Source organism: Lolium perenne, chromosome 2 (assembly GCF_019359855.2).
Source record: "Lolium perenne isolate Kyuss_39 chromosome 2, Kyuss_2.0, whole genome shotgun sequence".
Lineage (NCBI taxonomy): Eukaryota > Viridiplantae > Streptophyta > Magnoliopsida > Poales > Poaceae > Lolium > Lolium perenne.
In genome coordinates, this window is record NC_067245.2 from 256,192,688 (window position 1) to 256,264,322 (window position 71,635).

General features: G+C 45.1%; 3 protein-coding genes across 4 annotated transcripts; 1 reads left to right on the forward strand and 2 right to left on the reverse strand.

Annotated features, from left to right (window-relative positions):
* The first annotated feature begins 21,887 nt into the window (after positions 1–21,887).
* LOC127335694 (purple acid phosphatase 2) lies at positions 21,888–25,846 on the forward strand. Its single transcript, XM_051362413.2, has 5 exons — positions 21,888–22,172; positions 22,276–22,476; positions 22,562–22,673; positions 24,573–25,278; positions 25,352–25,846. Exons 1-5 carry the CDS (start codon positions 22,008–22,010, stop codon positions 25,539–25,541), a joined length of 1,374 nt encoding a protein of 457 aa, XP_051218373.1. The 5' UTR covers positions 21,888–22,007; the 3' UTR covers positions 25,542–25,846.
* A 4,831-nt stretch (positions 25,847–30,677) lies between these two features.
* LOC127335695 (probable polyol transporter 4) lies at positions 30,678–35,046 on the reverse strand. 2 transcript variants are annotated; one of them, XM_051362414.1, is made up of 2 exons: positions 34,627–35,046; positions 30,678–32,373 (listed from the first exon to the last, which is right to left on the reverse strand). In XM_051362414.1, exons 1-2 carry the CDS (start codon positions 34,835–34,837, stop codon positions 30,971–30,973), a joined length of 1,614 nt encoding a protein of 537 aa, XP_051218374.1. In that variant the 5' UTR covers positions 34,838–35,046; the 3' UTR covers positions 30,678–30,970. The 2 variants fall into 2 exon arrangements, with proteins under 2 accessions (XP_051218374.1, XP_051218375.1); XM_051362415.2 differs by lacking the exon at positions 34,627–35,046 and adding an exon at positions 32,745–33,153.
* Positions 35,047–35,271: 225 nt separating this feature from the next.
* LOC127335696 (uncharacterized) lies at positions 35,272–39,932 on the reverse strand. The gene is made up of 5 exons (XM_051362416.2): positions 39,496–39,932; positions 37,396–37,583; positions 36,709–36,759; positions 36,077–36,128; positions 35,272–35,723 (listed from the first exon to the last, which is right to left on the reverse strand). Exons 2-5 carry the CDS (start codon positions 37,522–37,524, stop codon positions 35,521–35,523), a joined length of 435 nt encoding a protein of 144 aa, XP_051218376.1. The 5' UTR covers positions 37,525–37,583; positions 39,496–39,932; the 3' UTR covers positions 35,272–35,520.
* Between the last annotated feature and the right edge of the window lie 31,703 nt (positions 39,933–71,635).

Genomic DNA, 71,635 nt, shown 5'->3' on the forward strand with positions numbered 1-71,635 from the left:
AGTGGCGGAGCTCGAGGTGGCCTGGATCGATGGCGATTTCACCAGGGCTTCCGCGGCTCCGATCGTCTGATTGGGCTTGCTCCGGCGGTGATTGAGTGAGTGGAGTGGTGGTTGAGAAGCAGGGATGGGAGGAGAGGATGATGGTGTGCCTGGATTGCTCAGGGGAGCTCGTTATTTATAGAGGAGCTTGGGTGCGACGGGGCAGGGTTGAAGTCGACAAGCGCGCGGCGATTCCGGCGAGCGTTGGGGCTAGGCGATGGCGCGGCAGTGCTCTACGTGTCCAGGCAAAGCTAATGGCGGCGACAGCGCGGTCGGGCGGCGGCTAGATAGCTCGCATTTCTTCCGTGTCGGCGGCGGCGTCTACGGGATCTTGCTCACCATCTCCGGCGGCGGCGGTCCAGGGTCTGGTCGTGAGTGTGACTGGCGGGTCTGAGGTGGCGCTGCGGTGCTCAACGCGCTGCTGGAAGGGCCAGAGCGATGGCGTGCTGGTGGGACGACGCGCGGCCAGTGACGTCCACGGCATGCACACGCGCGACGCGAGCGGCATCCTGGCGATTCTGGGTGCGCGTTCTCCGGCGATGGTCGTCGTCGAGCTTGACAGCGGCGTTGCTAGGGAGAGGTAGGGAGGCGTGGTGGCGAGTTTGGGTGCCAGGGCCCGGTCAGGGGAGGAAGGGGAGAGGAGATGGCACGACATGGTGGCGACATGGCCGGCATGGCCATGTCTTGGTCTCCCTAGGTTTCCTCCTAGGTGCACTATGCATGCATTAGTGAGAGAGAGTGCCAGGGAACCAAGTAGGGTAGTTTGGGGCAGGATAGTGTGGAGTAGATCACTATTTGAAATAGTGTGGCATTGTTCCATATTTGGAATTTGCCAAATTTGCCCAAATTTGAATGAGTTCAAATGGTTGCAAGATTTGGAAGTGGTGTGTTTGATTGACTTGTAAATGACCAGAGTCAAAGATGGGTGGTGGTGGAATTTTCAAAATCAAAGAAATGCCAAATTGCAAAGTTGGAGATTGTTCCATATAATAAAAAGTCCCAACTTTGCTTGAGCATAGCATTAGATCCAAAGTGAATTTGGCATGGTGGTCTTTACCAAAGTTGCTCACCTTGATGTGCTCTTTGATGCGGTGCAAAGAATTGAGCAAGTTTGGTTTGGAAAATTTGAATTGCAAGGGCTCAAAGTAGGGATCAGACTAAAAATGGCAGAGTTGACCATTATCATATGTGATCCCATTTTGAGTTTGAATTTCATTTGATTTGTGTTTCTTTGATTCCAAAAGTTGTAATAAGTGTTTAGTAACATTATTCAACTAATGGTGAAGACCAAAATGGTCTAGGGTAAAAATTTATAAAAATGGCATAAACCATATGTTAGGGTTTTAGGGTTTTTATTCTTATTTGATTTCTTTCTCTTTTTGATTTATTTGGTTTGGGATCTTCACTTGATCACATTAGGGTTTTAGGGTTGATCACATAAACATAGTAACAATCATCATGGCATAACACTCAAATGCACAAGTCCTATGCAGGGTACTATATTCAAATAAAAGTTTTTGTTGGTTTGAAAATTTTGCTCTCTGGAATTCTTCTAACTTTCTTTTTATTGAAATTTGGGATGTTACAAACCCTTCCCCCTTAAAAAAGATCTCGTCCCGAGATCTAAAAGAAAGTTAGGTACTAAAGAGATCTGGGTATTCCTTCTTCATGAAGTCTTCGCGTTCCCAAGTGGCTTCATCTTCGGTATGGTTCTCCACTGAATCTTCAGGAACTTGATGCTTCGGGTGCGGGTGGTTCTGTAGGCTTCCTCCAAGATGCGAATCGGTACTTCGCGGTACGCCGGGTCCTTGTTGATATCCACCGATCGGTGATCGATGTTCTTGAACACTTCGGTCTTCTCAGGGACTTCAAGGCACTTCCGGAAGAGTGAGATGTGAAACACGTCGTGCACAGCCGACATTTCTTCAGGGAGCTCCAGTTGGTAAGATACTTCACCTCGGCGACTCAGAACTTTGAAGGGTCCGACATATCGGGGTGCGAGCTTTCCTTTCAGCTGAAATCTCTGCATTCCTTTCAAGGGGGATACTTTGAGATAGACGAAGTCTCCGATCTCGAAGGTCATCTCCCAGCGTCTCTTGTCGGCGTAGCTCTTCTGTCTTGATTGCGCCGTCTTGAGGTACTCGCGGATCTTGTGTACATTCTCTTCGGCTTCACGAAGAACATCTGGGCCAAAGACTTGGCTTTCTCCAACTTCCGACCAATTGAGAGGGGTACGGCATTTCCTTCCGTACAAGGCTTCAAAGGGGGCCATCTGCAGGCTGGCTTGATAGTTGTTGTTGTAAGAGAACTCTGCGTAAGGTAGGCAGTCTTCCCACTTAGATCCATACTCCAGTACACATGCTCTCAGCATGTCTTCCAGTATCTGGTTGACTATTTCAGTCTGTCCGTCGGTCTGAGGGTGATATGCGGTGCTGAAATTCAGACGGGTTCCTAGTCCTTCGTGCACTTTCTGCCAGAATCTTAAGGTGAATTGTGATCCTCTATCTGACACTATCGACTTCGGGGTTCCGTGCAGGGCGACTATTCTGGAGATGTACAGTTCAGCTAGCTTTGGGCCTTGGTATGTGGTCTTGACGGCGATGAAATGGGCTACCTTGGTCAGTCTATCGACAACTACCCATATTGAATCATTGCCTTTGCTGGATTTGGGCAAACCGGTGATAAAGTCCATTCCTACGGAGTCCCATTTCCATTCTGGAATCTGTAGGGGTTGCAACAGTCCTGCGGGTCGTTGATGTTCCGCCTTGACTCTCTGACAGATATCGCACTTGGCGATGTAGCTTCCGATTTCTCTCTTCATTCCATGCCACCAAAATTGTTCCTTCAGATCTTGGTACATCTTGGTACCTCCGGGGTGGATTGAGTAAACAGTGTCATGGGCTTCCTTCAGGATGACTTGCTTCAAGTCTGAGTCCGATGGTACACAAAGGCGTCCTTTGTACCAAAGAACTCCGGCTTCATCTACGGTGAATCCTGGGGCTTTTCGTGCAGCTATCTGTTTCTTGATTCCGTCAATGCTAGCGTTTTCTTCCTGGGCTTCCTTGATTTGGCTAACCAAGGTGGGTTGAAGCTCTATGCTGGCTAGGAATCCTTCACTAACAAGTTCAAGTCGAAACTGTTCAAACTCCTGATACAGGCTGGGCTGCTCGATTGAGATCATGGAGTTCAACTGACACGGCAGTCTACTCAAAGCATCCGCTACCACATTGGCCTTGCCGGGGTGGTAGTGAATCTCCATGTCGTAATCCTTGATCAATTCAATCCATCGGCGTTGTCTCATGTTTAGCTCCTTCTGGGTGAAGATATATTTCAGGCTCTTGTGGTCGGAGTAGATCTCGCATCGATTACCCATGAGGTAATGACGCCAAACTTTCAAGGCTAGGACAACGGCTGCAAGCTCTAAGTCGTGGGTTGGATAGTTCTGCTCATGTTGCTTCAGCTGTCTTGAAAGGTAAGATATAACTTTGCCTTCTTGCATAAGTACACATCCAAGACCAATCTTGGAGGCGTCGCAATATACGTCAAAGGGCTTGGTGATGTCTGGCATTATCAGGATTGGGGCTGAGGTGAGTCTACTCTTGAGTTGTTGGAAACTCTCTTCACATTTGTCAGTCCATTCGAACTTCTTGTCCTTCTTCAACAATTGGGTCATTGGTCGAGCGATGCTCGAAAAGCCTTCTACAAATCTTCGGTAATATCCGGCTAATCCAAGAAAAGCGCGGACCTCGGTTTGGGTGGTTGGGGCTTGCCATTCCATAACAGTTTTGATCTTGGCGGGATCTACGACAATTCCTCCTGCAGACAAGATATGTCCCAGGAATCCTACTTCTTCCAACCAAAACTCACACTTGTTGAACTTGGCATACAACTGATGGTGCCTAAGGGTTTCTAGGACAGTCTCCAAGTGTTGTTCATGTTCCTCCTCATACTTGGAGTAGATAAGAATGTCGTCGATGAAGACAACAACAAACTTGTCCAAAAAGTTCATGAAGATCTTATTCATGAGATTCATGAAATAAGCGGGGGCATTGGTTAATCCAAACGACATGACGTTGTACTCATACAACCCATATCTGGTGGTAAAGGCAGTTTTTGGGATGTCGGTCGCTCGGATCTTCAGCTGATGATAACCAGTTCTAAGATCTATCTTGGAGAGAACTTTGGCTCCGGTTAGCTGATCAAACAAGTCTTCGATCTTGGGTAGGGGGTATTTGTTTTTGATGGTGACATCGTTAAACTTACGATAGTCCGTACATAAACGAGTGGCACCATCCTTCTTGTCCACAAACAAAACCGGTGATCTCCAGGGGGATGCACTAGGTTTAATCAAACCTTTGGCTAACATATCATCGATCTGCTTCTTCAGCTCCACAAGCTCTGTGGGGTTCATGCTATAGGCTCTCTGGGCTATAGGTCCAGTTCCGGGGATTAACTCGATGATGAACTCGATATCCCGATCCGGGGGCATACCGGGTAGATCATCCGGAAACACATCAGGGTATCGACAAACGACCCTGATTTGATCCAGAGTTGGCTTGGCTACACTTTGGTTGCAGGTGAATTTTCTGGGTAGTCTTTCAGACACATGTTCTACTAGGATATCGGTGCTGCTAGTCATGGTGATAGCTTTCTTGGCACAGTCAATCAATCCATGGTGTTTTGACATCCAGTCCATTCCTAGTACGACTTCCAAACCTTTGGTTCCCAGAATTATCAGATTGGCATAGAAATCTACTTCATGGATCATGATAGGTACATTTTTGCAAAATTTTCTGGCTTTGGTGGTTGATCCGGGGATTTGTACTATCATGACATGTTTCAAACTGATAGGTTGAATTTTACTTGTGGATGCAAAGTCTTCGGTGACAAAAGAATGAGATGCTCCGGAATCAAACAATACTCTGGCAGGGATGTGGTTGACAGAAAACATACCCAGTACAACATCTGGTGCTTCCTGGGCTTCTTCGGCGTTCATGTGGAAGAGACGGCCGTTGCGGTTGTTGGGGTTGTTGGGGACGAACTTCTTGCCGGTGGAGACATGGCGTTGTTGCTGAGCAGGTGCAGCGGTGTTACCTGCAAGCTTGGCGAGTCTCTTGGGGCACTCGTTGGAGTAGTGTCCCACTACACCACACTCATAACAAGTGATGGTGGCCTTGTCCTTGGTCGCAACGGGGATGGCGTTGCTTCCGGTTCTGGGGGCGGTGTTGGTGTTGGTGTTGTTGTTGTTGGGGGCTCTGGGAGGAGCGCGGTTGAAGTTGCTATTGTTGTTGTTGTAGTTGTTGTTGTTGTTGTGGCCTCCTGGCCTGGAGTTTCCTCCACTCCGGTTCTGATAACTGGGGCGCGAGTTCTGCATCGGGGGCTTGTTGTTGTTTCTCGGAGTGAAACCTCCGCTTGAGCTGGGGCGATACTTCGGGGCATTGCTAGGCCCACTCTGGTGCATCATGCGGCGCTTGCGGTTCTCATTGGCTTGGTTCAACTTGCCTTCCATCTGGATGGCGGAGTCTACAAGGGCTTCAAGGTCGGCGAAGGGGATGTTGACGAGGACAGTCTGCATCTAGTCATGCAGTCCGTTCAGGAATCTCTCCTGCCTCTTCTCAATGGTGTCGGTCTCGTCGGGGGCGTACCTTGACAGTGTAAGGAACCTGTCGCGGTATTCTACCACCGTCATGCGACCCTGCTTCAGTTCGCGGAACTCATCCCTCATCTTCTTGATAAGACCCGGGGGCACATGGTACTTGCTGAACTTGAGCTTGAATTCTGCCCAAGTCATGAATTGGCCTCCGTTCATGGCACGGGTGCTTGTCCACCATGCTCGGGCTGATCCAGCGAGATAGTGGGTTGCGAACAAGACCATCTTGTTGGCTTCCACTCCAGCTACTTCCAAGTTGTTCTCCATAGTCTGGAGCCAGTCGTCGGCGTCTAGTGGTTCTTCAGTCTTGCTAAACACCGGAGGGTTGGTGTTCTGGAAGTTCTTGAGCTTGGATCCGGGGTGGTCATGATTTCCATGGCCTTGGTTGGCAAGGTTCTGCAGTGCTGCAAGGTTGGCTTGGCGCTCCGCTCTTTCTGCCTCCCTGTCTGCCATCAGGGTTTGCAGCATTTGCATCATGGCATCGTTGTTGCGATTGGGAGGGGCCATCTGAACATAGAGAAGATCATGAGATAAGAGGGAAATTTCTATGGTTTATTTTGAGTAAGTTCATAAAATTTTAAAACTTGAAGTCTTTTTATGACAAACACAACATTCATTCATTCATTCAACACACATTACAAACTAACACTTAACACTTCCAATGGGTTTAAGACCCATTCTCTCATGCTACGATACAACGGGCGTGGATACAACTCACACCTACATAAGTGATCAAGTGCAACTACTCCTCATCCTCGACATCGACCGGGACGAAGTCGTCGGGTCCTGCCTCCAGGAACTCGTAGTCCTCCTCCTCGGTGAACTCGTCCTCCTCAAAGTCGTCGTCAGCGCTCAGGAAGGCTCCTCCTCCCTAAAGGTCGATACCTCCGTCGTCCTCCTCCATCTCTCTAAGCTGATCCTCCTGGGCCTTGACAGTGGCCTCAAGTGATGCTATCTTGGCGCGAAGGCGCACAATCGTAGCGTCCTTCTTGGCACGTAGCTGGCGAAGGGCCTTGCGGTCGTTGTTGAGGAGCTTGATCGCCTCACCCTACTCGATGATGTGAGCATGGGTCTGGTTCGCGTAAGCGCGAGTGGCGTCGAGGTCCTTCTGAGTCTGGTAGAGCATGAAGTCGAGGTGCTCAGCATGGTGCCTCAACTGCGGGTGCGGCTGCAGCTCCATGGGCACTCCCATGGCATCACGCCTCACGATATGCACGAAGCGAGAAGCGAGGAGGCGCACCACGTTCTGTCCACAGAGACGCGCAAGTGCCTCCTGAAGGCCACGTGCGAGTCCGTCGAGCCAGTTTCTCTCGCGGAAGGAGAAGAGGATCCTCTCCGAAGTGGGAGGCTCCATCTTGCCCCTCAAGTCGGCAGTGATGATCCACTGCAACTCTCCTCCAGGCGTCTCGTCCACCTGAATTCCGTGGAACTCAGGGTGTGGGCGCTCAAGGAAGTCCGAGACGGCGTTGAGGTCGTGCTCGAAGATCAAGCTTCCCCCATTCCCAAGCTGGTAGAACTTGGTGTTGATGGGTTCATTCGGCTCCATCTGCAAGCGAAATGGATGAGTAAGTTAGAGAGTGAACAAGTGTGGCAAAATTTTAAGTAGATTCAAATAAGAAAGAGCATGATTCATCAAATTTTGAAAAAGTCTCAAAGACAAGAGTGTAAGTAAATTTTCACAAATATCCTCTTCGTTTGTTTTCAAAGTTAAGTTTTTCTAAACGTCCATTCTAACTAGGGTCTTCTAAGGTCAAACAATGGCTCTGATACCAACTTGTCAACACCCGGATTTTTAAGTCCGGATGCCTATTATGTCATTCATCGCAATCCCAGGAATATTGTTGTTGCGAGGCATAATAGTTAAGTATCACAGTCATCATTCAATTACAAACCATAATGTCTTACAATTTGGAATCACATGATCCATATTACACGAATAGATGATCTAATGATCATCGAACAAACATAAGTTCATAGCGGAAGCGTAAAGATAAATGGACTCTCTAGTCCACAGGCCAACGCTTGACGTTGGAAGACTCCTAGTTGTCGTAGGCGTCCTGCTGGTCATCTCCTTGTTCATCTTCATACTCTGGCCATTTGAATAGCCAGGGACAAAGCCGTGAGTACGTTGAGTACTCGCAAACCAATACTAATGTAAGTGCTAACAATTCTAGTAAGGGATGCTAAGCTCTAGTTTATTTGCATAAAGCCAAATTTTTTTTCACAAGTATTTGAGAAAAGATTTATTCATGTACTAACTAACTCAAGTGGGAACATTAGTGTCATTCCCACCATTCAAGTGGTGATTTCAATTCAATTCACCACTTCCTTTCATCAACATTTTCAAGAATCTGACATCGGAAACTGTATGGCCTTTCCAACCGTCCGTAACCATGGACGCGGCTATTCAAATAGATTGACACTCTGCAGAGGTTGCACACTTGTGCCACAACATTTGATTTCATCCGTCGGGATTACCCCGAATCATCGTAACACAGTACGCGGATCATCAACCATAACCTTTCACTTACAAATCCTAGTTTGAGCACCTCTCCCCATGAGCTTGGCCTCCCAGTGAAGACCAACTGTCAACCTGGGAACTGCACAGGGCTTGGTCGTACAATTCACCTCAATTCACATCAGTTCTCAACAACGGAGGCAGCCTCGGCATAACCCCTATGATGTGTGTTCAGAGGGAACTCATACTAAGATGCATAAATTTCCAGTTAAGCCCTACCCATAATCAGGTATTGTGGGGGTACTCAAAATTGGAAAGGTATCGCATTCAAACCAATATCAGTTTTATCAAAAATCACCATCTTCTCTTGGTCATATTCACCTTCAAAAATTCATTCAATGGAATGACTTCATCATTCCAAGGTTTCAAAATTCATTTCAAGTCACATGTTCCCATCTAGAGTAGTCAAATTTTAGTATTTAGCACTAGCACTAATCATGAGGGGTGCTAATCTTGCTTGGCTAGCTTGAGACTAGCTTTGCTACTCTAGTAACCTTCTTTACTTTAGACCAAAGTTAACTATAAAAGTGACTCTTTGAAAGAAACAAGTAAAAACTTGCAAGGTAGAAACTTGGGATAGGCTTATGGTAAGAAAGGTAAGACTATGGTGCCTTGCCCCAAAGGGGCTTTGCACTTTGCAAGAATATTAGCTTGCCTTGGTAGTTCTAAAAAATTCTCCTCCTCCTCCTCTTGGTAGCAACCTTCTTCCTCCGGGTATTCTCCGGTGCTGGCGTCTAAATTTGAATACGAGTATAATCACTCAACTAATTCAATGGCTATTCCAAACATCACATATATTCACACAACTATTCTAAGCACACAATTAATATAATTAGGGTGCATGGGTTGTGTTGCTTGAGAAAATTTGATTCCCTCTTATTACATATGTAAATGATAGTTTCCATAGGGTTCTTGAGAAATAATTTCCTCTCATTGAAATCTTCTTAAGATTTAATTCCTCAAACAATCATACATGAATTTATGTTGACCTAAGTCAACCATTCATCATCATCATTTGAGAAAATGATTTAAATGAGGTAAACCACCTCATACTATTAATAATGCCTATTATGATTTAATATCTCCAAGCATTTCATATGAGATTATTTGACCAGGGGTCCAACTTCATATGAATGCATTTGGGACAAGATTTAAATGAAGTATAACACTTCATATAATTTGCATAATAGTTTTGGACAATATCACTTAAGTAAACTAGCCATATTGCCCATTATTTAAACTAGGGCATGATCATACAAAGTGACCACACCATTTTATTGCAGAAACAATTAGTGTAAGTTAAATGTGAGCTATAGGAGTTGGAATTAACTAAATATCACTTTTGGTTATTTTTAATATTTATTTGAATGTGAAAAAGTCCCTGCCTTCTTCTTTTTATCACTTTAATTCTACAACAGAGCTCAAGGTGAGACCAGTGGCATGTTGTAGAACTTTTCCTTAGCTTTCCAACAATATAAAATTTGTCAAATTTGGCCAAGCCAAACAGATTCTATTAATTTTCAAAGTTGGAACCAGTATTGATTGGATTTGAAATTGTTTAAACTAGTTTTGAATTAAACGGGCTGGTGGGAACTAGTTTGGGCCGAACCAGTTTGAAATACAGCAAACCGGCCCAGTAACGCATCCAGTGCGCGTGGGCTTGCTGACAGTGTGGGTCCCGCATGTCAGCGGCTGTTAAACCCGAATCGGTACGCATCAACCAGAGGCGTTGGATTAAAACAAGATCGGACGGTGCCAGTGCATCGTCTTCTCCGGCGAGAGGGAGCTACGAGCGCGGCGAGCCTAGGGGGTCGGAGGGCTAACCGTGGGTCCGGCGAGCGGTTGCGGTGGTCGAGGCGAGGTTGTCGATGAAGAGGAAGCAGCCTGTAGCAGTGGCGAAGCTCGAGGTGGCCTGGATCGATGGCGATTTCACCAGGGCTTCCGCGGCTCCGATCGTCCGATTGGGCTTGCTCCGGCGGCGATTGAGTGAGTGGAGTGGTGGTTGAGAAGCAGGGATGGGAGGAGAGGATGATGGTGTGCCTGGATTGCTCAGGGGAGCTCGTTATTTATAGAGGAGCTTGGGTGCGACAGGGCAGGGTTGAAGTCGACAAGCGCGCGGCGATTCCGGCGAGCGTTGGGGCTAGGCGATGGGGCGGCAGTGCTCTACGTGTCCAGGCGAAGCTAATGGCGGCGACTGATACGTCTCCGACGTATCGATAATTTCTTATGTTCCATGCCACATTATTGATGATATCTACATGTTTTATGCACACTTTATGTCATATTCGTGCATTTTCTGGAACTAACCTATTAACGAGATGCCGAAGTGCGAGTTCCTGTTTTCTGCTGTTTTTGGTTTCAGAAATCCTAGTAAGGAAATATTCTCGGAATCGGACGAAATCAACGCCGAAGATCTTAGAATCCCCGGAAGCATCCAGAACACACGAGAGAGGCCAGAGGGGGGCCACAGGCCCACCAGAGCATAGGCTGGCGCGGCCTAGGGGTGGCCCGCGCCCCCCTATGGTGTCGTCGCCTCGTTGACCTTCTGACGCCGCCTCTTCGTCTATAAGAAGCCCCTCAACCTAAAACCTCGGGACGAAAAAAGCCACGGTACGAGAAACCTTCCAGAGCCGCCGCCATCGCGAAGCCAAGATCTGGGGGACAGGAGTCTCTGTTCCGGCACGCCGCCGGGACGGGGAAGTGCCCCCGGAAGGCTCCTCCATCGACACCACCGCCATCTCCATCAACGCTGCTGTCTCCCATGAGGAGGGAGTAGTTCTCCATCGAGGTTCGGGGCTGTACCGGTAGCTATGTGGTTCATCTCTCTCCTATGTACTTCAATACAATAATCTCATGAGCTGCTTTACATGATTGAGATTCATATGATGATGCTTGTAATCTAGATGTCGTTATGCTAGTCAAGTGAATTTTACTTATGTGATCTCCGGAGACTCCTTGTCCCACGTGTGTAAAGGTGACAGTGTGTGCACCGTGTGGGTCTCTTAGGCTATATTTCACAGAATACTTATTCACTGTTATGAATGGCATAGTGAAGTGCTTATTTATATCTCTTTATGATTGCAATGTGTTTTGTATCACAATTCAACTATGTGCTACTCTAGTGATGTTATTAAAGTAGTTTTATTCCTCCTGCACGGTGTAATGGTGACAGTGTGTGCATCGTGTAGTACTTGGCGTAGGCTATGATTGTGATCTCTTGTAGATTATGAAGTTAACTATTGCTATGATGGTATTGATGTGATCTATGCCTCCTTTCGTAGCGTGAAGGTGACAGTGTGCATGCTACGTTAGTACTTGGTTTAGTTGTGTTGATCTTTCATGCACTCTAAGGTTATTTAAATATGAACATTGAATTGTGGAGCTTGTTAACTCCGGCATTGAGGGTTCGTGTAATCCTACGCAATGGTGTTCATCATCCAACAAAAGAGTGTAGAGTATGCATTTATCTATTCTGTTATGTGATCAATGTTGAGAGTGTCCACTAGTGAAAGTATGATCCCTAGGCCTTGTTCCTAAATACTGCTATCGCTGCTTGTTTACTGTTTTACTGCGTTACTACTGCTGCGTTACTACTGCTTGTTTACTGTCCTGGGCAAAGCACTTTTCTGGTGCCGTTGCTACTACTTATTTATACCACCTGTATTTCACTATCTCTTCGCCGAACTAGTGCACCTATTAGGTGTGTTGGGGACACAAGAGACTTCTTGCTTTGTGGTTGCAGGGTTGCATGAGAGGGATATCTTTGACCTCTTCCTCCCTGAGTTCGATAAACCTTGGGTGATCCACTTAAGGGAAACTTGCTGCTGTTCTACAAACCTCTGCTCTTGGAGGCCCAACACTGTCTACAGGAAAAGGAGGGGGCGTAGACATCAAGCACTTTTCTGGCGCCGTTGCCGGGGAGGAAAGGTAAAAGGCACTCATACTCCGGTCCCAGGTAAAGTACTTTTCTGGCGCCATTGTGTTTGTGCTCGAAGCTATTTCCTTTAGATCCTGCAATTGCATCTTTTTGTTTCTTGTTTACACTAGTTAGGCATAATGGAAAACAACAAAAATATGAGAGATCTTTATGAACTTTATCTTGAATTAGGACATGATGTGTTTGAAGAGAGAGTTAAAAAACCCATGGAACTTTATATGCATGCTAATGGGAATGTTATTAATATGAATGCTTTGAACACCATTGTTGCTAATGCTATGGAAAATTCTAAGCTTGGGGAAGCTGGTTTTGATGAGCATGATCTTTTTAGTCCCCCAAGCATTGAGGAAGAAATTTACTTTGATGATACTTTGCCTCCTATTTATGATGATTATAATGATAGTAGCCTTTTGGTACCACCTACTATGGAGGATAAATTTGATTATGATTACAATACACCTCCTATATTTGATGATGAGAATAATAATGATAGCTACTTTGTTGAATTTGCCCCCACTATTACTAATAAAATTGATTATGCTTATGTGGAGAGTAATAATTTTATGCATGAGACTCATGATAAGAATGCTTTATGTGATAGTTACATTGTTGAGTTTGCTCATGATGCTACTGAAAGTTATTATGAGAGAGGAAAATATGGTTGTAGAAATTTTCATGTTGCTAAAATACCTCTCTATGTGCTGAAATTTTTGAAGCTACACTTGTTTTATCTTCCTATGCTTGTTACTTTGCTCTTCATGAACTTATTTATTTACAAGATTCCTTTTCATAGGAAGCATGTTAGACTTAAATGTGTTTTGAATTTGCTTCTTGGTGCTCTCTTTTGCTTCAAATACTATTTCTTGCGAGTGCATCATTAAAACTGCTGAGCCCATCTTAATGGCTATAAAGAAAGAACTTCTTGGGAGATAACCCATGTGTTTATTTTGCTACAGTACTTTGTTTTATATTTGTGTCTTGGAAGTTGTTTACTACTGTAGCAACCTCTCCTTATCTTAGTTTTGTGTTTTGTTGTGCCAAGTAAAGTCTTTGATAGTAAGGTTCATACTAGATTTGGATTACTGCGCAGAAACAGATTTCTTTGCTATCACGAATCTGGGCAAAATTCTCTGTAGGTAACTCAGAAAATTATGCCAATTTACGTGAGTGATCCTCAGATATGTACGCAACTTTCATTCAATTTGAGCATTTTCATTTGAGCAAGTCTGGTGCCTCAATAAAATTCGTCTTTACGAACTGTTCTGTTTTGACAGATTCTGCCTTTTATTTCACATTGCTTCTTTTGCTATGTGGGATGGATTTATTTGTTCCATTGACTTCCAGTAGCTTTGAGCAATGTCCAGAAGTGTTAAGAATGATTGTGTCACCTCTGAACATGTGAATTTTTGATTATGCACTAACCCTCTAATGAGTTTGTTTCGAGTTTGGTGTGGAGGAAGTTTTCAAGGATCAAGAGAGGGAGATGATACAACATGATCAAGGAGAGTGAAAGCTCTAAGCTTGGGGATGCCCCGGTGGTTCACCCCTGCATATATCAAGAAGACTCAAGCGTCTAAGCTTGGGGATGCCCAAGGCATCCCCTTCTTCATCGACAACATTATCAGGTTCCTTCCCTGAAACTATATTTTTATTCCATCACATCTTATGTACTTTGCTTGGAGCGTCTGTGTGCTTTTGTTTTTCTTTTTGTTTGAATAAAATGGATCCTAGCATTCTTTGTGTGGGAGAGAGACACGCTCTGCTGTAGCATATGGACAAGTATGTCCTTAGGCTCTACTCATAATATTCATGGCGAAGTTTCTTCTTCGTTAAATTGTTATATGGTTGGAATTGGAAAATGATACATGTAGTAATTTGCTATAATGTCTTGGATAATGTGATACTTGGCAATTGTTGTGCTCATGTTTAAGCTCTTGCATCATATACTTTGCACCTATTAATGAAGAAATACATAGAGCATGCTAAAATTTGGTTTGCATATTTGGTCTCTCTAAGGTCTAGATAATTTCTAGTATTGAGTTTGAACAACAAGGAAGACGGTGTAGAGTCTTATAATGTTTACAATATGTCTTTTATGTGAGTTTTGCTGCACCGCTTCATCCTTGTGTTTGTTTCAAATAGCCTTGCTAGCCTAAACCTTGTATCGAGAGGGAATACTTCTCATGCATCCAAAATCCTTGAGCCAACCACTATGCCATTTGTGTCCACCATACCTACCTACTACATGGTATTTCTCCGCCATTCCAAAGTAAATTGCTTGAGTGCTACCTTTAAACAATTCAAAATTTATCACCTCTGATTTGTGTCAATATTTTATAGCTCATGAGGAAGTATGTGGTGTTTATCTTTCAATCTTGTTGGGCAACTTTCACCAATGGACTAGTGGCTTCATCCGCTTATCCAATAATTTTGCAAAAAAGAGCTGGCAATGGGATTCCCAGTCCCAAATTAATTAACAAAAATAGACACTCCTCCATGGTATGTGATTGTTGGACGGCACCCGAAGGATTCGGTTAGCCATGGCTTGTGTAAGCAAAGGTTGGGAGGAGTGTCATCATAATAAAACTAAAATAAAAAGGTACTCCTTCATGGTATGAGATTGTTGGCAGGCACCCGAGGATTCGGTTAGCCATGGTTTGTGAAAGAAAGGTTGGAAGGAGTGCCACACAAAAATAAAATAAAATGGGATCCGCTCTTTGAAGGTTTGTCTGGCAAGGGGGTTAGAGTGCCCACTACCATTCGTTGACAACAACAAACACCTCTCAAAATTTTACTTTTATGCTCTCTTTATGTTTTCAAAATCAAAGCTCTAGCACAAATATAGCAATCGATGCTTTCCTCTTCGAAGGACCATTCTTTTACTTTCATGTTGAGTCAGTTCACCTATTTCTCTCCATCTCAAGAAGCAAACACTTGTGTGAACTGTGCATTGATTCCTACATACTTGCATATTGCACTTATTATATTACTCTATGTTGACAATATCCATGAGATATACATGTTACAAGTTGAAAGCAACCGCTGAAACTTAATCTTCCTTTGTGTTGCTTCAATGCCTTTACTATGAATTTATTGCTTTATGAGTTAACTTTTATGCAAGACTTATTGATGCTTGTCTTGAAGTACTATTCATGAAAAGTCTTTGCTATATGATTCATTTGTTTACTCATGTCAACACTGTTTTGATCGCTGCATTCATTACATATGCTTACAATAGTATGATCAAGGTTATGATGGCATGTCACTCCAGAAATTATCTTTGTTATCGTTTACCTGCTCGGGACGAGCAGAAACTAAGCTTGGGGATGCTGATACGTCTCCGACGTATCGATAATTTCTTATGTTCCATGCCACATTATTGATGATATCTACATATTTTATGCACACTTTATGTCATATTCGTGCATTTTCTGGAACTAACCTATTAACGAGATGCCGAAGTGCCAGTTCCTGTTTTCTGCTGTTTTTAGTTTCAGAAATCCTAGTAAGGAAATATTCTCGGAATCGGACGAAATCAACGCCGAAGATCTTAGAATCCCCAGAAGCATCCAGAACACACGAGAGAGGCCAGAGGGGGGCCACAGGCCCACCAGAGCATAGGCTGGCGCGGCCTAGGGGTGGCCCGCGCCCCCCTATGGTGTCGTCGCCTCGTTGACCTTCTGACGCCGCCTCTTCGTCTATAAGAAGCCCCTCGACCTAAAACCTCGGGACGAAAAAAGCCACGGTACGAGAAACCTTCCAGAGCCGCCGCCATCACGAAGCCAAGATCTGGGGGACAGGAGTCTCTGTTCCGGCACGCCGCCGGGACGGGGAAGTGCCCCCGGAAGGCTCCTCCATCGACACCACCGCCATCTCCATCAACTCTGCTGTCTCCCATGAGGAGGGAGTAGTTCTGCATCGAGGTTCGGGGCTGTACCGGTAGCTATGTGGTTCATCTCTCTCCTATGTACTTCAATACAATAATCTCATGAGCTGCTTTACATGATTGAGATTCATATGATGATGCTTGTAATCTAGATGTCGTTATGCTAGTCAAGTGAATTTTACTTATGTGATCTCCGGAGACTCCTTGTCCCACGTGTGTAAAGGTGACAGTGTGTGCACCGTGTGGGTCTCTTAGGCTATATTTCACAGAGTACTTATTCACTGTTATGAATGGCATAGTGAAGTGCTTATTTATATCTCTTTATGATTGCAATGTGTTTTGTATCACAATTCAACTATGTGCTACTCTAGTGATATTATTAAAGTAGTTTTATTCCTCCTGCACGGTGTAATGGTGACAGTGTGTGCATCGTATAGTACTTGGCGTAGGCTATGATTGTGATCTCTTGTAGATTATGAAGTTAACTATTGCTATGATGGTATTGATGTGATCTATGCCTCCTTTCGTAGCGTGAAGGTGACAGTGTGCATGCTACGTTAGTACTGTGTTTAGTTGTGTTGATCTTTCATGCACTCTAAGGTTATTTAAATATGAACATTGAATTGTGGAGCTTGTTAACTCCGGCATTGAGGGTTCGTGTAATCCTACGCAATGGTGTTCATCATCCAACAAAAGAGTGTAGAGTATGCATTTATCTATTCTGTTATGTGATCAATGTTGAGAGTGTCCACTAGTGAAAGTATGATCCCTAGGCCTTGTTCCTAAATACTGCTATCGCTGCTTGTTTACTGTTTTACTGCGTTACTACTGCTGCGTTACTACTGCTTGTTTACTGTCCTGGGCAAAGCACTTTTCTGGTGCCGTTGCTACTACTTATTTATACCACCTGTATTTCACTATCTCTTCGCCGAACTAGTGCACCTATTAGGTGTGTTGGGGACACAAGAGACTTCTTGCTTTGTGGTTGCAGGGTTGCATGAGAGGGATATCTTTGACCTCTTCCTCCCTGAGTTCGATAAACCTTGGGTGATCCACTTAAGGGAAACTTGCTGCTGTTCTACAAACCTCTGCTCTTGGAGGCCCAACACTGTCTACAGGAAAAGGAGGGGGCGTAGACATCAGCGACAGCGCGGTCGGGCGGCGGCTAGATAGCTCGCATTTCTTCCGTGTCGGTGGCGGCGTCTACGGGATCTTGCTCACCATATCCGGCGGCGGCGGTCCAGGGTCTAGTCGTGAGCATGTCTGGCGGGTCTGAGGTGGCGCTGCGGTGCTCAACGCGTTGCTGGAAGGGCCAGAGCGATGGCGTGCTGGTGGGACGGCGCGTGGCCAGTGACGTCCACGGCATGCACACGCGCGACGCGAGCGACATCCTGGCGATTCTGGGCGCGCGTTCTCCGGCGATGGTCATCGTCGAGCTTGATAGCGGCGTTGCTAGGGAGAGGTAGGGAGGCGTGGTGGCGAGTTTGGGTGCCAGGGCCAGGTCAGGGGAGGAAGGGGAGAGGAGATGGCACGGCATGGTGGCGACATGGCCGGCATGGCCATGTCTTGGTCTCCCTAGGGTTCCTCCTAGGTGCACTATGCATTCATTAGTGAGAGAGAGTGCCAGGGAACCAAGTAGGGTAGTTTGGGGCAGGATAGTGTGGAGTAGATCACTATTTGAAATAGTGTGGCATTGTTCCATATTTGGAATTTGCCAAATTTGCCCAAATTTGAATGAGTTCAAATGGTTGCAAGATTTGGAAGTGGTGTGTTTGATTGAGTTGTAAATGACCAGAGTCAAAGATGGGTGGTGGTGGAATTTTCAAAATCAAAGAAATGCCAAATTGCAAAGTTGGAGATTGTTCCATATAATAAAAAGTCCCAACTTTGCTTGAGCATAGTATTAGATCCAAAGTGAATTTGGCATGGTGGTCTTTACCAAAGTTGCTCACCTTGATGTGCTCTTTGATGAGGTGCAAAGAATTGAGCAAGTTTGGTTTGAAAAATTTGAATTGCAAGGGCTCAAAGTAGGGATCAGACTAAAAATGGCAGAGTTGACCATTATCATATGTGATCCCATTTTGAGTTTGAATTTCATTTGATTTGTGTTTCTTTGATTCCAAAAATTGTAATAAGTGTTTAGTAACATTATTCAACTAATGGTGAAGACCAAAATGGTCTAGGGTAAAAATTTATAAAAATGGCATAAACCATATGTTAGGGTTTTAGGGTTTTTATTCTTATTTGATTTCTTTCTCTTTTTGATTTATTTGGTTTGTGATCTTCACTTGATCACATTAGGGTTTTAGGGTTGATCACATAAACATAGTAACAATCATCATGGCATAACACTCAAATGCACAAGTCCTATGCAGGGTACTATATGCAAATAAAAGTTTTTGTTGGTTTGAAAATTTTGCTCTCTGGAATTCTTCTAACATTCTTTTTATTGAAATTTAGGATGTTACACTATCGTATGGGGATCTCCTTACTCTTATCAACTCAGTTCTTACTAGTCTACCTATGTTTATTCTATCTTTTTTGGAGATTCCGATAGGAGCAAGAAAGATACTTGATTTTTATCGATCTCGCTTCTTTTGGCAATCCGATGAACATGAGAAGAAATATAGATTGACTCGTTGGAATATAATATGTAGACCGAAGGATCAAGGGGGTTTAGGTATTGAAGTTCTTGAATTGAAAAATAAATGTTTGCTAAGCAAATGGCTTTTCAAATTATTAACTGAGGAGGGAATGTGGCAACAGTTGTTACATAATAAATATCTCAAACATAGGACTTTAGCCCAGGTTGAGGAGAAACCCACTGATTCTCCATTTTGGAAGGGTTTAATGCGGGTTAAATCTGATTTCTTCAAGCGGGGACAATTCAAGATAGGGGATGGGTCGAGGATTAGGTTCTAGGAAGATGTTTGGTTGGGCGAGGTTCCGTTAGCGCAGCAATATTCGTCCTTGTACAATATTGTCCAACGGAAAAATGTTTTGGTATCTGCGATTTTGGGTCAAGTGCCTATTAACATTGGTTTTAGGAGATCTCTAAATGAACATAAGTGAACTTTGTGGCTGCATATATGTGAGCATTTAATGTCGATGCATCTAACTAATGAAACTGATAAGTTTATCTGGAAGTTAACATAGTCGGGTTTATTTTCAGTTAAATCTATGTACTTGGATCTTATGATCTTATGAACGATCATACTAGATTTTTGCGTAAGTATTTTTGGATGATCAAAATACCGCTTAAGATAAAAAAAATATGTGGTTCCTTAGTAATAAGGTATTGTTCACTAAGGATAATTTGACAAAGAGAAAGTGGACAGGTTGTCAAAAATGTTGTTTCTGTGATGAGAATGAGACTATTGACCACTTGTTTATTTCATGTATGTTTGCAAAACTAATTTGGAGGATGGTTTTCTTTTCCTATAACATTCCTCCTCCATCCAATATTACTAATATGTTTGGTAATTGGTTGAATGGAGTGAATAAGAAGAATAAAGAACATATCCGTATTGGTGTTTCTGCAATTTGTTGGTCGATATGGACTAGTAGAAATGATATTGTGTTTAATAAACAGAAGGGAAACAATTTTTGCGGGTTATTCTTCGTGCGGTGCATTGGATATAACTATGGGCATATCTTCTTCCGGATGAGCAGCGGGATATTATGGTTACTAGATGCAACCATCTATTGATGGTCACACACGTGATTGTTATTTCCAGGCTACTGGATGGCGTATATTAGAAGAATTGAAGATGGATAGTCTTTGTATACTTTCCATCTTTGTTTGGTTTGTCCTTGTCGAGAACTTAGATACTGCATGATTGTAATAAGTATACATTTTGAACATCTTTTTTAATAAAGGACATGGTTGTGTGCATCTATTGATGCAGAGGCCGGGGCTATGCTCCCATATCGAAAAAACGGTGCAACAACGCTATCATCACCCGATCATAGATTTTAGGTTTTCACTTACAAAGCAATGTCTTCAACAAGAACATTGCCAGGCATAACCAATTAAGGCCAGACCTTGAATTTTCACCCTGAAAGGTAAGACTTTGAACTTCTCATGTGCAGTCGCCCCCACTCGCATGCCGCTGTTCCAAAGACACCGACCATGAAGCCAATTCCTCCTCGCCACCCAGACTCGAGTCACCATTGCAATACCATAGATCTCTGCTTCCATGTCATTCTCCGTTAGCACCACAGAACGAAAATGTGCTCCATGATAATAACCGCCAGCAGAGCTTCGAAGCGCTCCCTATGTAACCAAATGGCCAAAGAAAAAACATGGGTGCGCTCGACCGAATTCCACCCGATCTGACAACATCCAAGCTTGATTCGCCCAATTGAGCGCCGGCGGAGCCTTTCGGAACACGACACATCCGCCAGATCGATGAGGACAGGCACTGGCAGATCTTGGCGCGAGAAGAAATCTAAGGACCGCCGCCATTATTCGCAAGACTAGCAGGTCCCCACACCGTTGGTTGTCTCCAAAGCTGAGAAGGCAGAAGAGGAACAAGAGGATCCAGTGCAGGCCACCGTCCTAACCCCACGATTACCAGACCGAGCCGCAGCCACCACCGGATCTCACAGGTCAGGGCACCTCCATGGGCGCCACCCCCTCCTCCACAACGCCTCCCGCCGGAGAACCTCAGGCGCCGTCTAGGAAGAGCCACATCGCCCTGCGCCCCGGGGTCGACCTCCCACCTCCTCCGTAAGGAGCCGCCGGGATATGCATCCCCTGCCCACCATCAGTCGAGGGGATGGGCGCCGCCACCGCCGCCGGGGAGGGCTGCGGCTGCGGCCAGGATGGCGACGGATGGCGGCGGGCGGCGGCGGACTAGGGTTTCCCCGGAGCCGCTCGGGAGAGGAGCGACTCGGGAGGGGTCGGCCTAGACCCCTTAGAGCATCTCTACTCAGAAAAGTGAGTATTGGGTGATAAAAGATGAATAGTAGCCTAGTCAACCACTAAAATGAGCGCTACAAAATCCTAACTTTATGGTACTCGTGATTGCGAAAGAAACAGCAGGCTAGATAGAATCTTGAAAGCCAAAGCTACTGGCCATTCATGGTCTCAAATCATTTGCGGCCAACTAGCCAGTAGATAAAGAAGGCGGGCAGGGAAAAAGATGAGAAAGCCAACTCCTTTGCCAATTGCCACAGCTTGTGAATCTCATATCCTTTTGGTCATGGCCACTGGATTGCACATTTACACTGTTCGCCAACAGTATGAAGTTATTATAGATTTTATAGGAGCATGCCGCATAGAAAAAAAAAAAACTTACACTGACTGAAGTGAATCGAAGATGGAGCTGTATGTGCCCACCTAAAGCTTTGCTAAAGTTAAAACACCGGTACTCCTATCTTTTTTGTATTGTTTCGGCAGTGTTTCGTTGTCGTGATCGCCGGTTCATCCAATTGCTGCCAACATTGCTTGGCCGGTCAAACTATCCCGTATTTCGCTCAACAAAGACGGTCGACGGCGATGCTCTCCGATTTGTCATGGCCTGATGAGGACATACCACGAGACGCAATATTCCTCTTCCCAATGAGCAAATCAAAACAAAACAAAAAAAACAGCTTCAGAGTCAACTTATGTGCCCCTATTAAATGGATTCAAAGTTTCAAACTCGATTGGAGCGCTACCCGTGATCCGCCTGCGCAAAATGTAAATTAGTTTCGTTCGCCGGATCTCAGTCAAAGCGAGCACAATCCGTGGATATTCGCCATAGATCATGCAACGCTAGGCTTATAAAAGCTAAAAATCTGTAAATTTTCGGAGCAGATAGGAGTCTGATGGGAGAAAAGATTCCTGCTGTCCTTATATAACCCATCACTGATTGTTTGATTCTTCCTCACACTAGCTAAAGGAGGCGCTTCCATTCCACACTCTGTTACTTCGTCCTCTCGGCTTCTCGACCTGTGCTGGGGAGGGTGACAGTGCTGTCAGTGCGGCAGCATGGGTGCCCTGTGCCTGCTCGCGCTCGCCGTGATGCTCGCCACGGCGGCGGAAACCGAAGCCGGGGTGACGAGCTGGTACCGGCGGAAGCTGGTAGCCACCGCCGACATGCCGCTCGACGCCGACGTCTTCCGCATGCCGCCCGGCTACAATGCTCCACAACAGGTGCGTGGGTCACCGACTCACCGGCATAAGCTATTACCATCTTCGGTATTTGAATTCCTCATCCCTTCTTCTTCTTGTTCCTCTTCTTTGGTAAACCAACCAGGTGCACATCACGCTGGGTGACCAGACGGGCACCGCCATGACGGTATCATGGGTGACGGCGAACGAGCTGGGCAACGGCACCGTGAAGTACGGCCGCTCGCCGGAGAAGATGGAGATGTCGGCGGAGGGCACGCACACGCGCTACGACTACTTCAACTACACCTCCGGGTTCATCCACCACTGCACCCTCAAGAACCTCAAGGTACTGAACCAACAGCAGTATTCAGGACAAGTTCAGATCGAGAGCACCGCCGCTATTGATTGGCTGATCGCTTCTGGTTTTGCAGCATGGTGTCAAGTACTACTACGCGATGGGGTTCGGGCACACGGTGAGGACCTTCTGGTTCACCACACCTCCCAAGCCAGGCCCTGATGTGCCCTTCAAGTTTGGACTCATCGGTACGTTTCTAATTTTCTCGCTCCATCGTTGTTATCAGCAAGTAGATTAGTTATCTTTTTCTTGTCAGACTGATAAACAAGACAAGTAAGCACTAGCTATAGACAAACGGCTCGGTCGGATCTAGACAAGATGAGATGAAGGCCAGCATTTCTGTTAATTGTGTGTCAGTACCATCCAAAGCCATGTGCTGTGACAATTGTAGCTCCAGAGTTCGGCCGGCATCCCATGAGCTGCTCACACGTCAACTTCTTTGGGGTCTGAATTTCTTGGCGAGCATCTGTGTGAAGACAAGATTGTCATGTTTGAATAGAGAACACTACCAGAGTAGGAAGCAATGTGCACACCCAGCACTGCCACTCAACTGATCAACCAGCGTTAACGGTGTCTGGAATAAAAAGGGGAAGTTGGAAGAACAATTTGAGAGCTAATGCTGAAACATAACAGCACTAAAATATATGCCTGCTGAAAATTACTGATTTTCGACAGGTGAGGGATCTGCTAGCTAGTAGAATATAATTAAGGTTGAACACACCCATGTGACATACCAGTTAATTGATATCTTTGCGATATTAATATATTCTTTTTATTAAAAAACGGAATTGCTGGAAATCAGGCGCCTGAGATTTAATAAGTCTCAGTCACCTAATTAAGTGCATCAAAATTCGTGCAAACTTGCTTCTTCGCTGTTGGGCATCATTTTTGTACACGGACGCTGTACATTGAGTTTTCGACCGCATGCCCCTAGCTATTGCTTTGTTGTGGGCTGTTGGGCTTTCATGGGATGCTTTGTTTTGCTTCGTTTCCAAGCCCTTGTAGCATCTAGCGTTCAGCTTTTCTTTTTGTATGTCCCATTTTTTCGTGCTTCGCTGTTGTTCTTTGCCAGAAAGAAAGTAGTGAGTTGCAGCTGAGAAAAATGCTCCGGGTTATTGGAATACGTCATGATTCATGCTAGTTTAGAAAGTTATAAATTGGTTGCAACCAAGATTTTTCCCAGTTGCATGTGAGTCGCAATTGAGATTTTGTCAGTTACATGTGGGCCGCAACCGAGATTGCATATATGTTGCAACTGAGATTTTTTCAGTTGCATGTTGGTCGCAACTGAGTTTTTTTTTCAGTTGCACGTGGGTCGCAACTGAGATTTATCAGATTCATGTAGATTACAATTTAGACTTTTCTTGTTGTGGGTTGCAACTGAGATTTTTTCAGTTGCATCTAGGTCGCAACTAAGATGATCTCACTTGTATGTGAGCCACAACTAAGATTTTTTAGGTTGCATGTAGGTTGCAATTGCGACTTTTGTTGTTACATGTGCGTCGCAACTGAGATTTTCCAAATTGCATGTGGGTCGCAAATAAAAAAATTAGTTGGATGTAGATTGCAATTGAAAATTATCTTATCGCATGTGGGCTGCAACTACAAACTTTTTAGTTATATTTGAGTTGTAACTGATATTTTCTTATTACACAAGGGTGTAACGGATATTTTTGAGACACTCCAAACGCTCCCTTGTTCATCGGCTGTGAAGGCACGTCCGGGTATGAAAAAAAATTCCTGTATCTCTTACGAGTAACCAACACGGTAGATGGGAAGAAAAGAAAAGCGCTAGAATGGAGTGGCCTAGCAGAACGTTAGGTTAAGCTGATCTGTTTTAGTACTAAAGCTAATCCTGAGTAACAAACGCTCAGAATCAACACACTGACGTCAGGTGACTGAGACTTAATAAGTCTCAGTCGCCTGATTACTAGCTGCGCCCTAAAAAAAATGTGACAAAACCTGAACTCTCGGTAGTGACCAGCAAGGGTGCCCACTGTAACCCTTCTGCTAGGTCATTACAAAGCTCTCATTTTGAAAATTAATGAAGCTCTGATTTTTGTTGATTTGTATGTGAAAATCAACAGGTGACTTGGGTCAGACGTTCGACTCGAATAGCACGTTGTCACACTACGAGGCCAACGGTGGCGACGCCGTGCTCTTCGTCGGTGACCTCTCCTACGCCGACACCTACCCGCTCCACGACAACAACCGCTGGGACACCTGGGCTCGCTTCGTCGAGCGCAGCGTCGCCTACCAGCCATGGCTCTGGACTACCGGCAACCATGAGCTGGACTACGCACCGGAGATCGGCGAGACGACCCCCTTCAAGCCCTTCACCCACCGCTACCCAACGCCATTCCTGGCCGCCGGCAGCACGGAGCCCTTCTGGTACTCCGTCAAGATCGCCTCGGCGCATGTCATCGTGCTCTCCTCCTACTCCGCCTACGGCAAGTACACGCCGCAATGGAAATGGCTCGAAGACGAACTGGGTCGCGTCGACAGGAAGACGACCCCGTGGCTCATCGTGCTCATGCACTCGCCATGGTACAACAGCAACAACTACCACTACATGGAGGGGGAGACGATGCGGGTGCAGTTCGAGCAATGGCTCGTCGACGCCAAGGTCGACCTCGTGCTCGCCGGACATGTCCACTCCTACGAACGCAGCCGGCGGTTCTCGAACATCCAGTATGACATCATCAATAACAAGGCTACGCCGGTGCACAACCTGGACGCGCCGGTTTACGTGAACATCGGCGACGGAGGCAATATCGAAGGCATCGCTGACAAGTAAGTTGTAGCTGACAAAATGCAGTTGAAATCTGTTTCCAATTTACTGACAAAGATAAATGAATGAATGTAGCTTCACGAAGCCTCAGCCGGGGTACTCGGCGTTCAGAGAGGCGAGCTTTGGGCACGGGACGCTGGCGATCAAGAACCGCACGCACGCCTACTACGAGTGGCACCGTAACCATGATGGCGCCAAGGCCGTGGCCGACTCCTTGTGGCTCACCAACAGATTTTGGATGCCCACCCACGACGACTCAAACTGATCCATCATCTCACATGGATGAATTGTTTTCAATGGATATCGCTTTTTGGACAAAAGAAAATATCCAGCTGCAACAAATGCCAAATGGCATAGATCCAGAAGTTCTTCCAGCAAACTGTTATAGTTACCGTGAATCTTTCTTGACACATAGCAAACCAGTCATGTTGTGCGGGGTCACTGAAGCTTTTTTCTTTCCAAAAAAGAGTTGTAGCCCTCACCTGTTCTGTATCTCGATGCAAAAGCAGAGCACCTGTATTTTAGTTCAAAATAATAAACAAGCTTGAGAGGCTCAAGCCATAGATTGCACATTAGCGTTTCGTCCTGCTGCTCCCGCGAGCGCAGGGCGAAACCCTCGCCTCCCCCAACCTCCAGCCCCTCCTCCCCCCGTTCCTCCCTCGCCGCCGCCAGAGGGCGCCGCCGGGCAAAGCCCCGGGGCGGCGGCGGCGGGGCTTCTCTCTCCCCCGCGTGGCTGTGGTGGCGCGGGCTGGCGCGGTCGCCGGGGGCGCCGTGCTCGACATCTGGCGCAGCGGCGCGGTGGCCCGACCACGGCGTGGTGACGACGCATCTCCGGCGGGGTGGCGGCGCGGCTTCTGGCTGGCTGGCGCGGCCCTGCGTCGGCGTGCCCGTGGCCATGGGTGGCGGCGGCGGGCCCAGATCTGGGCCATCGGGCCTAGGTCTGGGCCTCATCTGGGCTACCTCAGGTGCGCGGCCCCGATGCGTCTGGTCGACGAGCGGCGAGGGCGCTGGCTTCGTCTCCCCCGATGTCCTGCGGCGGGCATCGTGGTGGGTGCCTCGGTCCGGCGTCCTCGTCTCCTCGGGATGTGTGGCGGCGGCGGGCGGCGTCTGCGGCGTGGATCTACGGTTCACGTCGGTTCTGAGGTAGTAGCTGTTGGCCTTGGCTCCTGCTCACCTTTTCTCCACCTCCCGGACGAAAGTCCAAAATCTCTGATTGGGCGGTGGCGACGCGCTGCTGCGCCGTGACCTTCTTGGAGGCGCCGCCTGGGGAGGTTTGGGTAGGGTGGCGGAGCTGAAGGTTGCAGCTTTGGGCGATGTCGGTCCTTGAGCAGCTGCGGTGATCTCTAGCCCGTATGCGTGTGTCGACGGCAGTCTGCCCCGTCCTATGCAGGTGCTCCCGGCGGATTTCTCGTCACTGGTGGATGTCCAAGTGCTCAGCTGTGTGGCCGGTATGGTGTGATCTTCGTCAAGGTAGTCTTCTCCAGCGTGGCGTCAGGTCCGGAGCCCAACACCTCTGCAGCTCTCGGGTGAGCTTTTCTCGTGTTCGATGGTTCGACGCCTTCGAGCCAGGCGAGAGGGCAGGGACCTCTTCGGCATGAGAACAGGTTGGTGCTTCTGGTGCTCGGAGTCCTGGCCGTTCTCCTCGGATTCAAGACTACAATTCTGCTTTGGGCAGTGCCTCGCCGTGCCTCCAGCGGGTGTCCTTGGTGTCGAACAACGGCGGTCTGCACTTCTGCTAGCTTGCTCTTAGTGCAGTGTTGTAATTCGTTCTGTGTGTACCCTTGTATCTTTCTTGCCGTGGTGTGCGTGGTGTGGTGTCCTGTTGTAACTCCTAGCCGGTTGATGGCTTTGTTAATTCAAAGCTGGGCTTTCGAGCCTTCTGTTAAAAAAAAAAAAAACCATAGATTGCAAGATAAAGAAAGTGCAGGTAATTCCTACTCACTCATGGAAAATTATATCTAGTATCAGCTACGGTAACTATTTGTTCTTGAGCCTTCATGGCGAACAATCTATTCTCTTGCTGCAAGTTTCCAGATAATTCTAGACGCTTCTTGATTTCTCATGAGGTGTTGATTTCTCCAATGTATTCATGGAAAATATCCATGCATTAGTGAGAGGTCATGATTTAAATATTCCTAACGTGATCAGAATTAATAAAAAAATACTCCTAGTGCAAAAAGATGTATAAGAAATACTTCCATTGTCCCGATGATTTAAAAGTTTAGAGAATACACGAAGCGGATTTATGAGGGTTTTTTTCGGTCCATCAAATCAAGTAAAGTTGTGGAACCAAAGTGGGCTAGATGGCAGATTTTTTTTTTCAAGCGGATCTGAGACTACTCATAGTATGGAGTAACATAAGGTAGTGTCATGCATATAACACTACTCTATGTTACCATCTCCATAGTGCATAGTATCTTGGCGGTAGTAACTTGGAATGCATCATTAATTCATTTGTAGACTCACTTATTCTTGGAAAGTGTGATGTTATGGTAACATAGCTAGTTATCACAAGCATCTCTCTCCTTATTTAATAGCATGCTATGTCATCAAAATGTAGAATTGGCATTGCATGTGGGTGCATGTTACAGGGCCCACGCGTATCCCAAAATTCTCAAATTGACCAATATAATATTAGTTTTACACTACAAAAATTATATCACTAGAAAGTATAACATCTGAACTTTCTAATGATATATATTTTGTAATATAAATATTATGTTAAATTGGTTAAATTAGCAACCTAGGGATACGCGCAAGACATATAAACCGGGATGGAGGTAGTACCTACTTACTTCCACTATGAGGGCTCCTTTGATTCAAAAGATTTGCATAGGAATTGTGTAGGATTTGGTTCCTATGGAAAAATTTCCTATACATGTTGTTTGATTTATAGGAACATAGCCTATAGGAAAAATTCCTATAGGAATCTTGTAGTGTAATTCCTATAGGAAAAAAGCATTAGCTCATACCTCATGGAAAAATTCCTTTGCTACAATCAAACAAACTTCATCTTCCTATAGGATTCAAGTAGACATGCCATTCCAATCCTATACCTTTCCTATTCCTATGTTTTTCCTATCCTTCAAATCAAAGGAGCCCTGAGTAGTTTGACTAGATAAGGCTGGTGCCAACGCAGGCTGTAAGGCGGGCGGTATCGCCCGCGACGGGGCGATAGCGGGGCGAGAGGGCGGCGAGACGGCAGCGCGGGGCGACGGATCCACCGCCCGGCGGTAGCGCCCGCTACCGCCCGGCTGCCGCCCGCGCTGGCGCGGAGAGGGAGGCGAGAGCGGGGCAAGAAGGGGGCGAGAGCGGGAGCGGCGCGCTGGCGGGTGTGGGCGAGAGCGGGGGCGAGAGGGTGGGGTAACGGCTAGCTGACGTGGCGCGATCTGATTCGTCCACGTCAGCTAGCCATTGGGGTAGCCGTTGCTGGCTCAAAAAATTCGGAAAAAAAAAGCCAAAAACCCCAAAATTTCATCCCCACCCCCTATAAATACCCCCATATGGTTTCACTCATTCCACACCTCACTTCATCTCCTCCACTCTCCATTTTCACTCCTCTCAACGCCATGTCTTCGTCCAGTAGCAGTTCGAGCGACGGAATGGAGGCTGATATGATCGGTGCATTCCACGCGGAGTATGAGGAGGCGATGCTCAACCTCGAGGCGGAGCCAAGATGGCCGCGACGGCATCGAGAGTTCATCAGGCATGATCGTCTGGGTGCCCACGATCGGCTCTACGACGACTACTTCGCCGACAACTGTGCTTATCCTCTGAGCTTCTTTCGGCGAAGGTATCGGATGAGGCGATCCCTTTTTCTACGCATTGTGGATAGATTGGGTGAATACTCTCCGTATTTCACCCAAAGAGTTGATGCTCTTAACCGTGCTGGTTTTTCTCCCCTACAAAAGTGTACTGCGGCTTTGCGTTTATTAGCTTATGGAGCCGCTGCAGATACGATAGATGAGTGGCTTAAGTTAGCTAGACAAACTTCATCAGATTGTCTAGATAGATTCTGTGAAGGCATCAATCACTTTTACGGGGAAGAGTTTTGCCGTCGACCAACTGTCGTGGATACTCAGCGTCTGTTAGCGAAAGCCGAGGAGCGTGGCTTTCCGGGCATGTTAGGGAGCATCGATTGCATGCATTGGCAGTGGAGGAACTGCCTAGTGGCGCATGCCGGTCAATTCACAAGGGGAGACATCAAACACCCTACCATAATCTTAGAAGTCGTTGCGTCGTATGATCGTTGGATCTGGCATGCCTTTTTTGGAGTGGCCGGGTCCAACAACGACATCAACGTACTCAATCAGTCGCCGTTGTTCACTGATGTGCTTAGGGGAGAAGCACCCATAGTGAACTTCACGGTGAATGGATACGAGTACAACTGGGGTTACTACCTTGCCGATGGCATCTACCCCTCCTGGTCGGTGTTCATGAAAGGTGTTACTCTTCCACAAAGTGAAAAGCATCGACTGTTCACTGCTGCTCAATCAGCTTGGCGCAAAGATGTCGAGTGTGCCTTTGGAGTGCTGAAGGCTAGGTTCAACATTCTAGCAGTTCCGGGACGCTCCTACTCGAGGCGTACTCTTGGGTTGATCATGCGTGCATGTGTCATTCTGCACAACATGATCATCGACGATTAGCGTGATACAAATTTGGAAGACATCTGTGAGACAGTTGATTCCAATGTCGGCCCTGCGATACACAACAATGCACCACCAAGCCTAGCAGCCAAGATTCAGATGGACAACGAAATGAGGGACTCACCGATGTATACACAGCTCCAGCATGATTTGATTGAGCATGTGTGGGCTAATGCCTAGATTATGTAATTTTTTCAAATTTTTATGTAATTTTTTTTATAATGTAATCGGTAACAATTTTAGTTGAATAAAATAATTTTCTTGCATTATTTTGAATGTTTTAATCTGAAAAAGAAATGCTGATGTCGAGGAGAGAGAAAAGCTGATGTGGAGGAGAGAGAAGTGAGAGCTGGCACTATAGCCCGTGCACTGGCACCGTGAGGTGAGAGTGGGGTGAGAGTGGGGGTAAAAGCTGACGTGGCGAGGCTATGACCTGTGATGCATTGGCACCAGCCTAAGGGGTTAGGCCGGTGTAAAGTGGAGCTACATTCTGAATTTCCGATATGGATGGTGTTATTTGAAAAAGATTGTTTCTGGCTTGGTATTTTGCATCTATGCTAACCAAGGTGGTGTAATGTGGACTTTGGTCATAATAGTAACACCATAACATGTTTTCTCAATTATCGTTGTTAAGTACCTAGACATCTCACCAAAAAAGTTTTATAAAAATACTTTTCTGAAACTGCAGACATGCAGAGTATCTATACTTGGTGATTGAGATTTTTTAATGCAAAGATGAACACTTGTTTCTTAAGTGAAAATAAAATTGTAGAAGTTGAGTTTTTCGATTATATTGTAGGTGGAAGATACCACCATATACAACATCACTTGTATCCTTCTCCCAGGTAATATTTGGGATATTGTATATGAACAACTTTACACTACAAAAAAAACATCTATGTTACAACCTATGTCCTGTTGAGCTCTCAAAATTAGCAGTAGTTAAAATGGCAGCTTGACCGTTTCTTAATCTGATGTCCGAAGCAGGATGTGGCTGTTTCAGCATTTGAAACATGGAATGTCATGAAGTTTCCTGCTACTGATTATATCAACCTAGAGAGGCAGACTTCTTGTCGCCCTGTATTAAGTGTTGTGTATCTTCAAGCTCGACCTCTCCTCCTTTCCATCCTTTCCCACCTTCAAACATTATTTCAATCTGCTCCAGAGTTTTCCCTTTAGTTTCTGGCACACAGAAGTACACAAAAGCAACCGAGACAGTCGAGATTGCTCCAAAGACAAAGAACATTCCCCCCACGGATATAGCACGGGCCATGGAGAGGAATGACATGGAAACCAGACCACTGCCCACTCTACCACCTACTTGACCAAGTGCTGATGCCTGAGCTCGTAATCTTACAGGAAATATCTCTGACGACAAGACCCAACAAATCGGTCCCATCCCAATTGAAAAGAATGCCACATTCCCACAAACTGCAAAGATTGCCAGATCAATCCCAATACTTGGAGAAATAAGCCCCATGGCATGCTTTTGCAATGTAAGTGCAATCCCCAAGACAAATAAGCAGACCGTCATACCAATGGTGCTGACATAAAGAAGCGGCTTGCGTCCAACTTTATCAATGAGGAAAATTGCAACCAATATGAAAATCGTCTTAGTAAACCCAACAGCAACTGTCGCTGCAAGAAGCTCCTGGTCAGACTTGATTCCAGCATCCCTGAAAATTGTTGGGCTGTAATAGACGGTAGCATCGATTCCAGTGATCTGCTGGAACAACTGAATACCACATCCAGCATATAGCATCCGACGGACAGCAGGAGAAGGGCTCAGTAATTCCCTCCACACCGCCTTGTCCTCAGACTTCACCGACTTCATAATATTTGCAGCTTCCTCAATCTCAGCCAGCCTTTCATCAACCTCAGCTTCTGACTCACTAATCTGCAACAACACTGCCCTCGCTTCTGGAACCCTTTTCTCCATCATCAGCCACCTAGGGGACTCCGGGATCACAAAAAGCGCGACACCGATGAAGACAGACGGAAGGATACCGACACCAAGCATGACCCTCCAACTAATGTGCTCGGAGAGGCCTGAAAATGCATAGTTGGAAACGTAGCCCAGGAGGATCCCTAAGTTTATGCAGATCTCGGGGAGGGATGTGAGAGTCCCACGGGCAGACGCGGGCGAGATCTCAGCAATGTAGACAGCAGATATCATGGCGCCGAAGCCGATACCCACCCCAGCGAGAAGCCTCCCTATCATGAGCACAGTGAATGAAGGAGCAAATGTCATGATGACCGCACCGGTCTGAAAGATAACTGCACCAAGGCCCATTGTCCATTTTCTGCCGATTGCATCAGACGTTCTTCCTCCTGACAGACTTCCCAAGAGTGAGATCACACTTAGGCAGCCCACTAGGATTTCTTCCTGGAACTCGGTAATGTGGAGATCTTTCTGGATGTAGATGATTGCGCCACTCATGACACCAACATCTGAAGATAGCAGAATGAGTCTCGTGTTATAAAAAGTGTTAGGACAGCAATTGAAGCTTAATCTCTAAGAACGGCAACCATAGAAACCATCTATGCAAGTGTTCGTATGCTGATTTCCACGTTCGGGGCAAGCAGGGATCGAAGTCCCCACTTGTAAACCATATATGCAACTGCAGGCTACAATATGAACTTCAGGTGGCAGTTATCAGCGAAATTCTCACTTCCCTGTGTTGTTTAGCGTTGAGAATAAAATCGGGATCGCCTCGTTTAGCATGAAAATCGTACCATCGCCACTAGCAGTTGCAATTTCTATCGCTATCAAAAGGATATCACGATTCCAATTCCCACCCGTAGGCACAGCGAGAACTCACCGTAGCCGAGGAGGACGGCGTTAAGCGAGGCGAAGATGGCGCAGGCGTACACGAACCGCAACCGCACCTTGATCCTCCTCTCGGACGCCGAGGGCCTCCTCTGCCGGCGCGGCCCCGGCCCCGCCGTGTCCACCTCCGGCCCGTCGGTGGGATCGAGAACCGCGTACTTGTTCCCCCTGCCACTGGCGGCCGCCATCGCCTCGCTCCGCGCTGCTGGCGACGCGGTGACGACGGTGCCCTCGCCGCGGACTGGCGCCGGATTTGGAGGTCATGAACGGCGAACGAGGGGCGCGAGGAAGGTGGGGGATGTCGACGTGTTTCCTATACTGGTCCGGAGAATTCCCAAAAATATTTCCAAAACGATCCTTCCGTGTGAGTTGCTCTAGGGACTAGGCCAGATGTACATTTGGATAAATGTTTCGATTCAATTGCACATTTTTTGTCTATTTTGTTTGAGGTCATGTACCGAAAAATGTAAATGGAGGCCGAGTTATACGTAGCTTTTTATTTTTTAAAAAAATCGGAAATAATAAGTTTAAATTTAAAAAAAATATGAAAAAATATTTTGGATGTGGACAATGATAAAATCTACAAACGTGCAAAATCTCACTGTAAAATTCTTTGTATTCTAAACTACATAAAAATAAAATAAAAATCTAACAGATTTTATAGTTTTGACATGTGCACTATTCACTATTCTCATATCCACACATTTATCATTTTTGTGTAGCATAAACTACTAAGAATTTTGCATTGAGATTTTACATGTTTGTAGATACCATCATTGGCTACATCCAATATTTTTTCGGATATTTTTAAACTTAAAACTATGATTTCCGAATTTTTCAAGATAAATGGCTACATGTAGCTCGGCCTTCATTTGTCCACTCTCGTCATGTACTCGGTTTTGTCATGGAAAATTATAGGAGGTGGCCTGACTTGTCCTCGCTGGCAAAGACTATGACCATTGCATGAGAGTGTTGTTCTCGTGTTCACGAAGTAAAACCTTACCTGTGTGTTTTCGATTTTGATCGTCAAAAAAACTACTTTATGCTCCGGTCGACCAAACATTTGAATAAATGGTTGCAATTTGGCTAGACATCGAGGGTCTTGTTCGTTCACCAGCAACCATTCGTGCTGACGGGGTCTTTTTCGTTGATTGGTGGGAGTTTCCCCAAAGGCAGAGGCCAAATCGTGTAGTGTGTCGCATCGTACTTGGATGTGGGTTTTGTAGGCTTGTATAAAATTCTCACTATCAATGCGCCGAGACACAAGCTTTTGCGTTTTCTCAAAAAAAAATGCCCAGACAGCGGCCTGAATTTGCCGGGTTGCAAGGTCAGAGTCAGACAGAGCTCTAATGAAGTTACTCCTAAACTACTAATACAATGCAGATGTCCCTTTTCTACAAGTTTAAGCAAAGGCAAGGTGGTTTGGACAAATCAATCATTCAATCATCGAGTACTAATCGTCGAGAAAAAGAAGTACTCTATGAACCGACAATCGACCCCGGAAAGTTCCCCGTTCCTACGTGACAACAGTAGCTGTCCCCCTCGCTCCCGTCGTCAGAGTCTTCCACCAACCTGAATCTGCCAAACACGGCGTTCCGCACTTGACTATTGGAAACTTCTTCGATGGATCATGACCAGTTCTTGCTAGCTACAGAAATGCACACACGGCAGCGACTCAACAACCGGCATGTCCGAGAGTGGGCCCGCACAGGCGCTCGCACAAGCTTGGCGTGAGCTCAGCCACCGCCGCCCAATTAATATCGCGCGATCGCCGGCCAGTTTCCGTCGGGTTCAACGATGTTTCAACGATCATTCCATGGAGAAGATGATCCCCGATCGAGCAGAAACGAAGCTTGGTGGAAGAAGGAACTGACCGTAGCCGAGGAGAATGGCGTTGAGCGAGGCGAAGAGCGCGCAGGTGAAGACGTATCTCTCCGCCCTCCTGCGCCCGCGGCTGCGCGCCTCGGTCCGGCGGCCCCACTCCACCTCGTCCAGCTCCTCCTCCAGCTCCGGCTCGACCCGCCGGTACTGGCCGATGTTCTTCTCCGCCACCGTCGCTGGCCTCGTCTTCACCGACTCCGTCATCCTTATGTTCCCCGGTGCCACGGTTAAGAACTAGCTGTACTACTGCTAGTCTACTACTGATAATTGTGAAACGAGAATGGGGAACTGTGTGTTTCCTTCTCTTCAGATCCAGCGCAGGAGCTCAAAGGAACGAGCTCCTGGCTTTTGGGTTGGCTTGGGTGTACCTTCTGTTATAAACGACCTTGGCGATTAGTTTTTAGTCTCCTCCACTTTCACGGCAGGGTCTGGTGTTTTATATGTTGCAAGTGGCAAAAGGTGGTGGTACAGCTCCTACTAGGGAATCACTATCAAGATACCAGTCTCGTGTTTAAAATGGTTTAAGAAGCTCAGATCTGTTCGGTTGCGCGTGAGGATGGTCAAGGTCTACTGGTCCAAAGATACTGACGGCAATGACCATTTCTAATTAACCTACTAGATCTAGATGGCTCCTCGGGTAAAATTAGAAGCAAGCAACAGCTTCAGAAATATTTGACAGTGTTGCATTAGTTTACAGACAGCCAAGAATTCCGTTATCCAGATTTTAAGACAATTGAAAATTCAAAAAAAAAAGAGAATAAAAATCACCAGAATCACATACTGAAAGTTAATTGTGACAAGAGAAACATTGTGTATTAAGGGTCAACAGATTACTTGATGTACACTGCTGGCAGCAAAGAAAGGTTAAGCAACTAGATATATTTGTTTCAGAACTCCCTGCCCTCATGCTGATATGTTCTGTGCTCCTGGTGATTCTCACCGACTGACCGGAATCTGAGGATCTTTTGAACGCTTGCGAGTTGTTTCACCTCCTTGGATGGTGCTGGTGCTTCCTTACTATTGCTGGCTTGCTTGTCCTTCTTTTCTTTGAGAGGAGCCGTCCCATCACGAACAGGTTTTGGTGGAGCATCTGACAGGGAAAGCAAGACATTAAAAAGCATATGAGTGCACTGCAAAAATCACATTAGGTTGGCTGTGCAAGGAGTAACAGGGTTCGAAATCAAAAGGCCCTGCCTTTCTGACAAGTTTGATAAGTACATATTTCTAGTTCAAACATATCCTCAATAAAGGGATTCAGAGCATGAGAAGTTACATGCAAACAAGGCTATCTTGTATGAAACAAACATGAAAATCTTCAGGAGACATCATCACCATATTCATAAGGTATCCGATCAATTTACTACACTACGCCATTCATTTAACACGGAAAAAGTTGGCTGCAAAGAAAAAGGATCAGAGCGACATTATTAATGCAAAATTTACCTCTTTCTGAAAATAAATAACATGTGCCAACAGTTTCTTCGTATTCTCCAACCTGTCAATAAAAAGGCATCAGCTACAAGCCATTCAGTAAATAGTTCTATAATTGGAAGCCTAGAGTACATATTGCAATATTAAAGCATCAGATAGTTATTAGAATTGAGAAAGGGGAGGAAAACCAATGAAGCTTTAGTTGTACAGGTAACATCAGCAAACACCGTGGTTGCTAGTACTAAAGCTGTTGCAGATTATTGAATTCAAATGCACCCTCGTTCAATCTAGTACACTACAACTTTAACAGGCACAAAGTACAGCTAAGAAACATTGCTCGATAAATACTCCAGAGTCTCCTATAATGAAAAATGTTGTGAAGGGTGTATCCAGATATCAATTTAACATAATAACTACCAGTTAAATTCAAACAGTGATACATTAGTTAGCTGTGTACTATTATGCTTACAAAGGATATACATCGCTACCAGTAAACTGACACTCCACAATAAAATAAATTGCAACAATATATAACATCACTGCCAAAAGTTCAGAAATATAAACTTCAAACAACCATAGAACAGTGCCCCTGAAGCTGGCAAGTAAGTGTCTTCAAAAGCGGACATAACATTAATAATACTCACCATTTTCAAGCCATCGCCTACAATCAAGGTAGGAGTTAATGTGTCCAAACCCTGGAATACATGATTACAAAGAAATTAATGAAGTAAAGATACAGAGAGATAGAGTATATGAGCTAATAACCAATCAGTGAATATCTGAAAAAAGTAAAACCGACTTCTCATACACAGACAGTGAGAAAATACAAAGCATGGCATCAAACAGCTAATAAGTAGGAGACGCGCTAAAAATTAAAATGTACTAACATGATAAAAGACAGATTTTTCTCCGTGAATCTAATATAGAGGTCTAGACACATACTGACAGGATTTTGTATCAGTTGACCGTAGCAACCAAAAAAGAAATATGAAGGAAAAGTTGGTCAAAATACCAGAAATGTACATATTTTCTTGTCCTTTCATGTAATATACCAGTTGGCAGTAGCACATACTAATTGCAAGACAATTCTTAGACAATCAGCGCCATGTTAAACAAGAAAAGATATGATCTGGGACTTCAATGGCCATTTGACATTTCTGGGATATTCAAATCACAAGTGAGCCATTTCAATAATAAAGATCTAGAAGTGCTTAAGGAAAATGAGAGCCACTACATTTTGCTTTTACATTCACAGAAGAGACTAATGTCCATATGTACCAGAATGTCCATATGTAACAGTAAGGTGCATACACAAAGAAGAACCAACTTACAGAGAGTATATATGGGGCATTTGGTTGGATGTCAGAATAAAGATAATCATCCAACTCTAACAAGACATACTCTTCTTCCTCCTCCTGCTCTTCACCAATTTGCTTGCCTTTCTCGTGCACATCTGCCATCTCCAACAAGAATTTGCTCTTATACAGCCGTAAATCTTACAAATTACCAACCAGGCTACCTGGAGAGTTCAACAATAGAAAATTAATGCACAAGATACAGCTAACAGGATTCTTCTGCAGTAAGTGAACGCACAACTTAGCATTCCCTAGCTAAAAAGTAGGTCCTTCAAGTCCCTTGTGCTAAATGGCTATAATAGACCAAGTTATGCAGTACAGAAGTACAGTCCCTTGTGCAAACGACAAAGCAGTTTTTTAATCAATGGCATCAGGTGTATAGTTATTTGGAGAAACAAATACATCGTTAGAATTAGAACTATGGACAACACGAGAGGACGACAAAACACATATACGCACTGCCCAGTCCATACTCTTTTGGACAGTGGAAAAGAACTTCTGATAGATTCTTTAGCTACAGAAGGAACGAATCAACCAACAGGAGTGGAAAACATCCGAAGAAATCAAAATCAGTTGCAAAGAGCAAATGCACTCAATTTTTAGTGTGGGCAAGTAATTCAGAGTTACCAAGATTCACAGTAGAAAGTACTAAAGTGGAAGTTTATCATCTTAGTGACCATGTGTTGAATAATTTCCCTTACAATTATCAAAAAAATAAAGAAAACCACAGTTTAAATTTCTTTCTTCCAAATTCTATTTCTCCTTCCTTTTCTTTTTCTTATTTGTTTTCTTTTCGTAACCCTAAGCGCTTGATCCTATGAGCCTATATACGCTAGGAAAACAAAATCAAATTCACCATTTAGACATTCAATCATCAATAATCATATTCCAACTGATGAAGGTGAACTAGAATGTTGAAATGGAATCAATCATCAGATCTTTTAAACTCTATTATAAATTTTAGGGAATCCAGAATCCTGGTAATTCACGCATTCAAGGGTGAAAACGGAACATATAGTATCCATCTATCCAACCGAAGGGATTCGGACCAGGTTTCTCAGATAATCTCCTGAATCAGAGTGTAGAATCGCAGTAGTGGATTCAGGGTTATCCGAGATTTTTCCAAGAAAGTATCCAACTTCTTTTCGGGGACATATGGTACCCATTCGTTTGCTGCCAATTTGTGACATACAACGTCCTCTCCTGTATGCTTAAATCAGTCATGGTCATCACAGATTCAGAGCATGGGCGGACGCACAGGGGGGGGGGGGGGGGGGTGAGGGCACGCCCACGCCACCCGCCCACCCTCGACGCCTCTCTGCGAGGCTGCGGCTCTGCCTGTCTGCCTTCGTCGCTCTCTGGCCTCACCGCGTCACCAGACTCCCTCCCCGGCCGCCGCTCTTGTGCTCATCCTCCCTCTTCCCACCGGCCGCCTCTCTCACCTGCTGTCCTGCTCTTCCCGCCGACGACCAGGCGACCAGCAGTGAGCAGTGAACCCCTATTCTCTCTGTTATCTGCTCACTGTCTATTATCTGTTCTCTGTTAAGTCTCAAGTATGTACATGACTGAGTGTGTAACACATAAAATTGCTAAATTGCTACTATTTGAATGTTTCGATTGTGTAGAAATGAAGAAGAATAGCCAAATTGCGCTACTTTTTGAGAAACAAGAATCAAAGAAGATTGACGCCGTTAGTCGTAGATGCAGAAATCGAAGATGGTGGGCTTTTGTTGGTGTGCCTTTATTCCACACCTCCGGTCCAATCCAATATTTGTATGGCAGCTTTGAATCCTGTGAATTCATTTGCTTCTATTTATGCTATAATTCTTTCCTGCGTCCACCACTGATTCAGAGCAAATGTAACCTGATTGGAATTGCGTAGAACAGCCATCTAGCCAACAGGATATTCACATGAAAATAAAGTTCACACGGACAGGAGCAAGCACGTGGCAAAGTTGCAACGTTGCTAATACGGAGTACCATTCATTTATCTTGTGTGCACTGAGTCTACTAGGCCTACCGAACGCGAAGGAAAAAAAAAAAAAAAAAAAAAAAAAAAAAAAACAGATGACTTGCCTTGAGACGCCGGGACGCACCGCTACCGCCGTCCTTTGTCGCTGCTGGCGTCGCCTCGAGGTCGTGCGGACAGGGGAGCGCGGCGCCTGGGCAGCCGGTCGCGCGAGGGGATGGTGGGGTTGCAGACGGGGACGAGCAAGGAATAGGGTCGTGGCACCTGGGCCGCCGGCGTTGCTGCCTCGGGTAGCCCCTGCCGTATGCGGCCGGGGACTGGAGACGAATAGGGGGATGCAACAGAAAAATAGAGATGTCGATGCTGGCCGCCCACCGGGTAGCAGGGAAAGAGGAAAGCTGTAGTGCGGCGGCGGACGCTAGTGAGTAGGTGAAACTCCTGGCGACGGCGAGTGGCGGCGGCGGTGGTGGCAGCCTGCCGAGTCCGGGACGGGTTAAGCAACCGTGCAGGGCCCGCGATAAGGAGCAAGGCCCACGAAATATGCAAGCCTGGCGCGCTGTAGTCTGTAGATGAGCGCGCTGTATTTGGGGTTTAGATGGGCCCGCTATGCTTGTCCCGTTCCCGTTCGCGCGGCGGCGGCGCTTTGCGATTCGGAAACCTCTCTTTGACCAGCGACCAGCGTTTCTCATGAATAGAGGAACGAGAGGAGGCGCTCGCGGCTTGCGGCGCGTGCGCGTCGGGGGAAAGAGGCGCGGGATCGCGGCGGCCGGAGCTTGCAGCCGGAAGGAGAGGCGCTGGCGCGCTCGGCCGGAGCGGTAGGAGGCGGCGGGCGGAGGAGTAGCGAGAGGATGGAAGTGAGCAACACGCTCGTGAGTGGCGGCGCTGAGAAGGAACCGAGCCACGGGTCCGGCGCGTGGCAAAACCTATCTATAATATCTAAATAGGAGTAACCTACTAAGAGTAACCTACTAAGTGATTTCTCTCAACATGCAAGCCATCCAACTCAGCAAGATGCCATATCATCAGTTTATATTTCATTTATTATTATTTTCTGATTCCATGTCGTTCCTCAGTAAAAAAAAATCATGTGGTTCCTGCAATTAATAATGTCCACTTCCTACCAATCGGTTTAGTTTTGTTGTTGTTGTTGTCCGCCGTTTCGTCTAACTAAACGCTCACACCAAATCGCAGCCCACCTATCGATGCAAAGTTCAAACGTTAGGCTATGTCTCCTCCGCTCATCTCCCCGTCCCCACCATGTCTCCGTCTAGCGTTATATATATTCCCTTCCCAATCTATCTACATGGCCATCGGTAGCGCAACCGTTTCCCCATTAAACAGAAGCCACAGATGCAACATCTACGACGGCAGCGAGCTGCGGATGGTAGTCGATGACGCATGCCTATTCCTCTCTTCCATGTCTCTCTCCTCTCTATATGCCACTAATGGATGGTGGCCGAACGACTAATGGATGTGCTACTGGTGTTCGGTAGATGGATACACACATCGTGCAAGGAGCAACACGGCAATTGGTTCACACCTGCAGGTTTGTGGCTATCTAACTCTGGTAAGATTAGTTTTCATGTTTCATCTCTATAAAGGTTCCCCGTTCCCCCTTCTCCAGTTTGTGTTGTTAATCTCCCGAACTATTTCTCTATGTAGTGGTTGCTAGGTTTCCAATGTTTTCCATGCGAGCTGATGTCCAACAAAGAATGTAGATGGAGGTATTTCCAGTTTTGAATTCTCTTTGTGCGTGTATAGAAAAATGCATACATAATGTGCTCTTAGGAATTTTGGCTTGCAATCTGAATTCATTCATCGTCTTGCAGTCCGTTGCATTCCCTCCTAGATAATAGTCTGTTAGTTTGAAGCCTATCTCTCACTTTGTACGTCCGTCAACCTGGAGGCTGAAGCCAAACAGATCGTGTCGTCATTTTACCAAGCTAACTGAATGACTCCAGTCACTGTCGAACAATGAAATCTAGTTGCTTATCTGACCATACATACTTTTTTTTCTTCTTTCTAACAGGTTATACTCATAGGGGGTGATAAAAAAATCAATTGCGCTGTCACCATCGTGGGCTGTTTCGGTATCCTTCAGTATCTAGCACGACTATCAGTCTACAGAAGGGTTCTTTATATCCGTGTTCTTGCACAACTCTATTCAGGTACTTCATACTAACTTATCTTTTTTTACATTTAATTGATTATATTTTAGTTTGATTTGATTTGCATGTTGTTATGATCTCTTCCGCGATGACTTGCAGGGCTCTTACTATTTATTCTCCAGAAGGACACATGGCATGCAGTAGCATTTTTTAAACTGTGTATTAAGCTTTTAACATGTTTTGGATTATTGAAATTTTCTGTGAGCTATGAAATCATGTATAAATATCGCTACACGACGAAAATTGGTGAAATATTCGTTAACTTCAAGTATGACATAAGTGTCCCGCCGCAACGCGCGGGGGTATTATCTAGTATACGGAGTACATCGTCCATCAGGTACGCGCCGCACGTTAAAGGGGCGACATGGGCCGCGGCCTATTACCAACGCATGACAATGTTTTCTGCGCGCTTTTTTAGCGTTTTCTGTTTCTTCGGTTTTTCCTGGCTTGTATGGTTTTATGTTGTTTTTTTGAACATTTTCGAAATCGATTTTTTCCTTTTTCTGTTTTTTCTTTTGTCTGTAGTTTCTTTAACATTTTTTAAATATGAATAAAAAGAATTTAGCAAAAAAATTGAATTTTTTTGTTGAAGAAAATAAAATTTAGCAGATTTCAAATTCAAGCAAATTTTAAGATGGAGCAACTTATGAATGCGAGCAAAATTTAAAATGGAACAAATATTAAATTTCTGTTCGGTTTTGAAATTTGCGCAGATTTAAATTTTTACCCGGTTTCGAAATTTGCTCAGATTAAATTTATATTTTGTTTAGCTCGAATTTGCTCAAAATTAGAATTTGTCCAGATTCAAAAAAAATTGTTGCAAATCATCCGTACTAGGGGTAGAACTTGTGTCTCCTCACGCGTGGACCAAGCTAGTGGTCCGATGTGTACGAAAACAGAAACACATTTTACTATTTTGTTACCCAACCAACAAATTAATGGGCCGGTGCACTCAAAATTACCTTCATGCAATGCCTTGTAGCTGCCGCTAATGAACCGCAACTAGGTGCTCTCGGGCGCGCCTACTCAGAGCATCTCCAGTCGCGTCCCCCAAACCGTCCCCCAAAGAGATTTGGGGCGCGCCGGACAGAAAATGCGTTCCAGCCGCGTCCCCCAAAGCCCTTTTTTGTCCGGCGCGTCCCGATACGGTGTCCGGCGCCCCGAGCCCGTCCCCGTCCCACGGGGGACGCTCCAGGGACGCCGGACACAACGAAAAGCGAGGCGGGGAGTGGCGGGGCCGACCCGTCAGCGGCACAATTAATTTAAACCTAACCGTCGCCTACCTCGCGACGGAAGTTATTGGCGCGCAGCGACGGTGCAGTTCCCGCAGAGGGCGCAGCGACGCGTCCCGTCGCGCCTAGCTCTGCGTGCCGGCGTTAATGAGCGCCACCGCTCCTCCGCCTCCCTCCGGCCTATAAAAAGGGGCGCCTCTCATCGTCCCTCTCACACACAAACCCTAGCGCCTCTCTCCCAAACCCTAGCCGCCACCATCTCTCAACAAGACTCGACGCTATGTCTGGTAGAGGCGGAGGCCGACCTCGCGGCCGCGGCCGTGGTCGTGGTCGTGGTCGTGGCCGCGGCATAGCTGAACGCTCGCCGTCGCCTCCCACGCCGTCGTCTTCATCGTCGGAGATGGACGTGGAGCCGGACGTCCTGTTCGAGTTCGTCCACGTCCTCAAGGGCGACCCGCGCGGCATCCAGAGGCTGCCGGACTCCTTCGCCGAGTACGTCGGCGGCGTACGTCCGCGCACGATGCATCTGCGGGAGCATTCGTGCGGCTACTGCCGGTGGATCGTCAAGGCGATCTACGACGCGCGCGGCAAGATGTACCTCAACATCGGCTGGGAGAAGTTCGCGCGCCACCACAGCCTCGAAGCCGGCTTCATCCTCGTGTTCTCCTACTTCGGCAACAGGGACATGAGCGTCAAGGTCTTCGACGAGAGGCGCTGCCTCCGGGACTACCACGTCGACAGGGACTCCCACGACAACAGCACCGACGAGGAGGACGACTGAATGAGTGTTGTTTCTTCGCAGCGAATACGTGCACGGAGGTTTCTGCCTGTTCGCCTCATCGGTAGAACCAACAAGGGCACCATCCTCCCGCTGGATTTTCCAGTTTAGGTGACTGGGTGTGCTCTCGAGTGTTCTTTCTTAGCAGCGAACACACGAAACCTTCGATGCACGGCCTAGTTAGGTTTAGTTTCTTTGCAAAATTTTATATTTGTGTCCACGACGGTTCAAACTATGTATTAGTTTGTGGAAAACCACGTTCCCAATTATGTATTAGTTTGTGGAAATTGAAATAAAAATGCCAAAAAAAGTATTTTAAATGTTTGGGGCGGCGTTTGGGGGACGCGGCTGGGGAGCAACGTCCCCCAAACGCGGCACGAACGAAACACGTCCCCCAAACGCTCGATCCGGCGCGGTTTAGGGGACGGTTTGGGGGACGCGACTGGAGATGCTCTCATCACCTTAAGCGGCGATCCGGAACGCCTCCGCTCAGGAAATCAGATGGTCCTGAGTAAGATGGGCCAGGCCCATGTTAGGTACGTGCACCAGCTTACAAGTAGTTTTTTTGAACTCTACGTGCACCTGTTTACATAGTACGAGTAGTTTCTTTGAACTCGTTCGAGTATGTTTAGATACGAAACCGAAAATGTTCTAAACTGAAAAAGTTCAAATTTCAATAATGTTTACATACGGAAAAGTAAATTTTTAAAATGTTTAGAGTAAAAAGAGTTCAAATAATTATTTAAAGTTAAAAATATTCAATTTTAAAAATTGTTCAATTTCCAAAAATGTTTGAATCTAAAAAGTTCATAATAAGAAAATTCAAAATAAAAAATGTTGATATTTAAAAAATGTTCAAACTTTAAATTGTTCAAATTCGGAAAAGGCAAGCCTCAAAACCTTACTATTGAGGTGGGACCATTTAACCTGGCGAGCCTAGTTCGGTCGTACATTCCAGAGTTGATCGTGTCGTTATCTGTTTGCTCCGATTTTTTGGAGGTTTTTTCTTGAAAATATTCGGATTTTGAATAAATGTTTGAATTTAAAAAAATGTTTAGATTTTAAAATTGTAAATTCAAAAAATGTTCAAACATGAAAATTGTTCAGATCTAAAAAATGTTCAAAACTAAAAATTATTCTAATGTGAACAAATGTTAAATTTTGTAAATGTTCATATTTATAAATTGTTCAAACTTCAAAAAATATCAAATATGAAAATAGTTATAACTCAAAAAAATATTCAGATTTAAAATTGTTCAAAAAAATGTTCAAAGTTAAAAATTGTTCAAATTCGAAGAAAAAAATAAAATCTAAAAAATTTCAAACTCTAAACATTCAAATTTTAAAAGTAAAAAAAAAAAGACGTTTGATAAAACCAAAACTGGAGTGAAAAAACCAGCTGAACCCAAAAACAAAACCTGAAAGAAAAATCGAAACAGAAGAAAATCCGAAGGGAAACTCCTGCCCTCGCTAATGGGCCGGCCCAGCCTACCGCGCTCTGAGCGGAGCGAAGAATAGCGCCCGCTATGAGCGGGAAATAGGTTTCGCCGGTGCTCCCCCGGCACGTGCGGTTCCAAACGCTAGGGTTGGGTGGAGGCAAAGATCGACTTAGGCCTTGGGCCGGTCCGGCTATGTGAGCTGGTGCATCTTCCTTTTTTCCATTGACTAGTTGAATGCTCGTGATTTGCCACGGATCTATTAAATTATTTTGTATATAAACATAATATAAATTATAATTAACATGTATAAAAAATTATACCCACTCAACAATCTAAAAATATTACTCCCTCCGCTTCGTATTACTTGATGCTAAAATAAATATATCTACAACTAAAATATATCTAGATATATTTATATTAGCATCAAGTAATATGAATCGGAGGGAGTAAGTTATTTGTAACTTAAAATGTAGTTCAACAAAGATACATGATTTGATATGCAAAAGCAATAACCAAACTATTATCTCACCATGCATCCTCTTCCTTCACCTCCCCCCACGACCATGTTTGTGCCTCTAGCTGCACCCATACTACACATTGTTTCGTTATCACACGATCTCATTTTCTCAACCGTTGTGAATCTTCGTGATGTATGACAATATTACTACATTCGACATGAAAGCAAACGAATTGCAGCGGCGCGGGCTTTGCATCCACCCTACAACATGGTCTATCTCCTTTTTGTTTCACACTTCAGTCAATGATATGCTACATAATATCAAAATACATAGAACTATTGATCAAATTGGTGTTACATTTAAGTGAATACAGGCTTCGAGTTCTAGATCACACCATGGAAAATTGTGGTACAATTTACTTGGCCTTTTTGTTTCACACTTCAGTCAATGATATGCTATAGAATATCAAAATACATAGAAATATTGATCAAATTGGTGTTACATTAAGTGAATCCAGGATTCGAGTTCTAGATCACACCACGGAAAATTGTGGTACAATTTACTCGGCCCCCTTTTGTGATCACCACAGGCACCCTTGTTTCTTTCTCCATGGCATCATCTTCTACTCTACCTGAGAATTGTAAGAAGGCAAAGTCAGTTTCTCCCTTGGAAGCCTATGAAGAATAAACTGATACGTCCAATTTGCATCACTATTTTATATCATAATTTGCTGTTATTCATTGATATATTTCATATTTGGAGATGATACTTATGTTATTTCATCTATTTTGCATGATTCATGATTATTGGAGGATCGCGCACCGGAGTCAGGATTCTGCTGGAAAAAGCACTGTCAGAATGCAATATTTCGGAAGATCAACAATTGACGAAAGTTATATGAAAAATCCTATTTTTCCAGAAGATGACGAGAGCCAGAAGGAGGAGCCGAGGAGGGCCACCATGGGCCCCCCTCACAGGCCGGCGCGGGCCCTGCCCTGGCCGCGCCGCCTTGTGGGGAGGGGGCCCACAGCCCCCTCTGGCCTCCTCTCCTTCGCGTATTTCTTCGTCCCGAAAACCTAAGCTCCAGGGAGTAAGTCGCGAAGGGTTACAGCCGCCTCTGCGGGGCGGAGAACACCAGAGAGAAAAGAGATCTCCGGCAGGCTGAGATCCGCCGGGGAAATTCCCTCCCGGAGGGGGAAATCGACGCCATCGTCACCATCATCGAGCTGGACATCATCTCCATCACCATCATCATCATCTCCATCATCATCACCGCCGTCTCCATCGCTGCACATCGTCACCGCTGTAACAATTTGGGTTTGATCTTGATTGTTTGATAGGGGAAACTCTCTCGGTGTTGATTTCTACTTGTTATTGATGCTATTGAGTGAAACCGTTGGACCAAGGTTTATGTTTAGATTGTTATTCATCATCATATCACCTCTGATCATGTTCCATATGATGTCTCGTGAGTAGTTCGTTTAGTTCTTGAGGACATGGGTGAAGTCTAAATGTTAGTAGTGAAGTATGGTTGAGTAATATTCAATGTTATGATATTTAAGTTGTGGTGTTATTCTTCTAGTGGAGTCGTGTGAACGTCGACTACACGACACTTCACCTTTATGGGCCTAGGGGAATGCATCTTGTACTCGTTTGCCAATTGCGGGGTTGCCGGAGTGACAGAAACCTAAACCCCCGTTGGTATATCGATGCATGAGGGATAGCAGGATCTCAGAGTTTAATGCTGTGGTTAGATTTATCTTAATTACTTTCTTGTAGTTGCGGATGCTTGCAAGGGGTATAATCACAAGTATGTATTAGTCCTAGGAAGGGCGGTACATTAGCATAGGTTCACCCACACAACACTTATCAAAACAATGAAGATTAATTAGCCGTATGTAGCGAAAGCACTAGACTAAAATCCCGTGTGTCCTCGAGAACGTTTGGTCATTATAAGTAAACAAACCGGCTTGTCCTTTGTGCTAAAAAGGATTGGGCCACTCGCTGCAATTATTATTCTCGCACTTTACTTACTTGTACTTAATTCATCTGCTACATCAAAACCCCCTGAATACTTGTCTGTGAGCATTTACAGTGAATCCTTCGTCAAAACTGCTTGTCAATATCTTCTGCTCCTCGTTGAGATCGACATTCTTACTTATCGAAGATACTACGATACACCCCCTATACTTGTGGGTCATCAAGACTATTTTCTGGCGCCGTTGCCGGGGAGTGAAGCGCTATTGGTAAGTGGAATTGGTAAGGGAAATTTCTATTGTTTGTGCTGATTTTATTTCTGTCTGCTGCCATAATTCATTATAGAGAGATCTTCTCTTGAGTTTTAATTTGGAAAATCTACTACTACTGCAAAGGTAGTGGATGAGGCGCCAGGTGAGGAAGAGATACCATACAAAATACCTATGAAAATTATTGAACGTGTAGTGGATAACCGTTATACAGGGGATGAAACTGTCCACCCTAGAGATCATTTACTGTTCTTACATGAATTATGCGGTTTATTCAAGTGTGCAGGTATTGCTATGGATGAAGTGAGGAAGAAATTATTCTCTATATCGTTGTCTGGTAAAGCGGCGCATTGGTATAAATTACTGGATAATGGGGATTCTCTTGAATGGAATGATATTGTGCCCCGGTTTTATTCTAAGTTCTATCCTCGAAGTGAAATTCATAAGGATCGAAACCGCATATATAATTTTTGGCCTCATGATGGAGAGAGTATTGCCCAAGCGTGGAGGAGATTGAAGTCTTTAATGCTCAAATGCCCCATTCATGAGCTTCCTGGTAATGTTATTATTGATAATTTCTATGCAAGACTTTCTTTTCAAGACAAGACCTTGCTGGATACTTCTTGTTCTGGATCATTCACGCGCAACAAAGAAGAGTTTAAAAGGGACCTTCTTAATCGGATCCAGGAAAATACTGAAGGATGGGAGAACGACAAAGATAGAGAATCAGGAATAAATTATGATTATAAATGCATTGAAGCTTTTATGGATACTGATAAATTTCATAATATGAGTGCTACTTATGGTCTTGATTCTCAAGTTGCTGCAAATATTTATAAAGCTTTTGCCTCTCATTATGAATTGCCTAAGAAGAACTTTGATAAGTATCATGAACCGTATAAAGATAAAATTGATTCATCTATTAATAAATGTGTTGTAGTTGAAACTGTTGATCATGTTATTTCTGAAGCTTATATTGAAAAAACTCCTTTCCCTGCTAAAATGAAGGAGTACTCTGTTATAAATAGTGCGGTTCATAAAAGTGAAAAGAAACCTATAGAACCTGAAGAACAAATAAAAGTCGAACCTGCTGTTGCAATAGTTAAAGATCTTGTGACTGAAAATGTGGAGGATGGTCATATTATTTTCTGTGAAGATGCTTCTAATATCGTTTCACATCCTAATAAGTCTAAGGAAGCTAGTGTTCTTATGTTATCTGTTAGAATTGGAGATCATTGTTATTATGGTTTATGTGATATTGGTGCAAGTATTAGTGCTATTCCTTATGAGCTTTACATGGAGATTATGCACGAAATTGGTTCTTGTGAACTTGAAGATATTGATGTGGTTATTCGGCTGGCTAATAGAGAAACTATCTCTCCAATTGGTATTGTTCGAGATGTGGAAGTTCTATGCGGTAAGATTAAATATCCTGCCGACTTTTTGGTACTTGGTTCTGCTGCTAGTAAATAATGTCCTATCATTTTTGGTAGACCTTTTCTAAATACTTGTGGAGCTATTATAGATTGCAAGAAAGAGAAAATTTTGACTAAATTTGCTGGTGAATCTTATGAGTTTAACTTCTCTAAATTTGCCAAAACTCCTTATAAAGCTGATTTGCCTAATAATGATTTTAGAGTTGAACAGTGTGCATCTACTGCTCTTGCTCCTAATAATCCTTTGCAGCAACATTTGGAGAATAGTGAGAGTGAAGTTTTTAGGGAAGAAAGAGATGAGCTTGATGAAATTTTCCTTCGTCAACCTATTCTTAAGCATGATTTACCGGTAGAAGATCTGGGTACAACACCACCACCCAAGGAAGATCATGTCTTTGATTTAAAACCATTGCCTGATAATCTTAAATATGCTCATATTGATGATAAGAAAATATATCCTGTTATTATTAGTTCTAAGCTTACAGAGTTTGAAGAAGAAAGGTTATTGGAAATATTGAAGAAACACCGAGGTGCTATTGGCTACACTCTTGATGACTTGAAGGGGATTTCTCCCTCTATTTGCCAACATGCCATTAATATGGAAGATGATGCGAAGCCTGTTGTTGAACCTCAGCGTCGTCTAATTCCTAAGATGAAGGATGTGGTAAGAAATGAGGTATTAAGACTTCTTGAAGCTGGTATTATATATCCTATTGCTGATAGTAGATGGGTTAGTCCTGTGCATTGTGTTCCTAAGAAAGGAGGAATGACTGTTGTGCCTAATGATAACGATGAGCTCATACCTCAAAGAGTAGTTGTAGGGTATAGAATGTGCATTGATTATCGAAAAGTTAATAAAGTTACTAAGAAAGATCATTACCCTTTGCCTTTTATTGATCAAATGTTAGAAAGGTTGTCTAAGAATACTCACTTTTGCTTTCTTGATGGTTATTCTGGGTTTTCACAAATTGCTGTTAAAACTAAGGATCAAGAGAAAACCACTTTCACTTGTCCCTATGGAACTTATGCTTATAGACGTATGCCTTTTGGTTTATGTAATGCCCCTGCTACTTTTCAAAGATGCATGTCTGCTATTTTTCATGGCTTTTGCGAGAGTATTGTAGAGGTATTCATGGATGATTTTTCTATCTATGGGAATTCTTTTGATAATTGCTTGCGGAACCTTGATAAAGTTTTGCAGAGATGTGAAGAAACTAACATTGTTCTTAATTGGGAGAAATGCCACTTTATGGTTAATGAAGGAATTGTATTGGGACATAAAATTTCCGAGAGAGGTATTGAAGTTGATAGAGCTAAAGTTGAAGCAATTGAGAAGATGCCCTACCCTAGGGATGTTAAAGGTATTCGTAGTGTTCTTGGTCATGCTGGGTTTTATAGGAGGTTTATTAAAGATTTCTCCAAGATTTCAAAGCCTCTTACTAATCTTCTTCAAAAAGATGTACCTTTTGTTTTTGATGATGATTGTAAGGAAGCTATTGAAACTCTAAAGAAAGCCTTAACAACTGCTCCTATAGTTGAACCTCCTGATTGGAACTTACCGTTTGAAATTATGTGTGATGCTAGTGATTTTGTGTTGCGGTCAGAAACCCACCGGCGAGCAGCGACGGGCAACACAGGAGAGCCGGGAGCAACTTAGGGCTGCGGCTGGCCCTGGTCCCTCCGAGCGACGGCCCGCAAAGACTCCGGCACGCACGTCCGATGCTGGTGCAAGGGCGTGCCACCTGACCTATACCTGGTCAGGAAGGTGATGGAGATGCCTCGCTTAGTTTCCTGCATGGCATACACGTAAACATTAAATACGAGCCTCGATCGGCTCTCAGGTTGTCCTGCAGATCGGCTCAAAGAGCCGATCCACCCATGATTCGCACGAGGTGTACGAATATATGGTGGTCCTACTTGATCAGAATAAAGCTAAAACGACCTACTACGATTTAGGGTTTTCACCGCATAATCGGAACATCCTACTCGTGATTGAGCCTCGCGGCCGCGTACGGTGTTCGTAAGTCAATCCTAGACAAGGCCTAAAAACCAACACGAGGTTGATCCCCGGAACATCCTGTCTAGGGCTAGCAAACTACACCCTACACGTCGCTGGATCCTTCAACCCTTTGTAAGGCCTAACTATGCAGATATTAAACTAATCCTTGAAGAACAAGGAGCAACCATAACGGATCGGATCTACTAAATAATGATCAAGCGGGGTGCCGCCCCTACACCTAAGATAGGTGTAAGGGCGGCTAGATGTCTAAGGGTTGCACTACGACAGCATATGATACGAAGAACAATGCTAACCCTAACACATCTAAGATAACTACGTTGCTCGCCATCAAAAAGGCTTCAGTACGAGCAACGCATGAACGACGGATAAACTTGTACTGCCTAGATCGCAAGATGCGATCTAGGCAGCATGATGCTTACCCGGAAGAAACCCTCGAGACAAGGGAGTTGGCGATGCGCCTAGATTGGTTTGTGGTGAACGTGATTGTTGTTTATTTCATAAACCCTAGATACATATTTATAGTCCGTAGACTTTCTAACGTGGGAATAATCCCAACCGTGCACGAGCCAAACTCTAACTAATCCGACACGTATCCTACTATATTACAGATACACGGGCCAACTAGCCCAAACTTTGCATATAAAGGCCGATTCTCATATTTCTTCCATGCATATTCTTCAAGTCCATCTTGATCGCGGCCCACCTCTGATTCGGTCAAATTCTGGTGATAACACATGCCCCCTGGTTTTGGAATTGATAATTCCAAAATCACTCTGCTTTTTCTTCGTCGGGTCATGTCGTGGCAGAGCAGAAAACCGTCGCAGCATCCGTCATCATGATGCCTTGCCTTCTCAACTTCTCCGCATGACTTGGCAGTTTTTCTTTGTTAGGCACCACTTCCTCGGAAACTGCTGTGGTATTGAATTTCCACTATATCCCCTTTTATTTAACCGCTCCAAACAGTTCGCTTCCGCATCCCCTTCGCATTAGCACTCCAAAAAGCCCTCCTGCGCCACCATGTCTTCCTCCTCCTCTGCCTCATCGGGTCTTTCCACCCAATCCTCCTCCTCTCGAGAGCCGATGCCGGAGTTGAACCCGGAGGAGGCCCACGCGGCGAACATCCGCCGCACCATCGCAGCTGGGGAGGAATCCAGTCACGATTTCTCCGTCTGGTCTGAGGACGACAAGTCCTCGACCGACGGGGAAAGTGACCTCCGCTTCCTCGCCGACGGGGAAACGGAGGAGGAGAGCGATGACGATCGCTTCTCCTGTGACGACTTCACCTCCCCCGAGGAGGAGGAGGAGGAGGAGGAGAAGGAGGAGGAAGACGACACCTCCTCTGACGAACCGCCGGCCAAACGCTTCTGTCCCTGGCCGGGGAACCTCAGCGACTTCGACAGCGATGACGACGACACTGACGAGGAAGATGAGGACAACGAGGGCCCGGCCGGCGGCCGCTGGAGCAGCGACGACGAGCCCGCCGGGAGCAGCGCCGACAGCGGCGACGATGGCGACGACGAGGACGACGACGAGGGCAGCAACGGCCCGTAGATAGGACCCTTAGCATAGGATCAGTAGTAGTAGATGGGGCAATGTATCCCCTAGTACTTCCTTTTGAGAGCAATCAGCTCTTTATGTAAGAAATCCTGCTTATCAATGAAGAACTTCCCCCAATTTGATTTTGCCGATTTCCCTTGAGCTAATTTAGCCGATTTCCCCTCATACTGATTTTGCCAATTTGTCCTCTTAGCCAATGCTTAATGAGCCGATAGCAACGCATCAGTCCTTTACAATCCATTCTTCAATCCTTCAACTGATGATTTTGAGATCTGGTGGATAATGTGGAGTCTTCAAGAGATCCCTTAAATTCCTCCCACCAGGTCCAGTGATCATCTTCTGCAAGAATTCACCATTTTTGAAGATGGTTGCGACGAAGGATCAGCCGATGACACCCCAATCGGCTTCTAAAACAGAGCATCTACCAGATCAGCTGCCCCCCGAGCCTCAGTCAAGGCGAGAATATTGGTGAGGATGCACAGATCAGACAAAGGGCTTTGAACTCAGGTAATTCTGAGACAGTCACCATGCCGAACCAGCCGAACTTGCCCCCACCGATTGCCTCTTCCTCCGTTGAAAGCCGATATTGTAGACAAAGCACCAACGGCTTAATGAGCAAAAGGCCGCCTTGGATGCCAAAATTGACTTCTGACAGTACTGCTCTGGGACAAAGGGTTGGAAGTCCTCGAAGAGAAGGTTCGGGCACCAAAATCGGCTCATTGCAGCTGAGGAAGATCTCATTATTCACTCCCTCGAGGAGGCAGAAGGCCTAATCCACGTTTTGAACATGCAGCTGGTAGATCTTGTGTAACTGTACTAGAGTCGATGGCTGTACATCGGCTTTGTTTCTTAGTTCTAAAGTCGATGCCCTTGCATCGGCTGTATACCATGAGAATTTTTTTTTACTGGCCGATTTTCTATCGGCCCCCAATATTCCACTGCACATGTATCCCACATGTTCATCTGATTAGGTGCCCCCCGAGCCGAATCTGCCAGGTAACTGCGGATATCGGCTCTGTAGTTAGCCAAGGCACTGTGTTTGAACGTCGGCTTCGTTAGGACTAATGTTGGCTCTCATCAGCCGACGTAGAACCGCTGCCCATCAGATCGACGTTGAACACAGGCAGAATGTGTGGTGAAGATAATTTTGGCCGATTGCTGGAATCGGCCTCCATGTTGATTGCATCGCTCAATGAAGGTTTTGCAATGTTCCTCCATAAATCTTTGGGGCCGATCCCGAGGATCGGCCTCGCCACGTTTGTCCATAGATTTGCTCTTGCTATACGGTCAGGCCGGTGGATAAGACCAGCCTAACCCCATCCTTTGTCACGTCAATGCGCTCGCAGTCGTCCAAATTGATGCCTGAGAGTGGCTCTTGGCCTGCTGTTTCCCAAGCGTTCATGCCAGCCGTTGAAATCTCGGCTGAGTCATCGGCCGGGACGACCTCGACCTCATCTCCATCCCACTGTATTACGCATTGGTGCATCGTGGATGTAATGCAACAGTTGGCGTGGATCCAATCTCTTCCTAACAGGACAGCATAGGTGCTCTTGCTGTCGACGATAAAGAACGTCGTAGGGATGGTTTTCCTTCCTACGGTCAGATCCACGTTCAGAACACCTTGCGCGTCAGACGCTTGGCCGTTGAAATCACTCAATGTCACGTTGGTCTTGATCAGATCCGAGCTAGAGCGTCCCAACTGACGTAGCATGGAGTATGGCATAATGTTGACTGCCGCTCCGGTGTCCACCAGCATCTTGTTGACAGGCCTCCCATCGATGTAACCTCGCAAGTACAGGGCCTTCAGATGTCTGTAGCTTCTCTCTCGTGGCTTCTCAAAGATAACTGGCCGTGGGCCGCAGTCAAGTTGTGCCACGGGTGCCTCGTCTAATCCCGGAGCACTAAACTCCGTCGGAAGGATGAACACCATGTTGGTGCCAGCCGATGTTTCATCATCGGCTTTCCTTTGCTTGGGGCGCCACTCCATTTTTTGTGGTCGACCCTCTTCATCCAGGGTTCGTTGAATTTTCGCGGCCAGGTCGGGCCGCGCCTTCCTTAGCGTGTGCAGGTATAACCTTTCGGCTTCCTCCAAACCACGCAGTCGCTGAACCCTACGTTTTTGGGAACGGCTGAGTCCATCAGGGCACCACCTTGGCCGGTGGTACCTGTCTTCTTCTTCATCATCGTCTTCCAAATCCTCGAGATCTTCCACCCGAGGGGACTCAGCGTGCTTGTTCCGAGGTGGGAGAGGCCCTAAGCGTTGGAACACGGACACGTTAGCTGCCTCCTTCTTCTTCTGTTTACATTCTGGGCAATTGCCGATTGTAGGCAATCGGCTCATTCCTGAATCCCAGCAGTGTCTGAAGAAGGGACAGTCCCAGTGCCTATCCTCGTCGTCTTGCTCCCTTGCCTTTTCCTTGGCACGGCGCTCGTACTCCTCCTCATCGCGATCATGCCGACGATGCCTCCTGGCGTGCCTAGCCAGACGATCTCTTTCATCATCGTTGTTGGACCGTCGGCGTTGGTCATACTGACTTACATACTTGTTGAGGAGGTGATCAGAGAGAGGTCGCTGATATCTTACATTCTTTACTTCTCCCTCTGTGATGTAGCGCTTGCCATCGTGACGGAGCCGATCGCGTGGAGCGGCTTCCTCTGTGTCCTTGCTATGAGAGCAGCTGCCCTCGTCTCCATCCTTACCAGAGTGGTGTCCAGGTCCTACCATGTTGATGTTGAACGAGAATCCTGCCTGGCACCCTCCAGGGTAAGTGCACTCCACCATGTTAACGGCGGGGAAGGGGTGGGTGTCGACCTTCATGGCGTACTGGTTGAAAATTAAACGTCCTTGTTCTATCGCCATTTGGATCTGCTGACGCCACACCCTGCAGTCGTTGGTGGTATGGGAGAACGAGTTATGCCATTTGCAGTATGGCTTTCCGTTCAGCTCCTGTACCGTGGGGATTTTGAGGCCTTCGGGTAACTTCAACTGCTTCTCCTTAAGTAAGAGGTCAAAAATTTGCTCAGTTTTAGTTACGTCGAAATCAAACCCTCTGGGCGGGCCTGGTGGCTTAACCCATTTGCAGGACACGGGGGTTGCCCCCCGAGTCCATTCAGACACTGCTACCTCTTGATCTCCCGCAGAGCCTTTGTCTTCATCTGCCTCAACCAGGACTACCGCACGCTTGAATTTGTCCTGGTACAAGTCTGGGTGGCGCTGTTCATATAACGATAATTTCTGAACCATGTGCGCCAGTGAAGGGTAGTCTGCTTGGGAGGCCATATCCTTGATTGGTGATGCAAGGCCCACCACTGCCAACTCGACTGCTTCTTTTTCAGTCACACGAGCCGAATAACATCGGTTCCTAACAAGTCTGAAGCGCTGGACGTATTCTGCCACAGTTTCTCCACGCTTCTGACGTACTTGCGCTAGATCGGCAATGCCGGCCTCGGAAGCCTCTGAGTGATACTGCATATGGAACTGCTCTTCCAACTGCTTCCACGTCCGGATTGAGTCTGGTGGCAGCGATGTGTACCACCCGAAAGCCGATCCTATGAGGGACTGTGCGAAGAACCTCACACGCAGTTCATCTGCTGCTGAGATCGTGCCCAGCTGTGCCAAATATCGGCTCACGTGTTCGATGGAGCTGGAACCATCTGATCCATTAAATTTGGAGAAATCAGGGAGCCGATATTTGGGTGGTAGTGGGATCAACTCGTACTCGTTGGGGTATGGCTTGGAATAGCCGATTGTCCTCCTTTTCGGCACCATGCCGAACTGGTCTCTCAGGATCGTACTGATTTGATCCGCGGTGCTAGCTGCAGGAGTCGAACTCTGAAGATTCGCCGGAGTGGCATACTTAGCCAGCCATGCTTGCTTTTCCATCTCTGAGCCAACTGCAGGAGCTGGGCTCTGGAGGTTTGTCGGAGTGGCATACTTAGCTAGCCACGTCTGCTTCTCAAGATCTGTCGCTGAAGTTCCTCCTGCTTTTCCAGAAGTCCCTGCTGTTGCAGTCTGGCTTGTGAGCGCCCAGTTACTGCAGTCTGGCACGTATGTGCACGTGTAACCGTGAGGGATCTCCTTAGGCGCCTCATGCAAGAACTGGTAGTCGTTAGGGTCACCACCGATCTTGTAGACGACGTATGCCGGTGAATTCGGCACTTCTGGTGCTGCCAATGCGAATGGCAGCGGTGGACGGGACTGGAGTGGCATCTCTCCTTGGTAAGTCCCGAGAGCTGGTCCTGACGGAGAGTACTGATGCCTCATGATTTCCTGGATCACCCGAAGAGCGACATGCTCCAAAGTGTTCACCAGGCTCTCAGAATGGCGGTGCAGCGAGTGAGCCACCATGTAGTTGATCTCCTCACGCAGGGACCTGGTGCGTTCTTCTGACGGGGCGGACAGGTCCACTCCATCGAGCGCGCCTTCAGGTGTGAACCCTTTCCACCTGATGCCATGTGAGCGGGTTCTGTGAAAAGAGCCGATGAGGTCGGCTTCGAGGATTGATTTGACCTCGTCATACTTCTTCTTGAGCTCCTTGGTCAGATCCTCGTACGTGACTGGAGTGCCGTCCGCCATCTCAGATGTAGATGGCGATGTGGTTGATGTCGAAGATTGTCCCACCGGGCGTGCCAGAATGTGTTGCGGTCAGAAACCCACCGGCGAGCAGCGACGGGCAACACAGGAGAGCCGGGAGCAACTTAGGGCTGCGGCTGGCCCTGGTCCCTCCGAGCGACGGCCCGCAAAGACTCCGGCACGCACGTCCGATGCTGGTGCAAGGGCGTGCCACCTGACCTATACCTGGTCAGGAAGGTGATGGAGATGCCTCGCTTAGTTTCCTGCATGGCATACACGTAAACATTAAATACGAGCCTCGATCGGCTCTCAGGTTGTCCTGCAGATCGGCTCAAAGAGCCGATCCACCCATGATTCGCACGAGGTGTACGAATATATGGTGGTCCTGCTTGATCAGAATAAAGCTAAAACGACCTACTACGATTTAGGGTTTTCACCGCATAATCGGAACATCCTACTCGTGATTGAGCCTCGCGGCCGCGTACGGTGTTCGTAAGTCAATCCTAGACAAGGCCTAAAAACCAACACGAGGTTGATCCCCGGAACATCCTGTCTAGGGCTAGCAAACTACACCCTACACGTCGCTGGATCCTTCAACCCTTTGTAAGGCCTAACTATGCAGATATTAAACTAATCCTTGAAGAACAAGGAGCAACCATAACGGATCGGATCTACTAAATAATGATCAAGCGGGGTGCCGCCCCTACACCTAAGATAGGTGTAAGGGCGGCTAGATGTCTAAGGGTTGCACTACGACAGCATATGATACGAAGAACAATGCTAACCCTAACACATCTAAGATAACTACGTTGCTCGCCATCAAAAAGGCTTCAGTACGAGCAACGCATGAACGATGGATAAACTTGTACTGCCTAGATTGCAAGATGCGATCTAGGCAGCATGATGCTTACCCGGAAGAAACCCTCGAGACAAGGGAGTTGGTGATGCGCCTAGATTGGTTTGTGGTGAACGTGATTGTTGTTTATTTCATAAACCCTAGATACATATTTATAGTTCGTAGACTTTCTAACGTGGGAATAATCCCAACCGTGCACGAGCCAAACTCTAACTAATCCGACACGTATCCTACTATATTACAGATACACGGGCCAACTAGCCCAAACTTTGCATATAAAGGCCGATTCTCATATTTCTTCCATGCATATTCTTCAAGTCCATCTTGATCGCGGCCCACCTCTGATTCGGTCAAATTCTGGTGATAACATTTTGCTGTAGGTGCTGTTCTTGGACAGCGAGTAAATAAAAAATTGAATGTTATTCATTATGCTAGTAAAACTCTTGATGCTGCTCAAAGAAATTATGCTACTACTGAAAAAGAATTGTTAGTTGTAGTCTTTGCTTGTGATAAGTTTAGATCCTATATTGTTGATTCAAAAGTTACTATACATACTGATCATGCTGCAATCAGATACCTAATGCAGAAGAAAGATGCTAAGCCGAGGCTTATTAGATGGGTACTTCTGTTGCAAGAATTTGATTTACATATTGTAGATAGGAAAGGTGCTGATAATCCTGTTGCTGATAATTTGTCTAGATTAAAAATATTGCTTATGATCCTGTTCCTGTTAATGATAGTTTTCCAAATGAACAATTGGCTGTAATAAAGGTGAGCTCGCGAGACAGTCCTTGGTATGCTTATTATGCTAACTTTATTGTTTCCAAGTACTTGCCTCCAACCTTTTCAGCTCAGCAAAGGAGGAAATTCTTTTATGACTTAAGGCATTATTTCTGGGATGACCCACACTTATATAAAGAAGGAGTGGATGGTATTCTGCGAAGATGTGTTCCCGAATATGAACAGCAAGAGATATTGAGTAAATGTCATGGTAGTGCTTATGGAGGACATCACGCCGGAGATAGAACCGCGCAAAAGGTTCTACATTCAGGTTTTTATTGGCCAACTCTCTTCAAAGATGCAAGGAAGTTTATTTTATCTTGTGATGAATGTCAAAGGGTTGGTAATATCTCCAGACGCAATGAAATGCCTATGAATTATACTCTTGTTATTGAACCGTTCGATTGTTGGGGATTTGACTTCATGGGACCTTTTCCCTCTTCAGAAGGTAACACTCATATACTTGTTGCTGTTGATTATGTTACTAAATGGGTGGAAGCCATACCTACAAAAAGTGCTGATGGTGAGACCTCTTTAAGAATGCTTTTAGATATTATTTTTCCTAGATTTGGAGTTCCTAGATATATTATGACTGATGGAGGTTCTCATTTTATTCATGGTGGTTTTAGAAAAACTCTTGCTAAATATGGTATTAATCATAGAATTGCTTTCGCTTATCATCCTCAAACTAGTGGGCAAGTAGAATTATCAAATAGAGAAATTAAATCTATCTTGCAAAAGACTGTTAATAAAACTAGAAAGAATTGGGCTAGTAAATTAAAGGAAGCACTATGGGCTTATAGAACTGCTTATAAAAATTCCATGGGTATGTCACCTTATAAAATGGTTTATGGAAAAGCTTGTCATTTACCTTTAGAACTAAAGCACAAAGCTTATTGGGCTGTAAGAGAATTAAATAAAGATCCTAAACTAGCCGGTAAGAAAAGATTGCTACAATTGAGTTCTCTAGATGAATGGAGAAGTGAAGCTTATGAAAATGCTAAACTCTTTAAATAGAAAGTTAAAAAATGGCATGATAGAAGGATTATCAAAAGAGAATTTAATATTGGGGATAAAGTCCTATTGTATCGGTCTCGTCTCAGATTCTTTGCAGGGAAATTACTCTCGAAATGGGAAGGACCATATGTTGTTGAGGAGGTGTATCGTTCAGGAGCAATTAAAATTAGCTCTCTCCAAGGCAATGCCACACAAGTGGTGAATGGACAAAGACTCAAGCATTATATCTCAGGTGATTCTTATAATGTAGATGTTGATGTTATTCGAGTGGAAACACCGGAGGCTTTCATCAAAGGACAAATTGATAGTCCGCCAGAACTCGACTTTGAATAGGTAACAGTACTGGTAATAAAAAGTTCGCAATTTACTTTCCGAACAATGTTTTTGCTGTTTTTGGAAAATATAAAAATTACGAGATCGAAACGGAGTGGAGGAGACGCACGAGGGAGTGCCCTCATAGGCCGGCGTGGGCCCCAGCCAGGCCGCGCCGCCCTATGAGCTGGCCGCCTCGTCGCCCCTCTCCGACTCTGGTTCGACCTGGTACTTTCCTTTTGTCGTGAAAATTCCTGCTATATAATCCCCCGGACCCCTGGAGGTCCGTATATCGTTTTCTCAACGTGTTTTGTTTCGAGCTGTTTCTGCCAGGATTTGTTCTCAATCTAGGAGCACCATGGCCTCCAACAACAAGGGCAAGGGGCTTTCGGAGGAAGAAGTGAAAAGGGTGTCATCAAAACAAGAGCAACAAGCCGTTGGGAGTAAGCAAATCTTGGTGGGATCTTGATACGTCTCCGACGTATCGATAATTTCTTATGTTCCATGCCACATTATTGATGTTATCTACATGTTTTATGCACACTTTATGTCATATTCGTGCATTTTCTGGAACTAACCTATTAACAAGATGCCGAAGTGCCGATTCTTTGTTTTCTGTTTTTGGTTTCAGAAATCCTAGTAAGGAAATATTCTCGGAATTGGACGAAATCAAAGCCCAGTGGGCCTATTTTCTCACGAAGCTTCCAGAAGTCCGAAGGAGAGACGAAGAGGGGCCACGGAGGGGCCACACTATAGGCGGCGCGGCCCCCTTGGCCGCGCGGCCCTGTGGTGTGGGGCCCCCGTGCCGCCTCTTGACCTGCCCTTTCGCCTATAAAAAGTCTCCGTGACGAAACCCCAGCATCGAGAACCACGATACGGAAAACCTTCCAGAGACGCCGCCGCCGCCGATCCCATCTCGGGGGATCCAGGAGATCGCCTCCGGCACCCTGCCGGAGAGGGGAATCATCTCCCGGAGGACTCTACGCCGCCATGGTCGCCTCCGGAGTGATGTGTGAGTAGTCTACCCCTGGACTATGGGTCCATAGCAGTAGCTAGATGGTTGTCTTCTCCCCATTGTGCTATCATTGTCGGATCTTGTGAGCTGCCTAACATGATCAAGATCATCTATCTGTAATTCTATATGTTGCGTTTGTTGGGATCCGATGAATAGAGAATACTTGTTATGTTGATTATCAAAGTTATATCTATGTGTTGTTTATGATCTTGCATGCTTTCCGTTACTAGTAGATGCTCTGGCCAAGTAGATGCTTGTAACTCCAAGAGGGAGTACTTATGCTCGATAGTGGGTTCATGCCTGCATTAACACCGGGACAAAGGATGTAAAAGTTCTAAGGTTGTGTTGTGCTGTTGCCACTAGGGATAAAACATTAGTGCTATGTTCAAGGATGTAGTCACTAGTTACATTACGCACCATACTTAATGCAATTGTCTGTTGCTTTGCAACTTAATACTGGAGGGGGTTCAGATGATAACCTGAAGGTGGACTTTTTAGGCATAGATGCAGTTGGATGGCGGTCTATGTACTTTGTCGTAATGCCCAATTAAATCTCACTATACTCATCATGATATGTATGTGCATGGTCATGCTCTCTTTATTTGTCAATTGCCCAACTGTAATTTGTTCACCCAACATGCTGTTCGTCTTATGGGAGAGACACCTCTAGTGAACTGTGGACCCCGGTCCAATTCTCTTTACTGAAATACAATCTACTGCAATACTGTTCTACTGTTTTCTGCAAACAATCATCTTCCACACAATACGGTTAACTCTTTGTTACAGCAAGCCGGTGAGATTGACAACCTCACTGTTTCGTTGGGGCAAAGTATTTTGGTTGTGTTGTGCAGGTTCCACGTTGGCGCCGGAATCACTGGTGTTGCGCCGCACTACATCTCGCCGCCATCAACCTTCAACGTGCTTCTTGACTCCTACTGGTCCGATTAAACCTTGGTTTCTTACTGAGGGAAACTTGCCGCTGTGCGCATCACACCTTCCTCTTGGGGTTCCCAACGGACATGCCAACCAAACGCATCAAGCAAATTTCTGGCGCCGTTGCCGGGGAAATCAAGACACGCTGCAAGGGGAGTCTCCACTTCTCAATCTCTTTACTTTGTTTTTGTCTTGCTTAGTTTTATTTACTACTTTGTTTGCTGCACTAAATCAAAATACAAAAAAATTAGTTGCTAGTTTTACTTTACTTGCTATCTTGTTTGCTATATCAAAAACACAAAAAAAAAAATAGTTACTTGTTTTACTTTACTTAATATCATGCATGTTTTTATTTCACTAGTTAAGCATAATGGAAAACAACAAAAATATGAGAGATCTTTATGAACTTTATCTTGAATTAGGACATGATGTGTTTGAAGAGAGAATTAAAAAACCCATGGAACTTTATATGCATGCTAATGGGAATGTTATTACTATGGATGCTTTGAACACCATTGTTGCTAATGCTATGGAAAATTCTAAGCTTGGGGAAGCTGGCTCTGATGAGCATGATCTTTTTAGTCCCCCAAGCATTGAGGATAAAATTTTCTTTTATGATTACAATATGCCTCCTATATATGATGATAGCCACTTTGTTGAATTTGCTCCCACTACAACTAATAAAATTGATTATGCTTACGCAGAGAGTAATAATTTTATGCATGAGACTCATGATAAGAATGCTTTATGTGATAGTTACATTGTTGAGTTTACTCATGATGCTACTGAAAATTATTATGAGAGAGGAAAATATGGTTGTAGAAATTTTCATGTTACTAAAACACCTCTCTATGTGCTAATTTTTTTGAAGCTACACTTGTTTTATCTTCCTATGCTTGTTACTTTGCTCTTCATGAACTTGTTTATTTACAAGATTCCTATGCATAGGAAGCATTTTAGACTTAAATGTGTTTTGAATTTGCCTCTTGATGCTCTCTTTTGCTCCAAATACTATTTCTTGCGAGTGCATCATTAAAACTGCTGAGCCCATCTTAATGGCTATAAAGAAAGAACTTCTTGGGAGATAACCCATGTGTTATTTTATTACAGTACCTTGTTTTTATTTTGTGTCTTGGAAGTTGTTTACTACTGTAGCAACCTCTCCTTATCTTAGTTTTGTGTTTTGTTGTGCCAAGTTAAGCCGTTGATAGAAAAGTAAGTACTAGATTTGGATTACTGCGCAGTTCCAGATTTCTTTGCTGTCACGAATCTGGGTCCACCTCCCTGTAGGTAGCTCAGAAAATTAAGCCAATTTACGTGCATGATCCTCAGATATGTACGCAACTTTCATTCAATTTGAGCATTTTCATCTGAGCAAGTCTGGTGCCATTTTAAAATTCGTCAATACGAACTGTTCTGTTTTGACAGATTCTGCCTTTTATTTCGCATTGCCTCTTTCGCTATGTTGGATGAATTTCTTTGATCCACTAATGTCCAGTAGCATTATGCAATGTCCAGAAGTGTTAAGAATGATTGTGTCACCTCTGAATATGTCAATTTATATTGTGCACTAACCCTCTAATGAGTTGTTTCGAGTTTGGTGTGGAGGAAGTTTTCAAGGATCAAGAGAGGAGTATGATGCAACATGATCAAGGAGAGTGAAAGCTCTAAGCTTGGGGATGCCCCGGTGGTTCACCCCTGCATATATCAAGAAGACTCAAGCGTCTAAGCTTGGGGATGCCCAAGGCATCCCCTTCTTCATCGACAACATTATCAGGTTCCTCCCCCGAAACTATATTTTTATTCCATCACATCTTATGTGCTTTTTCTTGGAGCGTCGGTTTGTTTTTGTTTTTGTTTTGTTTGAATAAAATGGATCCTAGCATTCACTTTATGGGAGAGAGACACGCTCCGCTGTAGCATATGGACAAGTATGTCCTTGGTTTCTACTCATAGTATTCATGGCGAAGTTTCTCCTTCGTTAAATTGTTATATGGTTGGAATTGGAAAATGATACATGTAGTAATTGCTATAAATGTCTTGGGTAATGTGATACTTGGCAATTGTTGTGCTCATGTTTAAGCTCTTGCATCATATGCTTTGCACCCATTAATGAAGAAATACATAGAGCATGCTAAAATTTGGTTTGCATATTTGGTTTCTCTAAGGTCTAGATAATTTCTAGTATTGAGTTTGAACAACAAGGAAGACGGTGTAGAGTCTTATAATGTTTTCAATATGTCTTTTATGTGAGTTTTGCTGCACCGGTTCATCCTTGTGTTTGTTTCAAATAAGCCTTGCTAGCCTAAACCTTGTATCGAGAGGGAATACTTCTCATGCATCCAAAATACTTGAGCCAACCACTATGCCATTTGTGTCCACCATACCTACCTACTACATGGTATTTTCCGCCATTCCAAAGTAAATTGCTTGAGTGCTACCTTTAAAATTCCATCATTCACCTTTGCAATATATAGCTCATGGGACAAATAGCTTAAAAACTATTGTGGTATTGAATATGTAATTATGCACTTTATCTCTTATTAAGTTGCTTGTTGTGCGATAACCATGTTTACTGGGGACGCCATCAACTATTCATTGGTTGAATTTCATGTGAGTTGCTATGCATGTTCGTCTTGTCTGAAGTAAGGGCGATCTACACTGAGTTGAATGGTTTGAGCATGCATATTGTGAGAGAAGAACATTGGGCCGCTAACTAAAGCCATGATCCATGGTGGAAGTTTCAGTTTTGGACAAACATCCTCAAATCTCTAATGAGAAAAGAATTAATGGTTGTTGAATGCTTAAGCATTAAAAGAGGAGTCCATTATCTGTTGTCTATGTTGTCCCGGTATGGATGTCTAAGTTGAGAATAATCAAAAGCGAGAAATCCAAATGCGAGCTTTCTCCTTAGACCTTTGTACAAAGTGCATAGAGGTACCCCTTTGTGATACTTGGTTAAAGCATATGTATTGCGGTGATAATCCAGGTAGTCCAAGCTAATTAGGACAAGGTGCGGGCACTATTGGTACACTATGCATGAGGCTTGCAACTTATAAGATATAATTTACATGATGCATATGCTTTATTACTACCGTTGACAAAATTGTTTCATGTTTTCAAAATCAAAGCTCTAGCACAAATATAGCAATCGATGCTTTTCCTCTATGAGGACCATTCTTTTACTTTCAATGTTGAGTCAGTTCACCTATTTCTCTCCACCTCAAGAAGCAAACACTTGTGTGAACTATGCATTGATTCCTACATACTTGCTTATTGCACTTATTATATTACTCTATGTTGACAATATCCATGAGATATACATGTTACAAGTTGAAAGCAACCGCTGAAACTTAATCTTCTTTTGTGTTGCTTCAATGCTTTTACTTTGAATTATTGCTTTATGAGTTAACTCTTATGCAAGACTTATTGATGCTTGTCTTGAAGTGCTATTCATGAAAAGTCTTTGCTTTATGATTCACTTTTTACTCATGTCATATACATTGTTTTGATCGCTGCATTCACTACATATGCTTTACAAATAGTATGATCAAGATTATGATGGCATGTCACTCCGAGAAATTATCGTGTTATCGTTTTACCTCGCTCGGGACGAGCAGAACTAAGCTTGGGGATGCTGATACGTCTCCGACGTATCGATAATTTCTTATGTTCCATGCCACATTATTGATGTTATCTACATGTTTTATGCACACTTTATGTCATATTCGTGCATTTTCTGGAACTAACCTATTAACAAGATGCCGAAGTGCCAGTTGCTATTTTCTGCTGTTTTTGGTTTCAGAAATCCTAGTAAGGAAATATTCTCGGAATTGGACGAAATCAAAGCCCAGGGGCCTATTTTCTCACGAAGCTTCCAGAAGTCCGAAGGAGAGACGAAGAGGGGCCACGGAGGGGCCACACTATAGGGCGGCGCGGCCCCCCGCGTGGCCGCGCGGCCCTGTGGTGTGGGGCCCCCGTGCCGCCTCTTGACCTGCCCTTTCGCCTATAAAAAGTCTCCGTGACGAAAACCCCAGCATCGAGAACCACGATACGGAAAACCTTCCAGAGACGCCGCCGCCGCCGATCCCATCTCGGGGGATCCAGGAGATCGCCTCCGGCACCCTGCCGGAGAGGGGAATCATCTCCCGGAGGACTCTACGCCGCCATGGTCGCCTCCGGAGTGATGTGTGAGTAGTCTACCCCTGGACTATGGGTCCATAGCAGTAGCTAGATGGTTGTCTTCTCCCCATTGTGCTATCATTGTCGGATCTTGTGAGCTGCCTAAATGATCAAGATCATCTATCATAATTCTATATGTTGCGTTTGTTGGGATCCGATGAATAGAGAATACTTGTTATGTTGATTATCAAAGTTATATCTATGTGTTGTTTATGATCTTGCATGCTTTCCGTTACTAGTAGATGCTCTGGCCAAGTAGATGCTTGTAACTCCAAGAGGGAGTACTTATGCTCGATAGTGGGTTCATGCCTGCATTAACACCGGGACAAAGATGACAGAAAGTTCTAAGGTTGTGTTGTCTGTTGCCACTAGGGATAAAACATTAGTGCTATGTTCAAGGATGTAGTCACTAGTTACATTACGCACCATACTTAATGCAATTGTCTGTTGCTTTGCAACTTAATACCGGAGGGTTCGGATGATAACTTTGAAGGTGGACTTTTTAGGCATAGATGCAGTTGGATGGCGGTCTATGTACTTTGTCGTAATGCCCAATTAAATCTCACTATACTCATCATGATATGTATGTGCATGGTCATGCTCTCTTTATTTGTCAATTGCCCAACTGTAATTTGTTCACCCAACATGCTGTTCGTCTTATGGGAGAGACACCTCTAGTGAACTGTGGACCCCGGTCCAATTCTCTTTACTGAAATACAATCTCTTGCAATCTTGTTCTCTTGTTTTTGCAAACAATCATCTTCCACACAATACGGTTAACTCTTTGTTACAGCAAGCCGGTGAGATTGACAACCTCACTGTTTCGTTGGGGCAAAGTATTTTGGTTGTGTTGTGCAGGTTCCACGTTGGCGCCGGAATCACTGGTGTTGCGCCGCACTACATCTCGCCGCCATCAACCTTCAACGTGCTTCTTGACTCCTACTGGTCCGATTAAACCTTGGTTTCTTACTGAGGGAAACTTGCCGCTGTGCGCATCACACCTTCCTCTTGGGGTTCCCAACGGACGTGCCAACCACACGCATCAGATCTGTTGACACTCGACGTTCTTTTTCTCATAACTTGCAGGGACCCTTACCACCTGCTCTTAGCCTCGACTCTTTCCCTGTGTTGGAAGAAGCTCTACAGACTACCGATGAGTTTTGTGATCAATACCGGGCTCTAAGAAGAGAAGTGGAGATACTCCAGGAGGAGAATTACCGACTCCGTAGAATGCTGGAATATTACTCGATTCCCATCACAAGGTCGCCACCGCCAACTTCAGATAACAATGAATCTCTTCGAGTCTTAGTGCAGAATTGCCAAACTGAGAAACTGAAGCTGAAGGAGATCTGTAAGAAGCGCGGGAGGAATTCATCACCACCATCACCGAAGGAGTAATTCATCATCGGTATTGGCATCCCCTTGGTTTGTTCCAAGCTTGGGGGAGTGCCGCGGTATCACATCATCACTACCTTTTACTTTTTTACTATCAAGTAGTGTCATATCATGAGTAGGGAAGTTATCATATAAGATGGGTTGCAGTGTGGAAGTATCTCTCCTTTAGTTGGTTGTCTATGTATCCCTTGGTGTGAGTTTTCGTTATGGAATATTAATGAGAAGTCTTATCATTTACATATTGCACATCTTATTTTAGTTTGCAATCCTTATTTTATGATTAATCTTGTTATTAGTATTGGTATCACTCTGGGAGCATTGAATAAATCTATTTTGTTTTGGCAAACTTAGCATTGGTCAATAGCAATAACACTTTGAGGTTTAAGTAGAAAAGAGAAATACATGTAGATATGTTGTTTCATTATCTTTCTTTCTTGCTAGCTCATAGCTTATTATTCTGAAGGTAAAATTGTTTGTGCTTGCAAGGAAGATGCATGATTGTTTCTATCACATGTATATTTGTTTGTTTCCCTCGACTCTTATGCTTGCTAATTAACCTTGCTAGCCAAAGACCTGTACTGAGAGGGAATACTTCTCGTGCATCCAAACCTCAACCCAAACCTATGCCATTTGTGTCCACCATAACTACCTACTACATGGTATTTTCTGCCATTCCAAGTAAATACTTCGTGTGCTACCTTTAAATAATTCAAAATTTATTATCTCTTATTTGTGTCAATGTTTTATAGCTCATGAGGAAGTATGTGGTGTTTTATCTTTCAACCTTGTTGGGCAACTTTCATCAATGGACTAGTGGCTTCATCCGCTTATCCAATAATTTTGCAAAAAGAGCTGGCAATGGGATTCCCAGTCCCAAATTAATTAACCTAAATAGACACTCCTCCATGGTATGTGATTGTTGGACGGCACCCGAAGGATTCGGTTAGCCATGGCTTGAGAAAGCAAAGGTGGGGAGGAGTGTCATCATAATAAAACTAAAATAAAAAGGCACTCCTTCATGGTATGAGATTGTTGGCAGGCACCCGAGGATTCGGTTAGCCATGGTTTGTGAAAGAAAGGTTGGAAGGAGTGCCACACAAAAATAAAAATAAAATGGGAGCCGCTCTTTGAAGGTTTGTCTGGCAAGGGGGTTAGAGTACCCGCTACCAGTCGTTGACAACAACAAACACCTCTCAAAATGTTACTTTCATTCTCTTTATATGATTTCAAAATTGAAAAGCTCTAGCACATGATTTAATCCCTGCTTCCCTCTGCGAAGGGCCTATCTTTTACTTTATGTTGAGTCAGTAAACCTATTTCCCTCCATCTTAAGCAAGCATTTGAGTTGTTGTGATCAAACCATCTACATTGTGATTTACTTCATCATGTCTTTTACTCTTCCCTGTTTAGTACAAGTTTTATCTGAATGAATATAGCTTTGAAAGTTATCAATGATTATGAGGAAAGTATTATGATTGAGTATGCAAGTTGTGCCATATAAACTTTAACATGAGAGCGCTGCTCGATAAGATAAGTATAACCTGTTAATTGTTCTCTGACCAAGAACGAAGTTTGCCATCACCAACTATGATTTCTTGTGCACCTTTATTTGTGATTACCTTATACTTGTTCCAAGTTGAATTATATGAGGAAGTTGTTTACTAGAATGTCTTGTGTGAATGAATATGATGCTTCTTGTCCGTATTTTATTTATCGACTCTTCACTCCATAAACATGTGGTCCTGTTTACCGAGTTCAGTTTCGCTTGGGGACAAGCGAAGTCTAAGCTTGGGGGGGTTGATACGTCCAATTTGCATCACTATTTTATATCATAATTTGCTGTTATTCATTGATATATTTCATATTTGGAGATGATACTTATGTTATTTCATCTATTTTGCATGATTCATGATTATTGGAGGATCGCGCACCGGAGTCAGGATTCTGCTGGAAAAAGCGCTGTCAGAATGCAATATTTCGGAAGATCAACAATTGACGAAAGTTATATAAAAATCCTATTTTCCAGAAGATGACGAGAGCCAGAAGGAGGAGCCGAGGAGGGCCACCATGGGCCCCCCTCGCAGGTCGGCGCGGGCCCTGCCCTGGCCGCGCCGCCTTGTGGGGAGGGGGCCCACAGCCCCCTCTGGTCTCCTCTCCTTCTCGTATTTCTTCGTCCAGGGAGTAAGTCGCGAAGGGTTACAGCCGCCTCTGCGGGGCGGAGAACACTAGAGAGAAAAGAGCTCTCCGGCAGGCTGAGATCCGCCGGGGAAATTCCCTCCCGGAGGGGGAAATCGACGCCATCGTCACCGTCATCGAGCTGGACATCATCTCCATCACCATCATCATCATCTCCTGTAGGATAACGTTGCATAGAAAACAAAAAATTTCCTACCGCGAACACGCAATCCAAGCCAAGATGCAATCTAGAAGACGGTAGCAACGAGGGGGTATCGAGTCTCACCCTTGAAGAGATTCCAAAGCCTACAAGATGAGGCTCTTGTTGCTGCGGTAGACGATCACTTGCCGCTTGCAAAAGCGCATAGAAGATCTTGATCACGATCGGTTCCGGCGCCACGAACGGGCAGCACCTCCGTACTCGGTCACACGTTCGGTTGTTGATGAAGACGACGTCCACCTCCCCGTTCCAGCGGGCAGCGGAAGTAGTAGCTCCTCTTGAATCCGACAGCACGACGGCGTGGTGTCGGTGGCGGTGAAGAAGTCCGGCGGAGCTTCGCTAAGCTACGCGGGAGATATGGAGGAGAGGGGGGCGGCTAGGGTTTGGGAGGGGGTGGCCGGCCACTCTAGGGGGGCGGCCAGCTTGTGGTCTTGGGGTGGCCGGCCCCCTCCCTTGGCCCCTCATTATATAGGTGGATCCCCAAGTGTTGGTGTCCAAGTCTTCGAATAAGACCCGAACAAAAAACCTTCCATAAGAGGGGGAAACCTAGCCCAACTAGGACTCCCACCCAAAGGTGGGATTTCCACCTCCCATGTGGGGGGTGGCCGGCCCCCTATGGGGGAGTCCACTTGGGACTCCTCCCCACCTAGGGCTGGCCGGCCATGGAGGTGGAGTCCCATGTGGACTCCACCTTCCTTGGTGGTTTCTTCCGGACTTTTCTAGAACCTTCTAGAACCTTCCGCGACATTTTAATTCACATAAAATGACATCCTATATATAAATCTTATTCTCCGGACCATTCCGGAACTCCTCGTGATGTCCGGGATCTCATCCGGGACTCCGAACAAATATTCGAACTCCATTCCATATTCAAGTACTACCATTTCAACATCCAACTTTAAGTGTGTCACCCTACGGTTCGAGAACTATGCGGACATGGTTGAGTACTCACTCCGACCAATAACCAATAGCGGGATCTGGAGATCCATAATGGCTCCCACATATTCAACGATGACTTTAGTGATCGAATGAACCATTCATATACATTACCAATTCCCTTTGTCTCACGATATTTTACTTGTCCGAGGTTTGATCTTCGGTATCACTCTATACCTTGTTCAACCTCGTCTCCTGACAAGTACTCTTTACTCGTACCGTGGTATGTGGTCTCTTATGAACTCATTCATATGCTTGCAAGACATTAGACGACATTCCACCGAGAGGGCCCAGAGTATATCTATCCGTCATCGGGATGGACAAATCCCACTGTTGATCCATATGCCTCAACTCATACTTTCCGGATACTTAATCCCACCTTTATAGCCACCCATTTACGCAGTGGTGTTTGGTGTAATCAAAGTACCTTTCCGGTATAAGTGATTTACATGATCTCATGGTCATAAGGACTAGGTAACTATGTATCGAAAGCTTATAGCAAATAACTTAATGACGAGA

What these genes read in the sequence shown, in the direction of transcription:
- LOC127335694 (XM_051362413.2), top strand. Translation starts at nt 22,008, where the DNA reads ATGGGTGCCCTGTGCCTGCTCGCGCTCGCCGTGATGCTCGCCACGGCG. An exon ending in CTTCAAGTTTGGACTCATCG is followed by an intron (nt 22,674 to 24,572) that starts GTACGTTTCTAA and finishes GAAAATCAACAG; the next exon opens with GTGACTTGGGTCAGACGTTC. An exon ending in ATCGAAGGCATCGCTGACAA is followed by an intron (nt 25,279 to 25,351) that starts GTAAGTTGTAGC and finishes GAATGAATGTAG; the next exon opens with CTTCACGAAGCCTCAGCCGG.
- LOC127335695 (XM_051362414.1), bottom strand. Translation starts at nt 34,837, where the DNA reads ATGACGGAGTCGGTGAAGACGAGGCCAGCGACGGTGGCGGAGAAGAAC. An exon ending in CGCCATTCTCCTCGGCTACG is followed by an intron (nt 32,374 to 34,626) that starts GTCAGTTCCTTC and finishes TGCTATCTTCAG; the next exon opens with ATGTTGGTGTCATGAGTGGC.
- LOC127335696 (XM_051362416.2), bottom strand. Translation starts at nt 37,524, where the DNA reads ATGGCAGATGTGCACGAGAAAGGCAAGCAAATTGGTGAAGAGCAGGAG. An exon ending in TAGGCGATGGCTTGAAAATG is followed by an intron (nt 36,129 to 36,708) that starts GTGAGTATTATT and finishes TTTTATTGACAG; the next exon opens with GTTGGAGAATACGAAGAAAC. An exon ending in TTATTTATTTTCAGAAAGAG is followed by an intron (nt 35,724 to 36,076) that starts GTAAATTTTGCA and finishes TTTCCCTGTCAG; the next exon opens with ATGCTCCACCAAAACCTGTT.